At 32.7% G+C, this 72,089-nt stretch overlaps 4 protein-coding genes and 1 long non-coding RNA gene across 6 annotated transcripts in view; 2 read left to right on the top strand and 3 right to left on the bottom strand.

The window, feature by feature from the left end:
- The window catches only part of LOC140180787 (uncharacterized), a 2,817-nt gene extending 1,050 nt beyond the window's left edge, over positions 1-1,767 (top strand). Inside the window, exons 2-4 of the mRNA XM_072222083.1 lie at positions 26-794; positions 903-975; positions 1,255-1,767. Coding sequence (XP_072078184.1) covers positions 26-794; positions 903-975; positions 1,255-1,767 — 1,355 coding nt within the window. The remainder of the gene's footprint in view (positions 1-25; positions 795-902; positions 976-1,254) is intronic.
- A 7,733-nt stretch (positions 1,768-9,500) lies between these two features.
- On the bottom strand, positions 9,501-13,856 carry LOC112764504 (protein EARLY FLOWERING 3). The gene is made up of 4 exons (XM_025810148.3): positions 12,843-13,856; positions 11,549-12,405; positions 10,933-10,984; positions 9,501-10,818 (listed from the first exon to the last, which is right to left on the bottom strand). The coding sequence occupies exons 1-4, from the start codon at positions 13,062-13,064 to the stop codon at positions 9,802-9,804; spliced, it is 2,148 nt and encodes a 715-aa protein (XP_025665933.1). The 5' UTR covers positions 13,065-13,856; the 3' UTR covers positions 9,501-9,801.
- A 22,183-nt stretch (positions 13,857-36,039) lies between these two features.
- Positions 36,040-37,564, bottom strand: LOC112764920 (zinc finger CCCH domain-containing protein 20). The gene has a single exon (XM_025810750.3). The coding sequence runs from the start codon at positions 37,256-37,258 to the stop codon at positions 36,401-36,403; it is 858 nt and encodes a 285-aa protein (XP_025666535.1). The 5' UTR covers positions 37,259-37,564; the 3' UTR covers positions 36,040-36,400.
- A 10,710-nt stretch (positions 37,565-48,274) lies between these two features.
- On the bottom strand, positions 48,275-49,904 carry LOC112766843 (uncharacterized). Its single transcript, XR_003184581.3, has 2 exons — positions 49,458-49,904; positions 48,275-48,705 (listed from the first exon to the last, which is right to left on the bottom strand). It is a non-coding gene; the product is annotated as an uncharacterized lncRNA (long non-coding RNA).
- Positions 49,905-59,508: 9,604 nt separating this feature from the next.
- On the top strand, positions 59,509-69,865 carry LOC112764621 (endo-1,4-beta-xylanase 1). 2 transcript variants are annotated; one of them, XM_072223752.1, is made up of 8 exons: positions 59,560-59,906; positions 64,577-66,002; positions 66,408-66,775; positions 66,874-67,039; positions 67,251-67,603; positions 67,713-67,890; positions 67,991-68,530; positions 68,677-69,865. In XM_072223752.1, the coding sequence occupies exons 3-8, from the start codon at positions 66,411-66,413 to the stop codon at positions 69,793-69,795; spliced, it is 2,721 nt and encodes a 906-aa protein (XP_072079853.1). In that variant the 5' UTR covers positions 59,560-59,906; positions 64,577-66,002; positions 66,408-66,410; the 3' UTR covers positions 69,796-69,865. The 2 variants fall into 2 exon arrangements, with proteins under 2 accessions (XP_025666093.1, XP_072079853.1); XM_025810308.3 differs by lacking the exon at positions 64,577-66,002 and having other exon boundaries at positions 59,509-59,906.
- Positions 69,866-72,089: the final 2,224 nt, after the last annotated feature.

Consider the following 72,089-nt stretch of genomic DNA (forward strand, 5'->3'; position numbering starts at 1 on the left):
GCCTTGAAAGCATAGATCCTCGCAGACTTCATCTCAGAATTGACCCCGGATGAGCTCAATAAACATTGGGAACTACATGTTCATGGGGCGTCCAGCCGAGGAGGAAGCGGAGCAGGGATAATCCTGAAAGAAGGAGACAAAGTGGTAGCCGAGCAATCCCTCCAGTTCCACTTTTCGGCAAGCAACAATCAGGCCGAATATGAGGCCCTCATAGTGGGACTCAAGCTAGCCCTAAATCTCCAAGCAAAAATCCTGACAGCACACTGTGATTCCCTTTTAGTGGTACAACAAATTCGAGGAGAATTTCAGGTAAAAGATCCCTTGCTAGAACGGTACTGGCTCCTAGCAAAGGATCTCATTTCAAAATTTGGCTCATTTATTATTCTGCATGTACATAGAGAAAAGAACGTTAGAGCAGGCATATTATCCAAATTTTCCGCCACTAGGGCGGATACACAAACATCGGCATTATCACAAGTAACACTTAAAAAACCAAGCATTGAACTATTATCTATAACAAGCATTAACCACCTCCGAGACTGGAGAACACCTTTCCTTGAATACATCAATGTAGGTATCATTCCCAGAGACGAGCTCAACCCACAGCACTTCAGACGAAAAGCGAGCCTCTACACAAATATAGCTGGAGAGCTATACAAGCGCGGTTTCTCACAACCATTGCTAAAATGCCTAAACAAAGACGAGGCACAAGAAGTGATGGACGAAGTCCATGAGGGAGTTTGTGGGAACCACATCGGAGGTCGGGTCCTCGCCGCAAAGATCGCCCGAACAGGGTATTATTGGCCGACCATGAAAAGGGATTGCATAACAAAAGTCAAGACATGTGACAAATATTAAAAACATGCAGCCATCTCTACAAAACCGGCTGAAGCATTACACAGCATGGAGGTAAGCTGGCCCTTCCACAGATGGGGGCTCGACATTCTCGGGCCATTCCCAATAGCTCTGGGACAGGTAAAATTTCTTTTAGTATCAATAGACTATTTCTCAAAATGGATAGAAGCACAACCACTAGCAAAAATAACTGCCGAAAAGGTACGATCTTTCATATGGAAAAATATCATATGTCGATTTGGAATACCAAAAGAGATAATATCGGACAATGGTAGACAATTTACCGATAATAAGCTCGGCTCATTTCTAAAAAATTTTAATATACAGCACCATTTTAGCTCGGTCGAACACCCACAAACCAATGGGCAGGCCGAAACTGCTAACTGAGTTATATTGCAGGCAATAAAGAAAAAGCTCGATAATACAAAAGGGGAATGGGCGGAACTAATACCAGAAGTATTATGGAGTTACAACACCACAATACAAACAACAACGGGTGAAACACCCTTCAAGCTGGTCTATGGGTCAGAAGCTTTAATCCCGGTGGAGGTCGGAATCCCCACGCTAAGAGCTGACCTATATGACGAACAATACAATATAGATTTAAGAAATGCCGAGCTTGATCTCGCAGAAGAGGACCGAGAAATCACCGTCATTAAACAAAGAGCCCAGAAACAGCTGGTAGAAAGAAGGCACAATAAAAAAGTGGTGCCAAGGACATTCGAGGAGGGCGACTTAGTCCTCAGACGAACAGAAGAAGCCAGACGACCTCCTTCACATGGAAACTCGCCGCAAATTGGGAAGGACCATTCCGAGTATCCAGAGTACTCGGAATGGGGCCTACCAGCTACAAACATTACAAGGAAATCCAATTTCAGGAAACTGGAATATTTCTTCCCTAAAGTTGTATAGATCATGAATTTTACATTTCGCAAATGAAGGTACTCTTTTTACCCCTTAGAGGTTTTTTCCCAAAAAGAAGGATTTTACCTAAGGAGGGTTTTAACGAGGCCGGACGCCCAAATCAAACAAGATCGTTTGCTCTTGTACCTATTTCATCAAAATCAACTATACATTTACCTATCTCATTTCAACAAGTCAATTATTCACTTATCCAGCTCATCCTACTCAAAAACAAAAATTTTTAACTATACACAAGTCCAACGCAAAAGCAATACTATCGATTTGACCCCGGTCAGACATAAACAAGTTACGAGTTCAAAACACAAAACATCCAACATTACAATAAAGCTGACCACAACCCGGCCATCAGAAAATAAAAGAAGTCTGTATCATAACAAAAATAAACATGTCCGAAACAAAGATAGCAACATCAAGACGGAGGCGCATTCTCACCATGCTCCTCCACAGTTCCATCCACCACCAACTTACCACAAATCACAACCTTAGTGACATCAAGTTGATCACAATCGAAACCAGGAGCTAACAATGCAATCTGACTAACAGCACGATCAAAACCCGAAGAGAATATCTCCATTCCCTCTTCTTCCAACTCATGAACTCGCGAAGTCAGTTTCCCTTTAGCAATATCACTCTCCTTAATCTCAGACTGAAGTAACCGAACCTGATCCCTTAAACGGACTACCTCTTCCTCAGATTCCTTCATCTTAGCTGTGGCAGTAGCAAGAGCATCATCCTTTACTTTGGACGAGCTCTCCAGTTCAGCAACCCTAGCTTTGTACGACTTCTCTAAGTCAGCAACCTTATCCATAGCCACTTGCTACTCAGCACCAATGAGCTCGGCTGTACGACCAGCACACATCAAACGGGCTGCGAAAATCTACAACATGAACAGCAAAATAAGAAACGATATACCAAAAACAACAAAAGAGGAAAAAGTAGAAACGAGAGGTAACCTGAACAAACTTCCCAAGTCCCTCCATGCCAACCCGACGTGTCATAAGCATGTCGCCTGGATACTGGGACACCTTATCAGACAACTCAGCAAAAGGAAACTGGTCGCTCCATAATGAATGGGAGCTAGTCCCCGGAATGAAACCGTGAAGTTTTCGCTGACGATCAAAAACAGGTTTAACGCCACCCACAACCTCCTGATCAGCCTCAGAGATGACCTCCAGCGAATTGTCAGTCTCGCCCCTTTTCCTCTTATATGATAACTCTGGCTGAGCAATAAACTGAGCAGCCTGCCCCACATCCTCCTTCGAAACCCTAGAACGTCCAACGTTCTTCTCCTTTTTCTTTTTCAAAAACGACTGGAACCGATTAGGATCAAGATGAGGAACCCGTCCACCTGCCAACACACCAAGCATATTAGGAAACCCAACAATATGAAGTATAGTCAATAAAAGACAGAACTTTACCTATATAAGCTTTTAAGCCATCACTATCACCAGAATCATACAAATGCAAAAGCTCAAGGATAGACAAACACACCCCGTCAGCAAAACACTCAACCAAATAATCTAAAAGATAATCTTCTTCCTCACTCCGCTCAGTAGCATCAAGAATTTGAGTCGGTTCAGAACACTAATAAAGGGGGAACCTTTCAATAAGTTCATCGTCCAGGTAAAAAGGATACTCAGTTTCCACGGAACGAACCTTAACAAAAAGGGATTTGAAATTCTTAAAAGAAGACTTGTAAAGTAGGAAAAGAGAACGACCAGGAAAACTGCTAAGACAAACCCACAAGCCCTTACGAACCCCTTTCGACTGAAACAAAGAGAAAAATAAAGTTAAAGAACACGGGAAGGATAGGAACCCCATCAGACACTGAAAGGCACGAAGAAATGCCCAGGAGTTTGGATGTAACTGAGAAGGCGCACAGTTAAGCTGGGTCAACACGTCACACTCAAAGGTAGAAAAAGGAAAGCGAACGCGCAACTCGGTTAGACACGGCGTTTACATATAAAAGTACTACCAGTCACCTCTCCTCTCACAGACCCTATCTTCACCAGAACAAGGAAGGAGATTAATCGACAAACCAGAGCCACTCCTCACAAAGTTTAACCCATCTAAATCCCGCAATGAGTCAACACTAGTGTAGGATGAAGAACGGGTCCTGACATCGTCATGCACCCAATGATATGAATCATCCTCCCTAACCTCGATGACTTTCAACTTCTCTTTCTCTTTTTCCCTTGCCATTATAGAAAGAAGAAAAAGAAGGCGATAAACTAGAAAAGAGAACTAACCTTTGGAAGTCGTGGTAAGTCAAACAGGAAGAAAGAATTTCGAAGAAAGTAGAATGTCGAAAAATACAGCAGAAATTATGACAACCCACTAACTTAGTGAGCAAACAAAGAAACACAACCGCTCCAAATCTTGAAAACCCAAACGCCAAAAAAGGGGTAATTAATGAAAGCACGATTCACCACACTTTCTTGAAAACAAAAACTTCCCACCAATACTGTCACGCTTCTATTTTCTGGCTCAAGGAAAAGCCCAAAATATAAAATACCCAGGCCGAGAACAACCAAACAAAAATAACATTGCCCGTCAACCAACGTATACGGACAAGCTTGGGGGCTATGACGTGTACCCCTCAAATATCGGCGATCACCTTCTCGCCTAACCGACCAAATATCTTGGCCCTGAGAGCAGACCCCAAGCATAACTTGGTCAAAGTCACATGCAAGTCAGACCTTATCTTCGGCCCGTTACTAACAAACGGATCCCACCAAGAATATCAGAACAAATCTAAGAGCGTAGACCCTCCACTCATCTATAAAATGGAACCAAGCAAACTCACAAAGGCTCAGGTCACAATACACTCTCACTTTTACTTGTTCATCTCAATTCGAATACTTTTCTAACTTGAGCGTCGGAGTGCTTTTTGCAGGTGCTCCCGCCGCCGTATTTCATAAGAGCCGAGGTTAACTCCGAGCACACCCTTGAGGCGACTTATAGCTCTCCCCCAAAGCAGATAGCCTCACTGGAAGATACATACCTCGGCCAAAGCTGAACGGAACAATTCCAATACTTAAATTAACAAGAATTTTAGATATTTTTTAATAGATTCGAATTCGAAGAATACCTGTGGATGTCAGGTATTTATAAGTGTAGAGGTTGAGTCAATAACTACCTTTTAAGTAACTAACTTTTAAGTAGTTCCACCTCTAATGGTGGATTAATTACTCCCTTTTGTTAGGAGGTTGTTAAGATCTCCTTTCTACATTAATAAGAGATATTATAGGAGTTAATTACTTATTTAGATAAGTAGGGTTAGACCCATGTCATCGTATCCGACCTTTATGAGGTTGGGTGGTAATGTAGATCTGGGCATTATCTGTAGAGTGCCGATTGAGATTTATTCATTTTGGGTCTGACTAAATTTTCTGTTCATCTTTAATATTGGTTTTTCTTTCTTTTTTATTCATTATTGCTGGATGATATTTTTTGATGAGTGAAATTTTTTTGTTTTCGATAGACGCTTTAGTTTAACAAAAATGGTCTAACCATGGTTTTTGGTAATTGCCTTTTCTTGATTTGCTTCCGTATATAACTTCTGCTTACTCTTTGTAGTGGTAGATTTTTTTGTTTATTATTTCTATAGATTATCCATTTGTCGTGATTTGTGTTGAATTATGGGATTTTACTTTGTCCTCAAATGGAGCCATTTTCTTTTTAAGTGATGGCTTCATTTCGTATTCTGATGGAGTGAATTGAATTTTTTATTGTTGATGATGGTCCAACTCCTTTTGATGTACCCGACTTTTGTAGTGACATTGTAACTCCCTAATACTTTCAAACTGAGTTAAACTTTATTTGGATTATATTTAGTAGCTGATATTCAAAATCTTGTGAAATTTTTCTTTTAAAACAAATATGAAATATTTATATAAAATAGTTTATAGATAAAAATATTGAATAAGTTTTTATTAGAATAGTTACTAGTTGAAAAATATAAGTGGATTTGAAAATACTAACATGAAAAAAATCGGTGTGCTAAACTATGAAGGCACAACAATGACAAGTTTTACTCATATCAAATAAAAAAGGAATATAATAGTTACAATTGCAATCAGTCAATAAGGATAAAATAAGACACATAAAAAATCTTAATTCTCTTAATTTGTTTAACTATGGCTAAAACAATCGCATATTCTTCCTTCTTAAGGTAAACGTTTAATGTTTTATATCTACGTCCTCGATAGCTTGCTCCCACTAGTGCACCTGTCTTTTCACCTCAATTATATTGCTTCGTACTGCATCGTTCCTGAAGATGGTACGGAGAGAGGGGTGAGAAACAAAAGTTTCTCAGTAGTTTATCTATATGGTGTCATCGTATCCATCCCCAGCCACTCCGAGTTTTAAAATAAAAACAGTGATGATGCAATATTGTTCAATTATTATTTTCAAAAGTCTTGATTAGTCGGAGTGGTGTGACTTTTAGATGCTTCTCATTTACTTATGTTATGACATGTGTAATGCATATAAAATGCCTATAGCGTTAAAACATATAAAGGTAACTCATACACCTTGGTATGATGTTCTCATAGGCCATAAAATAAGACGAAATAAATAATAAATAAGAGAAGAATAGTAGCATTGTCATAGATAAGTCAAATAGAATAGATCTGAATAAAATAAAGATCTTAAACAATATCATACATCATACAAAAAGAAATTTTGGAAAAAAGAAAGATCTTTGAATGCAATAATAAACATAATCATAAATAAAAAAATAAAAGAAGAACAATCATGATCACACTTTTCATTGCACTTTTCATTACTTTTTTTCGTAGCTTTTATGGAAGGTATTGAGCTCAAACCGGTATAAAAAGTGGGAGTCCCCTTCCCTTACCGAAGGTTCTTATCCCAAACGTTTTGGTGATCACCTTTCCTTACCGAAGAATCATCTCGATCGATCACATTCCCTTACCGAAGGATCATATCGATATCTTATCTTTGGGGGTCACCTTCCCTTACCGAAAGATCATTCCCTCAGTTCAATTTACAATCAAGGTTATTTAGACATACACAAGAAAAGAATTATATCAACAAAGATATCTTATTATATAAAATTGATGGGAGTCTCCTTCCCTTACCGAAGGTTCCCAAAAGTTTGCCGGTCACCTTCCCTTACCGAAGGATCATCTCAATTATCTTGTCTTTGGGGGTCACCTTCCCTTATCGAAGGATCATTCTCTCAGTTCTTTAATGCATAATGTGTATGAGAAACATTATATCATGACATGCAATGCTAACATTCATATTCAAAATTATTTAAGATATGACATATAAAAATTAGCATAAAATCCCCTACCTCGAGTGAAGTTTCGCTAGGTATTCCGATGCAAATAGATGCGATTTGTTGGTGAAGAGAGACTTGTTTCATGGCTAAACTTTGTGTATACTAGAATGTTTTGTATAAAAAAAGGGAATAGAATGAGAAAGGGAGCATCAAATAGCTGTCAGGTATGTGCAGATTATGTTAGGAGGCATTTAGGTGGAATCTTCAATCTGGATCGTCACTTTGTGAGCCCTATAACTTTTTCTACATTTGGAATTTGGAATTAGCTATTAGAGACAAATTTATAGAGAATTGAATTATCTTTAAAACGAATCTTAAATTAAGTCAATCGGATAATTACAGCTTGAGATATTTCCAAAATACTGTTAATAAGAGCGCGATTTTCTACTCTGAACTTGTAACCGATTTATCTACCTAATTTAATTTGAATTTGATTTTATACTGAATTTAAGGAATAGAGCTAGTATTCTTATCTTTTCATATAACAAAATATCATTCAAATCTAATAAATGTAGAATTAGTTATGACTATGTTTTAAAAGATTATTTACTGTCGGTTAGAGATTTACTACCACTAGTGCTTTCATATAATTTAAATTTTAAATTCAAATCTTAAATCATTACCATTTTAATTAATTAATTAGTTATTAAATAATGATTTGATTCAAAAAGTTGGGATGTTACAGACATAGCTTTATTTTGTTTTTTGGTAGGTGTTTCGAGGGTTACCTGAAATGGTGATTTGGGTCTGAACGTGAGATCCAGACTCGTTTTGAGGCGGCGTCCAACTTCTACAAGTGCCGAAATGCCGCCGTCTGAGTTCCTCGTGAGGAGGTGGGGGATGGTACCTGTAAGAGACTCTGATGCTTAAGTTAGCAAGGGTTTTAGATAGATTTTTAGTAGATTGAGACGTGAATATACCTAAGAGATGTCAGTGTATTTATAGTAGAATAGATAACCACCTTTTGGAGTAGTTCCACCTTTATTGGTGGATAACCGTTCCCTTTATCTTGGGAGTTATTGAGATCATCCTTCTAAATAAATAGGAGATATCTTAGGAGTCAGTTACATATTTGGATAAGTGGGACCGAACTCATGTCGCTGTGTCTGACCTCTATGAGGTCGGGTAGGGGTAGATCGGAACGATGTTTGTAGGTTGGACTTTATTCATTTTAGGCCTGACTAAATTGTGGGTCAGTGCATGAACAGTAGGTATAACTCTTTATATCTCGTTCGATAGTTCTCAACAATTTTCGTTAATGATTGATGATGTAAAATGTAGCATACATGACATCTAACAAGTCTAATTAGACGCTAACCAAATATGTTTTGAAAATCTATCAATTTAGTTGCTAGATATATTAGGCATAGAGTCTATGTAATTGAGAAAAAAAAAACAAAATTAATAAATTTTTATAAACGTATATTAGTTTTTAATTAGACATGTTGGATATTATGTATATTGTCAATTGACGTTTCACAACATTAATTGTTGACAGAAATTGTTAATGGAGTGACTAAAGGACAAATATGATTAATTTTTTATTTCTAGTGGGCTAGTTTAATTGAAAAAATTTTTTAGGAATAAACTTAAAAAATACATTATTTTTCAAGAATTAATTTGACTATTAATCCAAATAATAAATGGTGTGATTATGAATTTTTTTAACTCTTAATATAATTGGTCATAATTTTATTTATCGGACCAATATATAAACTAATAAATTTTACAAAATTTTTACGATTTTATAATTTAAATCTTGTTATAATTTTATTTTTATGTATTTAATTTATTTTTTAATTTTATGTAAAATTTCGAATTTTTCTAGTGGGAAATCACTATAATCCTATGGTACTCGGTTTTATTCCTAAAATAAAAAATTAAAAGAAAAAAAAAATCTCATATAGATGAGTATCAAAATTACTTTACCATGTCTATCAAGCCTTTGTTATAGAGCATCCTTCACTTATTTTATTGGAAAATAATAGTTTACTATATATTTTCTATTCAACTTACACACAATATTCTATTTCTTTCCTTTATTTAGGAAATAGATCATCTCCAGTTTTTTCAACACTTTGAGGAAAAGCAATGTGATCTCTCAAAGTGAGACCAAAATTAAATATAAGAGAGAGAGTAATAAAGAGTGAAAGATCACAATTAATACCATCTAGTTTTTTTTTTTCAGAAGATCATAAAATTGTTGGCGTCAAACAACTTTTTGGAGCACCGGAAAGCATATTTCAAAGTCTTGTATTTCTAAAGTACCCTCCGTATATCCAACAGCTGCAGAACCTTATTGTTACAACACTGTCCACTACATACAAGCCTATTGTCTCTGAATTTCCATTACAATAGCTAATGTTTTTGAGGAAATGCGATTATTGAAACATGAAATGATAAAACTATATGGGTCAAAATGTACCTCCCTAGGTCCTTCCCATCATAATGGGAGAAAGAGAACCTAATCAGTTTTTACTATGGCATGACCAAGAAGTTCTTATAGAAATAGCTTACAGTAGTATATTACATTTTGACTAGTTATAATATGCTACATACATCTACATACATACATACATACCAGTGTATAGTTTCTTTTAAGGGAAAAAAAAAATACAATAGCTTGTTACATGATGCCAAGGCCCCCCCAAAATATTACTGCAGTATATACTTTTTAAGTTTTACCTACTCAAATGCTCAATAAACAGCACTCACATTGATTCATACTGTTTTCTTTCTTCTTGAATCGACCGGAAAATTCTAGCTGCTGATTCAGTTGCTGTTCTTCTATTGTGAGGTACAACTTTGATCACTCTTGTTTGCTGCCCGGTTTCAAGAGACTGAGGGGCACCCTCTGGTGTTACTGGACCCATTGGGAAAAGAGGAAGCACATCTCTTCCTGCATCGGTTCGCCCTTGCGCCGTTTCACTAGGACTAGTTGCAGAACTCCCTTGCAATTCAACCTCCCTAGAGCATACCTGGTATCTCATCACATTTGATATTGTTCCATTTCTCGGATCTGGCAGATTATTTGAGTTTTGATTATTTGTGCTTGGATTGGCGTCCCCACCCTGTGAATGGTCATTTTGCCCTTGAGAGCCTCGAGCAGAGAACTGGTTCGCCTGTTCAACAGCTGACTCCGACATGGCTTTAGTCATAACTGGCAAGCCGTATGGAGGGAAGAAAGCATGACTGCCTGGGGGTGTCTCTGGTGGAACCCCAGGTACTTGATTAGAAGTTGGTACTCCATATGCAGGATTCATGAAGGTACCACCCATAGGAGCAGGCGCAAACGGCCCACATCCTCCGCACATAGTTCCGGTAAATCCAGGCCCGGGATAAGGCTTATAGACCAGCCCTTCAGACGGAGACATAACTGGAATTAACCACTGGTGCCCGGGAGACTGATGGAAACCCCACGGACCCATTCCGCTATCAGCAGCCGAATTTGTCTGGTATGGGTTCCCAGCAAAAGGGGTGTAATTTGAAGGGTGACTACCATTTTTCACAGATGAAAGAGATGTTTTCCCAACCGCATTCTCAGCTGAACATTCCATTTTATGATGTAGCTTCTCAGATTCATCCTTGCGCTTAAGATTCGGTTGCCTAGGTTTTACAACATATTCGATCGCCAGTTTTTTAGGCGTAGAGCCCTTTGGGGGAGACTTTCCAAGAAAAGCAGCATCTTCAATCAAAATATCTGGTGATCCTGCAATCAACTTTTGGACCTGTTTAAACAAAAAAGATTTAAGCTGCAATTCTGTATGAATGGACTCCAGCAGGTGTGAGATAAGATAACAAGCTTCCCATTTTGATCTAGAATGAACTATGCGGGAGAGTACCTTTATCAATCTGTGCAACTCAAAAACTTGGACTGCAAACACCCTTTGTTGGCTGTAGAGAACAACAGGAGTTGAATCAACAAAATAGCATATACTTATCCAGTGAAGATTTGAGATACATACAAATCAAAATATAATGGACAATAAGCTTTTGGAACTAGGCATGATCATGTTGGAACTTGGAAGTACACATGAGGATACATAGACCACTTACTACCGGTAAGCAGAATAGCTTCCAGTCTATAACTCAATACATATGATATCTCCACAGAAATCTTAAACTTGACATCTTTCAGAAGGTTGGGATGTATTGATATAAATCTGATAACAATTGCTCTCAAAGATTACATACCTAGTCATTTGTCATAAAAAAAAAGTTTTCTCACTCAATTTGAAATAATAAAAAGTTAAAAACACACATGGAAGACTAATTTTATTAAAATCAAAACGATGACCCTTTTTTCTTCTGTTTCACATCAAAAATACAGTATTCCGAAGAATGAACAATTAAGAAGTTTCCAACACAAAGAATGTAAAAAGTTACACATGATAAATCTTTCACATTTTGGACCACAAAAGAAGGCTATCGTACTTGCAAGCAACAAAAAATACTTACTTGGCAATTGCTCTTCTAGCTTTCCAGAAATGTTTCTGACCTATAATCCCAACAACATCATCAGGAGATAAATCTGAAGTTGACAAATTCTCTACCACAGAAATCTTGGAAATATTGTCACTTTTGTTTAAGTTTCTCTTCTGTGTCGCACCACCAGTCCTGGTATCACGACATTCAGTGTCATTGATAGCCTCTGCTGGACTGGTTTGGTTTGTTGTAGGGACATTTCCTTTGTCTGTCTCCCTCGTAGACTCAGCAACGCCATCAACGTGTCCAATGCCATTGGATTGTGACCCAGCTCTGCCTTCGCGCTGTGTGCAAGCACCATCCTGTCGTAATCTGCTATGTTTTGACAGAGGACTATCTTGAAACTCTTGACTTGGATTCACCTTGGATTGCCTGGCCAAAATGTCAATATTCTCTCCTGTCAATGATATCTTTCTGACAAATACTACCGATTGCTCCTTATTCGTGCTCACTTGTGGAAGACCTTCGGTCTCACTTCTCCGATCTTTTCTCGTATTGACGAGTGAGGAGCCAAGTTGTTTTGGATTCCTTACACAATCATTTTGCCCTGCTACTGAGGAACCAAAATACCTAGAGCTCGATGGAACGAGCTTTTCCCCATCCAAGCTTTCACGCCTTTTATTGTTAGATAGACCAATTCTTGAATGAACATATACAGGAACTCTAAAGTCATCTTCATCCACCTTCTTTCTCTGTTCGAGTTGTAGCAATGAACCATTCCCATTTGCCACCTCAGATTGGCGAGAAACACTATATTTTTCAGCTCGGCGAGTAGGAGTTTGTGGGGGGAATTGATAAGGGAACGCATAGTTTCTCTCAGGACCAGTCCCCTGCAAAAAATGTTCATCCAATAATTAAACAAATGAATCAAGAGGAATGCTAGGGGGCCAGCAATTTTGTGATTTGTAGTCATCAAATAGCCATCAATGATAGTTTTAATGGTGTGAGATGGGTGTGAGATTTCATCCAATGGCTCACTTTTCTTTGCTGGTTACATGCTGGCCAGAAATTTAACAAAGTTGCTGGCCCATAAACTTTTCCACGAATCAATTCTTAATTTACACATGCAAAGCACCCAAAAACTAGAACAATCCAAACAACTAGTTAGTTGATAAAAACTCAACAGCCACTAAGTGCCAACTAAAGTAACAAGGCATAAATAGTCTTATGTTCCCTCACATGATCATCAACTTACAGATAAATAAAGTAACAAATAAGGCAAATAGGACTATGAGTAAAGCCATAGTGAGAGAATCAAAACAATTACCTGGGTTGAGGATGCTGGAGGTGGAGGTGTGTTAGTAGTAGAAGTATTTGGATTGAGTGGAAGAACACCAGAGTTGAACCTTTGAGAGGGAATACTGAATTGTTCATAAAGAGCCATCTTATTCCTTGGTGGTGCTTTTGGCCCTCCCTTCTCTGTATCATTCACATGCAATCTCGGGAACATTGGCCCCATAACCTTCTCATCATCCTTCCCTCTCTTCATCCTTTACCTTACTCTTCCCAATTCAAGTATTCAATCAAAGGATTTTACTTTCTATATCTCTATGTTAAATTGCAAACATGCACCAAATGCATCATGATGATGATGATGATGCTTCAATCCCAAATAAAAAAAAAAACAGAAAAAAGAAACCCAATCAAACTGTTAATCCTGAAGCTCCAAGCTAGGAATTATTGAACTGCACAAAGGAATGGATCCAACCCAGTTTCAACTAGGATCCAAAATCTCAACTTTGACCAACTGGGTACTAGTCTGACCTATGAAGACACAGTCGATCTTGTTTGTGACTTAAATTGAACAATTCCAAAGGCCAACAGACGGAAAGACTCTCCTTTGAATTTTTTCTAATGGAAGAAGAAGAAGAAGAGTTAGCTGAACAATCGTTGACAGCAGGTAAGAAAGCGAAGAAAGAGAGTGGAATAGTGGGATTGAGAGAGCGAGAAGAGGAGAAGAACGAGTCAGAGGAGAAGGGTGAGGGAAAAACCAATGGCGGAAATTAAGAGAAAGAGACGAGAAATTCGCAGGAAAAAGGGGTGATGCCGGGTGGGGGGGACAGACACACAGGAGTGGGAACAAATTCCATCAGAAAAAAAAAACCATAAAAAAAAGAGAAATAGATAGAGATATCGAAGATATGATATTATGAGATTAGAAATTGTGTTCGTGTTAGGGATTCCTCAGAGAGAGAGAGAATAGGATCATCATACAAAAGGGAAAGAGAAAAAGTGCTACTTTGTGGGCCCCACTTTGGATAAAACTGGCTAGAGCAGAACTAGAACTACTTCTTTCTTTGCAACTTTTTTCATTCTTTTTTTTTTTTACTAAACATAAAAAGACCGAATCTAAACTACTTTGAAGTGTGTATGAAAAAATTATATTATTTGAACTATAATTTATTTATTATATATAGACAATTATATAAAGAGAATATTTGTGAAGTTCGGTATATAATTCTTTTTAAATGTGTGTTATTATATATCATTCATAATAAATATTTATCTTATTCTAAAATTTAAGTTCAATTTTTTTATTAAAATCTTAACTAATTTTATATTTATTATTATTGTACATATTTTATTTATAAAAAACTAATAAACACATTAATACTTATTAATATACTAGTTATGGATAATAATTATGTTTAGTTATATAAATAGTAGTGATACTTAACTTTATATTTATATCACAAAAAATTAATGGATAATGTTAAGGAGACAAAAAATACAGCTAAAATTTGTGTTATTTAACATTCATTAATTGTCGTAATTATTAATAAATATTAAATAAGACAAATTATGATTATTTTTGACTAATTTTCTTTGATTACCAAATATTTTTAAAAATTAATTAACTTTATCAATATAATACTGATACCTTTTAAACCTTTTTTCGGTTGATTGTTTTGAAGGCATTGACTAACGTCATTCTTATGGAAAATTTTGAAGTTCTTTTATTTAATATAATTACAATTGAAATGTCCATTTTTGTGAATTTTTTTTAATATTGCATTTTTAGGGTGAAATCCTTTAAGATAAACCAAACTGTATGTTAAACATTACTATGATCATGTACAAAATGTCAATGATATTTTGTGTTTTTCATTAAAATAATATTTTTTTAAAAAAAACGTTAATGACGTTTTGTGTTTTAATAATTAAAATAATATTTTTTATTACAAAACGTCAGTGACGTTTTGTTCTTTTATGATTAAAAAAAATTATTGTAAAATATCAGTAACGTTTTATGCTACTACCACAACCGTATAGAACACTAAAATAATCAAATATTATTATATTTCACACTAAAATTATTCATATATAAAAATTTTAGCCCATTTTTGTTTAGTATATTTTTATATATTTCTTATATTAATAACTTTAGCAATTACTTCTAAAACATTTACTAGTAAATTTTTTAGTTTTCATAAACAAGGGTTCAAGGTACAATATTGATTTATAAAAATATTTATTAATACCAAGAATGTTTAGTTACCAATAATTATTTATTATAATTATTAGATATTAATAATAATAAAAAATTATTTTTACATTCTTTTGAGATACAACCGAATTTTTTGCCACTCATCCAACAACTTCGTACACATCAGGAAGCATCAAGCTTTTTCAGAGCCCAACAACATTGGAGAAAATTGCCTAAATCTAGAGTAGTATCTACGACCTGGACAATGCTTTTTGTGTATCATGTATCAAAATATTGATTATTAATATTTGGTAACTAATTTTCTTAGTCAATATCGATTAATTTTTAATAATTATTTTAAATTTTAAATTATAAATTTAAATATTAAAATTAATTAATGTTAATTAAAAACTAATTAACTAAACATTTGATGTACTCTTAAAATGTTGTAAAGTTCATTAAAGTAACGTTTAGTAGAGAGATAGAGATAGAAAGACTGAGATTGATAATTGAAATAAATCTTAGTATTATGTTTGGTGCAAAGTGAAAGAAATAAATTGAAATAAGAATGAAACTCTAATTTAATTTGTAAAAAGAGTAAAATTGGAATTAATTAATTGAAATGAAGGTATTTTAGGTATAAAATTTGATTAAAGTTTCCGTCTCCATCATTAAAAATTTTAGTCCCATGTATCCCCATTTTTTGAAAGTACTAAAATACTGAAATTTTGGGGATAGAAACAAAAATTTTAATACCAATATTAAAACTAACAAATATGAATTTTACGGTCTTCCTATTTTTGTCTCAATATTTCAAAACAAATGCTACCTAAATATTTTTAGTAGTAAAATTTTAAAAAATGATCCATTTTGGTATTTGTGACATTAGATGAAAGAGTAAAATTGGTTATTTTGAACAAAATAAACATTCCCTCGTGCATCTTTGCCTGCAAATTCTTAGTTAGTGGGATGAAAACTAAAACCAAATAGAAATAGAAATAGGAGGTGGAATGAGAGTGCACAAAGCCGGGTCACGGTAATTAGATTCAAAATATTATAACGATGACAATAGAATAATGGTCGAGTGTAAAATTGATTGGATTGAGTTAATATAATTACGTTAATGCTAACATATTTTAACATAGAATTTGGATCGAAGCATTTTGTAAAACTGACGTGTTATGCAGTGATTGTTGGGTGTCATTATCAGAGGTTCCTTTTAAAAGGAATCCGTACGAAGCACGAAATAAAGCAGATTTGATGAAATCTAAATCCGCACTTGTTCACAAAAAAGATGACTGCGTGGGCTATTAGTGGTTTAATGTTTGATTAATGTGCCACAACACACGCATGTGGACCTTCATAAATCATATAATGGCTAACGTATCTGTGAAAAAACAAATGTAATATTATAAGATTGAAATACCAATAGAATCGCGTTTATGCGATATGCAGCTATATTGAGCGTATTTAATTTGAGCTCAACTTTGCGGTAATACCAAATTACCAATGCATATATAAAACAATTTTTTTTGGGTACAGAAAAAGAAAACGCCATCACCATTGAAGTCTTATATATGTGTGTTTGGATTCACATTGGGCAAAAATTAGAGTTTGAATAGAAGTAATTTTGTAGAATTAATTTTGGTTAAAAGTGAATTTGTGTCAACATGAGGTATGTTTGGCAATTTTTACTAAAATTAATTTTGATAAAATAAATATTATTTAGATAATATTAATTAAAATTATTTCTAGATAAATAATTAATTAATTACTAAAAAATATAATATTAAATTATAATATTATTTTTTTAAATATATTTAATTTTTTATATAATATTTTTTATAGTACTCTCTTTTAGTATATTATAATTTTTTATTATTATAATAAAATTAATATTTATTTATAAAATTAAAAATAATATATAAAAATTGACAATTTTTTAAGTATTTTTTATAGTAAAATTAATATTTATTTATTAAATTAAAAATAATATATAAAATAACATATTTTAGTATTCTTTTTAAGTCCTCTTAATAATCTTATTTTTATTATTATTTTAGGTTTTAATTTTTTACAAGTTATATTTTTATTATTATTTATAATTAATTTTTTATTTAATTTATCATTTTTAATAGGAACAATAATATATATTATAAAAAATTAAAATAGTAAACAGTGCACAAAAATTAGAATAATTGTTTTAATATTCTCAGTATTTATTTAGAAAAAATTATGGAAAAACCAATAATAACTAGAAACAACCTAAACGTGCGTTGAGTAAACGCAGAAGTTATAATTTCTTGCTTTTAGTGAATGAGTTTTTAGAATGTATAATCACGTTAGCGTTCAGAGAAAAAAAGTTGTCAAATATCAAAGAACAACGTTTAAAACACTGAAATACACTTTTATCTTCTAGTTGAGTACTACAGTATATTTCGAATTTTAAATACTGATTTATTATTTCATTTAATTTGAGGAATGATATATTAATATGATGAAGTTGTTTTAAAACGAGAAAACCGATAAAGTAAGAAAAGAGTTAATATTTAAATTAATTTCTAAAATTATATTCATATTTTAATTTAATGTTAAAATTTTAATTTACTCATTTTAATTTTTTAACTTACGTTCATAATTTAAATTAATTTTTTATTTTATTTTTATCACAAAATTATTAATAATATATTAAAATAGATTGATAGTTATCACATTAGATTTTTTAATGGCTATTTGAGGTTTATAATTCAAAATTTTCTTTTCTTTTTTTTTTTATTTTTTCAGTAGCCAACAGTTCTGTGGGGGCAAAAATTATTATGGTCATATGCACAAGAAGTTTTCAATAGCAAAGGAATGAGGCTGACGTATTAGTTAATAATAAATATCAAATGAATCTGAAAACAACCATGTATACATTTTCATATGATATTTGGTAATTGATATATACTATTAACTTTTCACATTATGTACATTTTGTTTTCGGTATTATTAATAAAACAGATTTGGTCTTGGCCCAATACAGAACATTTTATTAACTCATTTCGGATACTGATTTAATTGGTAAGAATAGGTCTTCTCCTAAACTGAAGTGATGAATATGTCACGTACACAAAAGCCGTTTCATTACCCAACTGCCCCAACTTTCTCTACTCACTAGGGAAAAAAAGAAAACATTCCTCCGCTCAATTTATCCTCATAAAAAGCACTAGTTTAAAGAATTTAAGTTTGATGTATGGTATAAAGAATTTAAGTTATAAAGAATTTAAGTTTGATGTATGGTATAAAGAATTTAGGTTATAAATGTATGGTATAAAATAGTTTTCACGTATATTTAATTATATAATATTATATTAGTAAAAATAATTATTTTTTATATTGACAGCATAAATAATTATTAAAAGATTAAATATAATTATACAATTATATAAAATATATTTTATACAGTAATATATCAAAAATAAACTTAATTATAAAATATATTGTTAAGAATAAACTTAATTATAAAATATATTGTTAGATAGCATTTGAAAAAGAGATTGAGACAGAAATTAAATTAAATATTTGTATTATATTTGATATAAAATATACAAGAATGAATTATGTATCAATATCTTATTTAGTTTAAGATAAATATAAAAATAAAATTGTCTAAATATCTTTATTAATTAAATACTAGACAATGACGATGACGATGAGTGAGGGTGTATTAAGAGAAGGGAGAGGGAGCGAGAGAATAAGAAAGTGTGGGAGGTGGGATAAGGGTATTTCAGAAACAAAATGTTGTTAAAATTTTATTCTTCTTCTTAAAAAAATTCAACTTCTTCTATCTTTATTTTTTAGAAGTAATAAAATAACTGAAATTTATGGCATAAAACTGAAATTTTAGTTCTAATCTCTAACCAATAAATACAATGCTGAGTTTCAATCCCAATACCCTGCATCAAACACAGTCTTCATAACACAAAAAAAAAAAAAAGTATAATTCGAATTTACAACTGTACTTACATTCTTACAACAAAAGCTATGTTATTGGAAGGTGCTCTTGAAGTGCATTAACTTGTTAATTATTTGGCAGACTTGGTCATTTTGAAGAGTAAGGGCCGTTATATATACAAACCCTGTTTATTTATCCCTTAAGATGTCTCGTTATTATGTTTCGGCTCTTAAACTGGTGCTATAGTTTTTTTGTGTTTGAGCTGAAGTTCCTACTATATGGAGGGATACGAATAAAAAGAGTTGAGTTTAATATTGTAATTTGAACTCAACCCTCTTAAGTTTTCTCTTTAAACATCTGAAATGAAGAGCAATTTATTATTGTCTAGAATGTAGGGTTTCCATATGATCAGAATCAGATTAAAATTAAATACCAGCAGAATTCTCAAATCTTGGGATGTGGTTCCATCGACGAGGTATAACAGCAATGCCCCTCTTATGCTAGAAAATCTGTATAGACATTGCCTTAACTAGTGTAATGATAAGAAAAATATGAACCTCCGAATCTTTTTTATGTTTAGGATAATGACTTTGATGAACAGATGGGGTTTACATTTATAAATAATCATATATACATCTTTAGAGTGACAATAATATTTTTGCGCAGGTTTATGGTAACGCATATTAAGTAAAGATTACAATGGCACATCTTTTATTTTCTCCTTTGGATGTGAAATTGCATCACCATATATTTAGAAAATGGACGATGATGACAATTGAAAATTTACTTAATATATTACGTCTAGATAATAATTCTTCTTCTTCTTGCCAACATTTGATTAACATTATAAATACTAAATACTAAATTCTAAATGCTAACTTCTAAACATCAATTTTAATAATATAAAAATAAAATATTAATTAAAAATATTAATAAATATTAATAAAAAATTATTGGCTTCTTAATGTTTCTTTTAAGGTTAAGTACCTTTTTGTCTCTAAGGTCGGAGGTCAAAATTAAAATCGTCTCAGACTTTTTTTTTTTATTAAAATCATCCACAACGTTACAAAACGTTATAAAATCGTCATTTTCTACTTCAATTTTAATTTTTTTTGACCAAATCACCCTTAACAATTAATAAAAATAATATTAAAAAACAAAAACACACCCACACCCCCGATATCTCTTCCCTCCCCATCCCCTTCCTCCTACTCTCTTCGAACTCCCCCCTCCCCCCGAAAACCTCAATCCTTCTTCTCTCGTTAAATAAAAAACCCTCCTTATCCTCACCACAAACTTCTGCATCATCATCATCATCGCTACACATCTCTCTCCCTTTCCCTTTCCTCATCGCCATCACCACAGCCACCCTAACCATCACCACTGCCACCATAGCCATCACACTTTTTTTCTCCTTATTACCTATTCATCATCCTAAATCACTATCACCCACCCAAAAACTAAATTCAGCAAAAGCAACAACCAAATTCAGCAACAGCAAATTCAGTAGTAATAACAACCACAAAATAAATCAATAGAAACATTCACAAAATAAATCAACAGAAATTTTAGATTTAACAACAATTCAACAATCATCAACTGCAACTTTAAATTCAAAATCAGCAACAACAGAAATTAAAAAAATTAAAAAGAAAGAAATGATGTGTATGTTCTTCAAATTAAAAAAAGGAAGAACGAAAAGAGGAGGAAAAAGTGACGGTGCGGAAACCTACTACTGCTAGCGCTGTCGCAGCTGTGGATGATGGAGCTTGACGCCGACAGAGCAGCTCCCACCTAAATCACGACAAGGCGGCGGCTGCACTAGAATAGAAAACCCAAATTGGCAGCCTGAGCTGAGCGATGTCGTTGAGGGCTAAGGAGGGGCTGGGATCGCCGAAAGAGTGGTCGTACTAGGAAATGAGGAAGGCGAGGCCAACACCAATGGAGGAAGGGTTGAGATTGGTGATGATAGAAAGGGAGAAAAAGGTGGACAAGAAGGCGGGACGAAGATGATAGGGTGGCAGAAAGAGAGAGAAGAAGAATTGAATTTTTTGGGGGGGAGGGGGGAGGGGGAGGGGGTTCGAAGAGAGTAGGAAGAAGGGGATGAGGAGGGAAGAGATATCGGGGGTGAGGATGGGGTGGGGTGTTTTTGTTTTTTTAATATTATTTTTATTAATTTTTTAAAGATAATTTGGTCAAAAAATTAAAATTGAGGTAGAAAATGATGATTTTATAACATTTTATAACGTTGATGATAATTTTAATAAAAAAAAGGTCGGAGATAATTTTAGTTTTGACATAAGATTTTAGGAACAAAAAAAATATTTAACCATTTTTTTTATTATTATATATTATTCAAAATCGACTAACTGTTGCTTTTGACCAATCTCTCCATCCTCTTAACTTTCAGAGAGATTTATGGACTTTAAGTTCAAAAGATAAAAGTGGTTTAAATATTGAGGAATATTAAAAAGTTTTTAAAATATTATTTTTGTTATTAATTAGTTATTAATATTTAAAAATATGAAATAAAATATATTATTGAATTATTAGATTAAGAGAACTAGACTAAAAAAATTGAGTTGATGGTTAAGTAATGATAAAAAACAATAAATTTTGATAGCTTCTTAGTATTTTTCTATTGAAAGAATCTATTGTATCTCTAGAGAATAATAATGTGATGGAAACTAATCCTTAAAAACTTGTTGGAACATTATTCCAACTCTTATTATTACATAGACTTGATTTGGTAAAATTTTTTGAAAAGATACTTGTACTATTTAAAAATACAAACATTTTATTTTGTGTTTTATAAATTAAAAAAAATCATGTGTTTGTATTTGTAGTTTTTAAAGGTTATGGGTGTTTTTGAAAGTATTTTAAAAAGATCTTTTCAAAGTTGATTTGTACTTATCAAAATTAAAAAGTTTAATATAATCTCATACATTAATTAATATCTAAATTTAATTCTTATAGTAATATTTATTATAATATTTTTAAATTTTAAAAATTATTTTATCAAATACAATTATTGTTCGTGTTTATTAAAGTTATTTTTAATTTAATTTAATAAATATAAATACTATAACTTTTATAAAACTAATTTTTAAAAATTAATTTTTATAAATTATTTTTAAAAAATAAAAATTTTACCAAAAAGTCACAAGACTGAGAAAGTACTAATAGAGTAAAAATTGAGCGAGTGTTTTTTTACTAGAATTGGAATGTACATTGATATTGCTGAACTAGAAAAAATATATTACAACCATCTTAAAAGATTAATCTTGTACATACATGTAGCTAATTCAATATAAAGGTTTTGGTTATTGGTAAGGGATAATTAATATAAGGGATTTTTTAAATAAATTAAATAAATATATTATTTATGAAAATAAATAATTTGTAGCGTTTTTACGAAATTGCATTCTATTACTTATTTCATTTACGGTGTAAATGAAATAATTTTGAATATATTTTATTTACATTGAAAATGAAATAAGGTTAAAAATGTGGTGGTCGTATGACATTTGCACACGTGTTGTGTAATGATCTTATTTCGTTTATAGTGTAAATAAAATACGTTTAAAATTATTTTATTCACGCTGTAAACGAAATAAGAGCAGGAACGCCTATATATATGAGTTTCGTTCACAGTGCCACCAAAAACCAAAAACCTTTCATTTCTTTTACTTTTCTCCCACTTTACCCTTCTCTGATCAAATTTACGAGTGATTTAAAGATTATGGAGTACGTCGATCAGCCTGATGTAGACATTAATAGGCTGAACGCCACGTGGCATGTTGCTGAGGTAGAGGACTTTGAGGTTAGTCTTGTTCTTCGTTTAGTGTTTATGTTAAACATGAAATAGGTTGCCATAGTGTACGTGGGTACCTTAATAAAAGTAGTGTGCAGTAGATATTAGGTCTAGCAATGTATTGTTCTAAGTGGTTTGAATGACCTGGTAGGACATTAGGAGAACTTTTACATGGATTTGGTAGGTAAAAATTTATTTGAGTTTGTTTTTAACGACCTTAGTTATAAAAAAAGAGTAACTAAGATATACTGGTAAACTTAATTACATATGAATATGTAAGAGGTTTGTATTTATTTAGAACAAAAATTCCTGAATTTTTATACTAAGTTGAATGTTGTAGTCATTCTTTGTTATTTTAGTAAATAATTTTACGTAATGTACCTTATAAATAAGATAGAAAATAGATGTTATTATTTGTTTAAGTGATTATGTTTATTTACTTTAAATTACATAGATGTTTGTCAATTTAATTACAAAATTTTTATTTAGATATTTTATATTAAATTTAATTATATAGAAATTTGAATTTTTTATTTTGATATTTTTATTTAAATTTAATTATATACACGTTTATTCATTTAGTTACGCATTCAATAAATAACCGGTTTTATTTAAATGATTTGAAAGTATAAATTACATGTATGTTTAGTTATTTGTTAACTTAATTTTATAAATTAGTTTAAGTTGTTATGTAAACGTCTGTTGGTTGGACGAAATTTTTTAAGATTAGATTAAAATAATAATTAAATTAATTTATTTAAAAAAAATAAATTATTAAAATTATGTAATTTGAGGTTTTTATACCTTTATAGGTTGACAAACTCCTGATATTGGTTTTTTATTGTTTACTTTCTGGGTCGTCTACTTCTACCCAAGAGAGTTAGCCACAGACTCCCACCACCAGACACCATTTTTTCCTACCTGAGGGAGACTGAATTTGACGATGCAGTGCCACTGAGAGACTTTGTGTTCGATAACTCGATGATCACAACGTTTGTCGAACGCTAGCGTCCAGGGACTCACAACTTTCACATGTCTTGGGATGAGTGCACGATCACGCTCCAAGAGGTCGCCTACCATCTCGGGTTGCACGCTATCGGTGAGTCCGTTGGTGGTTGTTTTTGTGACTTCCAGACTTGGTACCACACCGGAGCTTGGGAGTTGGTTGAGCATTTACTTGGTGCCAGGCCTCCTGCAGTAGTGCACCAGGGAGCACAGAGGAGAGAGGCTTTCTCACTGAACCTTACATGGCTTCGGGAGCGGCCCGATAGGTGCCACTGGATACTACCGATCTGGACACCTTGCGATAGTATGCGAGGTGCTATATCATGTTGATGATCGGGGCCTATCTACTGACTGATAAGTTCAACAACATGGTCCATCTCTAGTGGCTCTCCCTGCTAGATGATTTTGAGAGGTGTCGTTCCTTGTCCATGGGTTTCACGGTACTGGCATGGACGTACCATTTCCTATGTAGTGCATCCTACCGCCACACCACAGACATTGCGGGGCGCACTCCTATGTTGGTGTCTTGGTTCAACCAGACATTCCCTAAATTCCCTAAATGGTGTCCACTTGATCCGTAAGAATCGTGTTTAATTAACTGATTAATTAAATAATTGAATTTGCCCAAAATAGGTTTCAAAAATTTAGAATATTAATTAGGGAATTTAAATATGATTTTTGGATTCAGTAGATTTTTCTGAGTTAAAAAATGTAATTTTCTACGAAAAATCGCATAAAAATGCGAACTGATAAATTAACCGGCGGTACCGGCTTAAGTCTGTCCGGTACTGTGCGAGAATAATAAAAACAGTAGAAAACCTTAGGAAAATATTTAGAATTAAAAATCGGGCATTAATTTTAAAGGTTTGGCCCGAAATTGGGTCAAACGGGTCAAGAACACTAACGGATTGGACCGGACCCAAGTTGGGCCTAAGCCCAACACATTTAACACTCCAAACTTGACCCATTTAGCACACAACATTCACAAACACAATAAACACATGCAGCTGAGTTGGGAAGGAGAGAAACCTCCATTGTCACTATTCACATACAACTTCCCAAGCTCATAACTTGAGTTACGGAGCTCCGATCACCGTACCGTTTGCGGCCACACGATCACCACAAAGAGCTCTACAAAACTCATCTAAGAAATTGGTAAGAAAATTTCGATTTTTCTCTCAGCCTTTCCTTCCAAAAATTCGAAAATTTAGGCTTTGATTTTGAGTAGATTTTGTGTTTTTAATTGATTAGATGGTGTTTAAGGTTGGGTTATTGGTGATTTGTACTCCAAACACCATCAAAAAAGGTAAACTTGCTCTTATCCCTTGTGAAATTGTGTATCTAGAAATCCTAGGTATTGATTATATGAATTAATTGTGTATAGCTTGATAATTGTGATATTGGGAGCATTTGGAGCTGAATTGGTGACTTGGTTTGAGCTTGGCGTGATCAATTAGTGATTTTGTACATATTGGAATCGTCCAAGGTATGGTTTCGATTTTCTCTATGTAATATATAATATTTCTGGATACTTAGGCTAGTGACCCATAGGATAGGTTTGGATTGAATTGGTTGTTGAATTTATTGAATGATGATGTAAGATGATTTGATGATTTTGGTTATTTAATGAATTATAGTATTGATGTTGATAAATGATGTTGAAGATTGAAATTAAGGTTGAATGAGGTTGATTATTACGATTGGTAGTGATAGAATGATGATTGATGAGTTTGCTAGTTGAGAAATGGTTTTAGGGTGATAAAAAAAAATGATATTTGGGATTGAGGATTATGTAAAATAAGTGGTGAATTGTGACACAAATGGTAAGATCTGATGTGAATTGGAGTTGGTGTGGTTTTTTATTTGGTTTTAGTTGTGAATTTTGGAAAATTGAGAACCTTATTGTTTTTGGTAAAAACCAATTTTTGGTAAACTTTGACAGAGCATAACTCGAGTCTCAAAATTTAAAATTGAATGAACTTTATTTTAAATTAAAGGTTACTTTGATGGATTTAAATTGATATAAAGTTTGAAGAAAATGAATTTTTATAGAGAAAGTTATGACTGTTTAAAGTTTGGTGTCAAAAACTAAATTCTGCAACATTTGAAATTTTTCTAAGTCTGGTGTGGGTTGCGTACGCGACAGGAGGCACGCGACGCGACCAACCTATTCGGGTTTAGTAACTCGCGTACGCGAACACTGCATGCGTACGCGAGCCAGCAGACTTTCAACCCTTACGTACGCGACACAGTGTACGCGATGCGACCAAACTATTCGAGTATTATATTATTATTCACAACGAGTATTATTATTATTATTATTGTGAATGATATTTATATTATTATTTTATTATGGCATTATCACCACTAATAACTTTTTGTTTGATATAGGTATTGAATACGAGATGATGAAGACATACGTTTAAAAAGGTTGACATAATCGATTTTTAAATATTCATCTATTGGAAGTATTTATATTTTTGATTGACCTGTGCAGGGGGACTTCTTTAGAAGTCAGTGATGAAAACCTCTCAGGTGGGGCAACTAGAAAAAATATCAAAAATTTGATAGTTGATCTGAACATGCCACCTAAGGGGAGTCAAGTGGGGTCAAATCTTAAGGATTATAATGAGGGGATGTTGGAAGTGAATTTTAAAAGCCATGATGGTTCTGCGATCAGAGATCCCAATGATGGATCCTTATCAAGCTATCTTTGTGTCCGATGGTTGAAAAAGAGAGGCTGAACTCATGGATATACCTGAGAAGGACAATGAAGAGATAAATGGTGCGGAATTAAAATACCACAACTGAACCGGCAAGTGCACCGGGTCGTACCAAGTAATACCTCAGGTGAGTGAAGGTCGATCCCACGAGGATTAATAGATCAAGCAACAATAGTCAATTGATTATTCTAGTCAGACAATCAAAATTTAGGGTTTCAATAGCAAATAACATAAAAACAGAAAATTAAATAAGAGCAAACTAAAATTGGTTAAGAAAATAATATGATAAAAATAGTTAAGGTGTGAGAGATATTTAAATTTTTGGATTAATATTCAATGTTAACTACCTTGATCATGTAAATATTATGTTCATGGCAAACCTTAAGTGATTAAACCCTAATTCCTTAGTAATTTAATCTCATCTAACTCAATCAACCGTCATTTCCTTGGTCGCTTGATTGAATTAGAAGATTAAGTTCAATTCTAGTTTATGAGTCACACAAACTCTAGATACCCAAAAATAAGACGATTATATGTCACGTATCTCGTTAAATCCAGATAAATAGATAGTTGTGAGGAATTGATTTCAAGATATAATTCTAATGATATAACTTTTCCAATATTCAAATAGAATTCAAGTTGAATTAGAGTTATTTCTCAATAATCACTAATTCTTAGGATGAAGAACGAAACCAATTCTTAAACAATAATCAAAACATTAATCAAGAGTAGAAGAACAAATAATTATTAATCCATCAAAGTAAATAGAGCTCCTAACCTTAACAATGGAGGCTTAGTTCCTCATGGAGAAAATAAACTCTAGTAGAGAAAAGTATGAAAGTGTGGAATGAAAATTCGGAGAGGAGCCTAGGTCAAGATCTCTTCTCCTTTTATATCTAATCCTAATTAATGTAAAATATATTTTTAAAATTAAATAATATATTTTCCTATTTGTAAATAAAATAAAATTTTTAATCAAAATAAAACCAAATCTTCGAATTCATCATTATCAGCGTGGGGACCATTGCATTCTTCAAGGTTGGCGCCTAACTTGGAAAATTCCAAGTTAGGTTCCACTAAGGCAGCATGGTTTAGAGCTTTTCTATGATCTTGGCGCCTAACTTAGAAAATCCCAAGTTTTTTCCAAGTTAGGCGCCACCAAGGCAGCACGTATGGGAGCGTTTTTTCTTCATCTGGCGCCTAACTTTGAAAATTCCAAGTTTGGCGCCACTAAGGCTGTGAGTCCAGAAGGAAAGTGTAGACTATTATATATCATTGGAAAGCTATGAAAGTTGGCTTTCTAATGCCATTAGAACCAAATTAATTGGACCTCTCTAACTCAAGTTATGCTCGTTAGAGTGTGAAGAGGTCAGAATTGACAACATCTATGAATTCTCTTTGCACTTGTCTTCAATTCTTGATTCCTCCTTGTGTTGTTGCTTCTCTTTTCCCAAATTTCCCTGCAAGAATTGTGAAATAAAAAGGATGAAAGTAATATCTAATTTAAACACCAAAACTCTCCATAATTAAGCATTATGTGTTTATTTTGTATATGAAAAAGTATAGAAAAGCATAACATGATGCGCACGCATCAATAAACCACTTTACAATGTCACAAGTTGCGCTAATACAGCCTGCTATTTTCATACCGTATAATCATCTCGCTCACTATTCCACATTGAACTTGGACGCAATGAATCGAGATTGGTCTTTTGGTCAGGGAGGCCCCGAGGATGATCCAACGAATGAGTTTGAGATTGGATAATAATTTGAAAGAACAGAAGAAGTCATTATAGCAGTTAAGATGTATAGCATCGGGAGGGATGCGGAGTATAAGGTATTAGAGAGTGACCAGTTGAAGTATGTTGTACAATGCACTCATTTTGGATCGTGTTGTCAATGGAGCATACGCATTTCTTGTTGCTAAAAGCAGAAAAATGGGAGGTGATAAGATACAACGGTCATCATTCTTGCATGCAAATATCATTAAGTCAGAACCATGGCAGGTTGGACTCAAAGGTGGTAGCTCAACACATATTCACTATGGTCAAAGCAAACCCAACAATTAGTATAAGAGTTCTTCAAGGATTTGTTGAGAATCACTTTGGTTATCAAGCATCTTATAGAAAAATTTGACTTGCAAAGTAGAAAGTCATTTGCAAAGATATATAGAGATTGGGAGGAATCATACAATGAGCTTCTTTGGTGGTTATTCGCAATGCAAATGTACTTACCCGGTGAGATTCATTACATTGCTTTTAGTTACATATGGTTCTTTGTATTTTACTATGGTGATTTAGGTACTTCGGTGTAACTTGTAACATAGCCTTAGCATAGTGATAATAACAGTGCTATATTTCATTGGGTGTTTTGAACGTTCCTTCTATGTGTAGAGACTTTCAAGCATTGCAAACTACTTATCTCTATTGATGGCACCTACTTGTATGGTAAATATAGAGGTACTCTACTTATGGCTATCGCCCAAGATGACAATTCAAACATATTGCCTATAGCATTTGCTGTGGTCGAGGTAGAGACGAAGAAGGCACGGTTATTTATTCTGTCTCATCTCAGGCAGCAAGTCATGCCTCAGCCAAGCCTGTTGATGATTTCTAACAGGCATAAGTCCATTGATGCTGCGCTGAATGCCGATGATAGTGATTGGAAACCTCTGCATGCCTTTTCACGCTTTTTGTACAAGACATATTGTAGCCAACTTCATGATGCACTATAAGAATAAGGACTTGAAGAAAGTTCTCATGAACACAGCATATTTGAAGTCACACAGAGAGTTCGTTCACTACTTTGGCAGATTGAGGGTAGAGAATGTGGCAATCACAAACTGGCTAGAAAAAATGTCACATGAATTGACACAGCATGCTGATGAAGGTCGTAGACTTGGCCACATGACAACAAATATATCCAAGGGTATCAATGTTGCGATGAAGGCTACTCGTAATTTGCCAATAATCGTCATCATACTTCTGAATGGGTGAGCTTTTCGCAAGGAAGGGCATAAAGCTCAAGCACAGCTTCAAGTAGGTGCTGAATTCTCAAAGACACGTATGAAGGCTATTGAGTTAAACTCAAAGCATGTGAACACCATGAATGTTTACTAGTTTGATCATTCGATACCAACATTCAATGTTGAGGAGTTAGCAGCAGTGCCAAGATATTGGTAGCAAAATTGTTTAGTATTGCTTGATAAAGATAAATGCAATTACGGATTCTTTCTGACCTTTCACCTTCCTTGTCATCATGTTCTAGCAGCATGCTCACATGCAACTATGCAAGACTTGACTAGAAGGCTTATGTGCATCTCGTGTATCGCATGAAAACCGTATTCAAGGTTTACAGAATGGAGTTTGGGACGATTGGACATGAGGATGATTGGCCAGCATATGACGGTCTCCGTATTCGACCCAATCCTCGACTGATGAGAGTCAAGAAAGGTCATCTCGTTTCCACTAGGATTTGTAACAACATGGATAACATGAAAAAGATTCCTGAAAAGAAGTGTGAATTGTGTCGTTATGTAGGCCATACGCAGAGGACATGCACCACATTAGATGGGGGAGCCTCCATCGGGTGGACGTTAGATATAAATTTTTCTTATGGTTGTGTTATTTTGTTAGTATTTTATTTTTGTAATTGTCAAACATGAATGAATTCTTCGAGTTATTTGAATTAAAAGTGTTTCATTATAATGACAGCAATGTTATTATATTGAATTCTATCTAAAGGGCAATATATATAAAATAACAAAAGATAGTTGCATGCTCCACTATCAATGACTTAACAGTTGCATGCTCCTCTACTCTTTACGGGCTAACTGGATCTCTGGCCTATGAGCTGCACCGACCCCGCGCCTAGGAAGCGCTCTGTCTCGTCTCCCTCCTCGTGGTCACACTTCAGGGAGTTCGCCATCCTCCGGCTGATGCAATTGTAGAGCATGTGGGTGGTTAACTGGTAGATCATTAGGAATGTGTCCAACTATGACATTTAGTTGGTCACTCAATCCAATACTTAACACTAATTTTTAATTAATAAATACTTAACTCTAATATTTAACATTAATTTTTACAAAATATCTACTCTAAACTTAAAAAGATATTAAACAAATTACATAATAAGAAAATAACTTGAAAACAAAAAATAGTTTAAAAAACTTACTTAAAAGTTGATGTAAGATGAGAAAGAGAAAAAAATAGAGTAAAATTTTAGTGACAATGAGGAGAGAAGAGAATTTTTTACTCGAGTAAGAAATGAGAGAGGGGAACGGACAAACTTGCTAAAGTTCGTCGAATCAGTGGACAAACTTGCTATTTTCATAAAATTTACTGCTCAACTGGACAAGTTTCCTCCTTGATTTACAAGTTTGACTATATATTAGACGAACTTGTTACCAGGATTTTTTATTTTAATAAATAAAATAAATGTAACAATTACCGAAATAAATAATTTAAAAAATATTTACCGATTTAAATTTTTCAATCATATTTCGTTTATAGTGTAAACGATATGACATTTCACGTATCTCGTTTACACTGTAAACGAGATAGCAGAAGACAAATTTTCAACTGCTATAAAAGGATGTGTACCCCTTGGTATTCTCCACACACATTTTGTATCCTTTCTTTGTCTTGTTTTTCTGACAACAACAAGGAATCAATGGGCAGTAACCTTCCTTACATAGTTGTGCTTATTTATCCCAATTGTCGTATGAGAAATGGCGACAACGGGGTGACATTTGAGTGTGAGGATCCGATATTGTTTCGCACTCAGCGTGTGAATACGTTATCGGAATTGAAGAGTTTGATATTGAGCAAGCTCGATGGTACAGAAGTGAGGGAGATCGGAAGAGTGGGGTATAGGTTGCTGGCACCCATGGACAACAGAGTCTTCTGATTTTGACTATTCCGAATTCAAGAGGACGAGCATGTGCGACTGATGTTCGACATCTATGGGAGGATCATGGTGGAGCAGGTAATGGAGCTTTCCGCCGAGGTGGGACATAGTGGTCGTGGTGGTTCCGTACACTTGACCTATGTACAGGACGACCGACCACTCGCACCACCGCTCATTCATATCGCCATTCCAGTGGATGAGGCAGAGGAGGGCGAGGAGGAGTCAGACGATGATTATGTGGTCGATAGTGTGGACAGTGATTCGTCTGATGGTGATGATGAGGATGGGTTTTTTCCGGAGACACCTGGCCAGACTGTGCCGCACCATGTCCTGCCTCCACCTCACCCAATTCCAGCGCTATCGGCAGTGCCAGGTCACTATTACAGTTTGGATCTGGACGCCATGCATGAGAGGACTCTGTTTCCTGACACGGGTGAAGAGGAATACAACCTAGATGGCGGGGTAGAGTTTCGAGTCGGCCACAGGTTCAAAAGCCGAGAGGCAGTGCTTCAGGGTATGAAGAACTACAGTATTCGCAGGAGTGCTGAGTACCGGGTGATTGAATCGGACCGGTTAAAGTACCATGTGCAGTGCCGTCAAGCTAACAATGGGTGTTAATAGAGCCTTTGTGTGGCCCTTCGACAGAACCTTGGATACTGACAAGTTCAACTTTAATTGTGCTTTTGAGTACTTTTATATGATATATTAAGTATGTTTGAGATATGCCTGTAGCAATACTGTTTTGTTGTGTTTAGGGAGGTTCGAAGGGTTGGTGGAGCGCACAGTTGTCTAGCACCCATCATGAGGCAAGACCGTCGTCAGTTAGATAGCAGTCTCATCTACAGGGTCATATTGCCTTTGATACAGTTCAACCCCTCTATCAGTATTCCGGTTTTGCAAGGTGTGGTCCATGCAAGCTATCACTTCAAACTCTCCTACAGAAACGTGTGGATAGCAAAACAGAAGGTAATTGCACAGATCTACGGGAATTGGGAAGAGTCGTACAACAAGACAGATACACAACACATTAGAGGTTACGCAAATATTTTTGAAGATTAAAAAAAATTCATGCTTAAAAAAAATTCAACCAGATACTGGTTTCTTTGGTTTAGTAATTAGATCAACTTAAGATGATACACAACACATTAGAGATTACGCAAATATTTCTTTCTAACTTACAGCTACTCTACTTAAGCACATACTTCGATGTTTCTAGCCTACACATGTCTCTAGATTACATATTCCATACTAAGCAAACCCTAACTAGAACGTTATAAATTCTAACAACCTAGCACAAGTAAAACATAGTTCCAAACTAATACTTATGTCATAACAACCTTGCACAAGTAAATAGAGTTCTAAATTCCTCCTAGAGACCTATCACTAAACCATTTAACTACGTTATGCCTCTTCAGGACTACCCTAACAATGGCCACATACTTAGATTAAACAAACAGAACACAACTAACCTCAAAATCGGCCGCCCCGACATAATGCGACGTCTCGTTAATCCTGTTGATGTCTTCGTCGTTCTCCGTCTGGCGCGCCTTTACCATATTAGTCTAAAATAGAGTAAGAAAGGGTTAAAAGAGGGGAGAAAAAAGTCGACAAAGTCAAATGGGACCCAGAATGAAGCTGTAAACGATTTCTACTTATAGACGCAGATAGATCTTATCTCGTTTACAGATAAGCATGTGCGTATCTCATTTGCAGTGTAAACGAGATAACTACATGTCATGCTGATATGTCTTATCTCGTTTACACTGTAAACGAAATAAGACTAAAAAATTTAAATTGATAATTATTTTTAAAATTATTTATTTCGATAATTATTATATTAATTTTATTTATTAAAATAAAAAATCTCTTGTTACCACCTCAAAAAAAATTCAAAATATAAAATTAGAATCGCTTGTTATGAGAAATAATATTTGTTTTTATTTTATTTTAGGGAAAAAAAAAAGCCGTTTGGATTGTGATGGTGATGGATATATATTCCGCGCAGCACGACACTAAACGGATTCTCCTAGTCAGAGTAACTTTTCCTAAAATTCTAGTAATTAAAAAATAGATCATGACGGAATTCTAGTAGAAAAAAATTTGAATGGAGTTCAATATTTAATTTAATTTTTTATTATTTTTTTATTTATTTATTTTTAATCTTATTTATAAAATTAAAAATTTTATAAAAAAATAAAGAGGATCCATCTCTCCGATTTGTCGCCTACTTAGCCTCTGTTTTTCAAAACCCCTTGTCTCCTTTGATCAGCTATATTTTATTATTATTTTTACTTTTGTTTGAAGTATTGAACTTAAAGGGTCTCTCACCCCCACAAAAGAAATAGATATTTGGGCATCCTTGACCACATTCCCGGATATTAACGATATCATTTAATTTTTTATTATATTCATTCACTTAACATATTAAAGAAGCAGTCAATTAAGAAATACAAGTGGCACCAAGTGGATAAATTGTAAGATTCATCCACTGCATAGAGGATAAGACCTGCCTTGTCAGCTTCACCATCCACGTTTCCTTCTGATTTGATTTCGGATAAACACTAATACTTTCTTAATGAAAAATAATAAAAAACTACCAAAATTTATTATATTTAATTATTAATCTATTTTCTTAATTTAATAATAATTTAATAATATACTTTTTGTTTACATTAATAATTAATTACTGATTAAAAATAATAAATTTTATTATTCTTCAAACCTTTTTTTTCTCTTTTCTTAATAAACATGCAGTTAGTGATAAAATTTCCTTGTTATTATATCATCACTGATTCATTGTTCATAATCACTAACATAATTATTCGTTTGCCAATAGAAAAGGTCATAAGGTTCTCTCAAAGGAAACCCACAAAACATATGTTTGAGAAAATAAAAATAAAATAATATTAAAAATCAATTTTTTAAGATTAATAACAAATAACTTTTTATTTTAAACTTTAAATTATAAATTATTAATTTTAAAGTTTAAATAATAAATAAATTTAAATTTTAAATTGGCTATTGTTTTTAAAATAAAAAAAATTGTATATAATTTGATATAATAGTTAGTTGATATATTTTGTTTTAATATGATTTTTTTAATTTAATTAATAAATCGGATTCTCATATTTAAAGAGTAATAAAATTTGTAAAAAAATTTAACACTACACAAATTAAAAGATCCAATTAGCACATATAAAAAAAATTAAATACATCTAAAGGAAAATTTGTATATTTAAAAAGATTAAATTTAAAATAAATAAATCTAAAATTAAATTTGTATGTTTAAAAAAATTTAAAATCAAAAGTAACAATTCTAAAGGTTAAATTTGTGAAAATTCTGTCATAATAAAAAACACCAAATTTTAATAATGCTGGAAAACATAAAAAGCCAATATGAAAATTAAAGTGTTTTAAATTCTCTAAAAATAAAAATTTTTAAAATTAATTCTTTATACTTTTCGTTAAAATACATATTTGCTATTTAAATTATCTATTTCCTATCAAAATTGTGATGCACATAAAATTCATTAGGGGTATTCATGGGTCGGATAAAATCAGATTTGATGTGACTCAAATTCGATCCGAAATATATACCGGGTTTATTTGTTAGACCCGAATCTGGTTCTAAATCTGATGAAACCTATACACTTTCGGACCACAATTATACCGAGTAAAAATCGGGTGAAAATCAGGTCTTTAACATTACTTTCTTGTAAGTTAACATGTGAAAATATCCAAATTTTCAAGGTTCTAACCATTATTTGACATGGTAAAATTCATTTAGAAAAATATAACTAAGAACCAACCATTCCCTAAAATTAAAGCATAACCACAATCAATACTAATATTGTTTAATAACACCAAATATTTAAATCAATACAAATAATACAATATTATGCATTAGTCTAAAGTCTTATGCATTTTAAATATAAAACATTAACTTATAGTTTTATAATAACTAATAACACAAAATATTAAGATTTACAATACTTAAATTCCACGTAAGAATAGCCATCATCCATCATTAATAACACAAAATATTAATTGTGTATGATTACTGGGCTACCGGATCGAGTTCGGGAGACCCGAACTATGGCCCAGACCCGAACTAGCCCGAACCCAACCCAAAATAACAACTGGGTCTATTTTTGAGACCCTTACCGGGTCATAGACCCGATAAAATCACGTCAAATTAGCCCCTGAAAAGTTCGAAACGAAACCGGACCGGGTCTTCGGCCGGGACATGAATACCCCTCAAATTCATAATGAATGTCAAGTCTGTCCACTCTAGATGTCAAAAATAAATTCTTATCCACTTCATAAATCAAGGTTGAGGCCAGAAACTTTGACAGATGCATGCATTCAGCATAACACAAACATTGCAACCGCCGAATGTGTAAAGGACTGTATATAAATGAGTGATGGACCACCAAAACATCCAAAATCAAATGAAGAATCAAGAATGGATATAAAAGTACAAATAAGAGGGTCCGGATGAAGCTAGAGAAGGAAGGAGTGTATATGAAGGATCAGAGCATGAGGACAAGCACCCATATTTTTTCAACCAAACACATAATAACGATTTATCACACAGTACTACTTGATACATAAATAAAGAAAGTAGGCAGCTAGTTAAGTTAAGGAACAACATTTTGAGTAGAAACAAATTTTGCTTACAAGCAATTCCAATTTTAACTCCAAAGTTACAATGTAGAAATATTCAAAAGCTACACATTCATCGGCAGCCACAAATACTTTTTAACTTGAACAAAAAAACAATGCCCCTAAGAAGAGTTACATAAACAAAAGAAAGAGACAACAAGAAGAATGACGTCTCATGGATCTCAACTATGTACAGAGAGAATCTTATTCTGTTTCAAATAAATCGCATTAGGAAGGTACAACTTAGCTACACACAGTCAAATGCAGTCAATGGCCACCGATCCAATTCTTCAAGCCACAAAAGAATCAAATCAACACAGCACAACACTTTGACTTTGACTTTTGACTTTCATTTTAGGAGTTCAGAGACCCATCCAATATCAGGGAAAGGACCCTCGCTTCTCCCAATCGAAGAGTTCTCCCGACTCAGCTTCGCGTACATTCTCGCCCTAATGTCTCTCCCAGATTCCACTCTCTCCATTGCAGGCTCTTCCTCACACCCGCTTATTGGGCCCAGGCCCAATTGCGGAGACCCATACACACAGCCCATTTCCTCAAGCTGCATGTTCCGCATTGAGCTCACCAACTCCCGCACCGTACTAAACGGAACGACGCCGTGTCGAGGATCCCCAGGCGAAGATGGCGGCGACTCCGGGAAATAGCAAGAGTAATTAAGAACTGAAGTAGGCGAAGAAACGTTGTTGTTTTTATTGCGACGAAGACTCCGCGAGTCGCTGAGTTGCGACTCGGCCGAGTTGGGAGCCAGCACGCGCAGCTGATCCGGCGCGTGTGCAAAGAAGCAGACGCGGCGGCGGCAGGCCGCGCCGTCCTTGCAGAGCTGTGTCCTGTATCTTTGAGGGTGGAGCCAGCACTCGAACACGCCGTGAGCGAACTCGCACGAGTCACCTTTTCGGCAATGCCCCTTTCTAAACTCCGGGCACGCAGTGCCGGAGTAATGGTACTTTCGAGGGTCTCTCCGGCGAGCCTTCTCGGCGGGGTGAGCGTAGGGGCACTCCGTCCAGTCGTGCGACCTGCCACGTGGACAGTTCAGAACCTTGAAGTCGAACATTCGGAAATGATCGGTGGAGAACACGTGGAGGTGGTGTTGACTGTCAGGATCTTCGGCATCGATAGAGAATGGAGAGAGTGGTACTCCTCCTCCTCCTCCTTCTCCATCGGAGTGAGGGATTCGAAGGTTTTGGAGCATAGCTTTCTTTCTGTCTAGTGTGTGTTTTCTTCTGTTGGGAGTGTTAAAACTGTGAATGTCTGAATACTGAATATAAAGTGGTGAAGAGGGAGGGGTTTCATTTAACTAAGGTTGAGTCAGATTGTGAGTTTGTATTTCTGCTTTATAAATTATAAAGCAACCTAATAAATATCTACGGTATGATGTATCCACATGGCTTGAGCTTATGTGAGGTGTTTATTCTTGGTTATGTTTTAGCCACGTGGTAGGCGATGAAATTTTAACAAGATCAGTTTGGATTTTATTTCCATAATAATATTTTAATTTATTTTTACTTAATGGATAATGTTTGGTAGTTGGTACCCATAGAAACTATTTTTTGCGGTTTTAAATTTTTAACAATAATTTTAACAATAATTTTAGACAACGTGATTAAATCCAACTAAGTTATGACACATACATATTTTTTCGTTTTTGTTTTTTTTTTTTTTCCTTATTCTCATTCTTTTTTCTTCATTTGATTTTTTGTGTTTCTTTCTTTTTCTCCTCCTTAGCGTCATTTTTGTTTTCTTTTTATACATTTTTTATTTTTATTTATTTATTTGTTTGTGTATTTTTAAAAATTAAAAAAAATGTTGATAATAAAAAAAAATGATATCAATTTTTTTTAAAACATTTAAATGAACTATAAATGATACTAAAATTTGTTTTATATATATACATATAATATCATAAATTTTATCACAATAAATTCAGAATTTGAATTAATATTCACGTGACATTACAAGACAGATTACTGTTTAAAACTTCAGAGTATATAACTTAAGGGACCTTATAGTGTACAGATGTGGGTGTACAGATTTTTGTCTTTTTGTGGCTGAAAAGCGTGTCACTAAAAGTGTTACTTAAAGAGAAAGTGTTACCCTTAATCGTTAACTTGGCTCTGATACCAATTTTAACATTCGACTTTTCTTTCTTTTTCGAAATTAATTTCTCAAATAAAATTATAATTTGTATAGATTCAATTGGTGGTGCAAAATTATAATTTAAAGTATTTACCATTATCTTTCTTGTGTGATTATTTATTATTAGTCCTTGATTTATAACTCTGATTTATAGTTTTTTAATCTTGTTTTAGTTTATAATATTCTTTTTTGCATGGATTATTGTATATAAAATCTTTTATCTGTTTGTCTTTTTCTTTAATATAATTTTTCAAATCCTCAAGAACTTCTTTTATTTCTACATTTTCTGTTGTTTCTAAATATCTTTTTAATTTTTCAACTTCATACTCCATTTTTTCTTTCAATAGTTTTAATTCTTTTAAGTCATAATATGGTTTTCCAGGCATTTATAAATTTTTTAAGTTTAATTCCAACTTGTTTATGTTTATTCTTATTTCTATCCTTTTTATTATAAGGTCATTAATTTCGATCTGAATATTATTTAATTCTCTTTTATGTTCCTTTATTTTACTTTTTAATTTTTCCGCCCTTTTTCTTTTTATTTTATTTTCTGATTTTTCAATCTTTTTATACTTCATTATTTATTTTAGAATTTCTGCAAACTCTATCATCGATTCGTCACTTTTTTCCAGAGATTCTATTAATTTCTCTAGTTCTTCAACTTCTCTTTTTAACTTGTCATAAATTATTTTTAGAGCTTCGAATGCTCTTTGATTTATTTCAGAAAACTGTAAATAATTCAAACGATTTTCTTTTTCAAAGAGCTCTTGTTTCTTGTCTTGATAAGTTACATATATTTCTTCTCTATTTATTGTCATAATTTAGTGTTTAGAGTTTCATTTAATTTTTCGACCTTTTTTGTTAATTCTTTTATTTCAGAATTTTCTTCCTTAATTTTTAACTTAGATAGACTTAAAGGGCTATTAATTTTAGATTCTCTTATTTGAAAATTCGATGAAAATAATTTTCCTGATGGTTCTTTTAATAATAGAACTGGGTTTTCAATAGCTTTATATTTTGGTATTTCTGTTTTTACAATTTTCTGAAATAATTCATCGACATAAATTCTTTCTCTGTTTTTAAATATTATACTATGATGGCTATTTGTTAAAGCATAATTTATTGCATATGTAATTGAAAATGGTTCATCATCTTGTTCCATTAGATTTTTTCTGTGAAATTTATAAGCCAAACTTATAGATCTTCCAAGATTTTCAGTTGATAAAGGTATAGCATATCCAAGATGGGCGTTGAATTTAACATTTACATTTGCCAAGTTTCCATGAACAATTCCAATTATTTGGTCTATTGGGTCATCAGTAATTCTTTTGTCACAGATTGCTAGGCTTATTGGTGAATTAATTCCTTTCATATATGTAGATTTGATTAAGACTTGTATAGTACTAATATGAATCCATCCAATTTTAGATCTTTTTTGTTGATCCTTAATTTTCTCGATCTGTTTACTTATTTCTCCATCATTTATCAAAGCTATTTCAAGTTCTCCATTGGCGGATTTTATCTTTATAGGGGCTTCAAGTTGAATTTTTCCATAGTATATTATATTTTTCCTATTAAAAACTTCTTTTAAAAGGTTCTGTTTATTAAAATTTTCATTTGATTTGAGATTTAATTCTGTTTTTAGAACAGCCTGTTTTTCATTATCTAATAAAGCAGTTAATCTATAATAATCTGATTCTTCTGTTAATTCTAAACTTTCTAAATAATTCATAATTGAAAGACTAGGATGAAGATGTACCTTTCTGGAGAAAAACTTCCTTTATTTAGTATATTTTACATGAGGTGTTCTTATCTCCAGAGGGGAGATTGTAAATACTAACTCCAGAGGGGAGTTTAGAACTATTTTTTCCTAAGGGAATTCTTCCTCAGACCATAGAATCGCCTTGGCAACTTCCTCCTTGCTCTCCTAGCATGTGAGTACTCTTTGCCTCCTGCTTTCTATTTTCTGATGCTTTCTATAATTGCCTAAGCAACCTATTTATAATGGTTGGGTCTGATGAACAATTCCCATCCTTACCCTTCTTATGACGTCATTGCTTACGTCATTGTTTATTATCTTGCACCAGCTACATTGTTGGTGCTCTATGACCTAAGCGCTTACGTCACTATGCAATGATGTTGAGAGATGCTTCAGATGTGCTGTCTTCCTCTTTCATTATGTGACCTTCAGATGCGTTGTCTTCTTCCTTTATCATGTGGGTTGATTCCGTTTTATTATTGCTTTCTTCAGATAGCTCTGAGACGCATAGCTGGCACTTGTGGTCTTCTCTGTCTTTTATCAAATAGCAGAGATTCCTCTTTATCCCTTCAGGGAGCTTTTCTAAGAGTCCAGATAAGTTGTAGAATGCTGATTCAAATTCTACTAAGAGTCTCATCTCTCTTTCTTCAATTTCATTCCTTTTACTAGACACAAGCAAAGTATTTCTGCTTTTATAATTAATTCTTGTGTGAGATTCCCTTGTTATCTTTTGAGTTCTTTCGAAGACCCTTGCTAGTGTGCTGGCTAGCCTTCCTTCATGACTGTAGATTGTTAAATCTTGAACTTGATCAATTGGTTGAAAATTTCCTGGGAAGACGGACATGAATATTACTTGGTGTGCTGGAACCAAGCATTCTTCTTCTTCATTAAAAATAGGTTGACTGTTCGTAAATTTTAGGGATATATCCCTTGGATTTACGTTGTCAATCATATTTTTAAATCTCTTCACTGCATCAACGAATCCTGCAGGAAACTCACTAATAATTTTTAGATCATTAAAAATTAAAATTGTATCAATTAATCCATACTGGAAAAACTGATAGGTGTCCGATGGGGATGCATCTGGAAATATAACCAGCTTTGTTAGCTGTTCTTTGGCAATAGGATAATATCCCAAAATTGCTCTTCTTTCTTCAGTCCAGTTTAGGACTATATTAAGGGTTTCTCTGAGATTTGATCTACAGACCCTTTTCTTTTCTTTGATTTCAGCCCTTGTAGGAATGTTTCTTATTATCCCTGTTCTCGGGGTTTGAATTGGAGCTTTATCTGCTCTTTTTAGGGTTTGCTCTGGATGAAGAGCTTCATATTCCCTGAAAGATTCCTTTGCTTCTTCCAGTGTTAAAAACCCTCCTTTATGAATTATCCTTGATTGATGTGTAAATGGTGCTGCTTTTTCCCAGGCATCATATACTCCTTTCATGGGGCCATTATAAATTACATAATATTTTTTATCTTGGGTGGATTTTTTGATAATTTCAGCAATTGTTTTATTTTCTGGAATTTTTTCTTCACCTGATTTGTCCACCACGCTTAGCTGGCTGAGCTCTGATGATTTTGGTTGTTGTGTTGATTTCATTGCTTCGATGGCCTTCTTGAGGGATTGGATCTGTGTCCTTATTTGCTGACAATGCTTGCATTTTTCGAGTTCTTGTTCGTATTTCTGAATTTCTTGATCTAATGCGTTGTAGACGAACTCCATTCTCTTGTTAATGTATCTGCAATAACATTTTTGTCACCCTTAATATATTCAATTTTTATTGGATATTGTAACAAAAATAATTGCCATCTTACCAATCGTCCATGATTATAATCAACTTTTAAATTATATCGTATGAAACCTGTTAGGTAGCTTGAATCTGTCCTTAATGTAAATTCTCTGGGTAGTAAATCAATTTTCCATTTCTTAAGAGATTTAATTGCTGCTAGAGTTTCCTTTTCATGAGTGGTATATCTCTGTTCTGTTGGAGTAAAAGTCCCTGAAATATACCTGCAAAGTAGTTCCTTTGGAGAATTTTTAGAATCTAGTGATTCTTTTCCTTGCTCCAAACTTTTTATAGCTTTCTTAGCTTTTAGACATCCTGACCAGGTTATGTCTGAAGCATCTGTTTCTACTATTAAGTAGTCATTTTCTTCTGGAATATAAAGTTCTGGAAGTTTTTCACATAATTCTTTAATCTTTTGAATTTGCATACTATCTTTTTCATCCCATTTCCATTCTTTTTTAGTACTTATTTTTGGAAATAAGCTTTTAGTGTATTCTGTTATATTCTTTAAGAATCCTTGATCAGAAATATAATTTATACACCCTAAAAATCTTTGTAATTGTTTTCTATCTTCTATTTTATTAGGAAATAAATTTACCTTTTCTAGGACATTTGGCTGAAGTTTTAGCTTTCCTTGAGTGGATAGAATTAATCCAAGAAATTCTATTTCTTGTTTTGCTATTCTTGCTTTCTTTTTGCTAAGAACTAATCCTTTTTCTTTACATCTTTCTAAAACTATTAATAATTTTTGAAGATGATCTTCTCTATCCTGTTTTGTAAAAATTAGTATATCATCAATGTACACTAAAACAAATTCATTTAACTCTTTTAGATTTTCTTCCATAAATCTTTGATAAATACCTGGAGCTTGTTTTAATCCGAATGGCAATACATTCCATTCATATAGCAATACACTTGTTGATTCTTTTGTTGGACAAGTAAAAGCAGTTAGTTTCTTTGTTTCTTCGTCTAAACGAAGTTGCCAATATCCTGATTTTGCATCAAGAGAGGAAAACCAAGTTGCTCCTTTGATTTTTTCTAAAATAGAATCTTTTCTTGGAAGTTTATGAGCATCACCAATAGTTGCTTCATTCATCTTCTTATAGTTAATAACCATTCTTCGTTTTCCCCTTTTAATTTCATTATTGTTTTCGACATAAAAGGCTGGAGCCGCATGAGGACTTTTACTTAATCTTATAATTCCTTTTTCCAAAAGATCTCTACATTCTAATGAAAACTCTTCTCTATCTCTTGCGGAATAAGGGATTTTATTTGGAACATTTATCTCTTTTGTTGGATCTTTTAATTTAATGCTTACTAATTCGTTATTTGTATTTTTAATATCTAAAGGATTTTCAGCACAAATTTCATCCAAAAGTTCTTCTATCTTTATTTCAAGATTATTTTTTGGGATATTTATTTGAAAGTATAAATTTAAATAACATGTCTCTAATATAGAAAATATTTTAAATTTTAAGATCTTATCTATAGTAGTAGTTGGTATTTTTATACGTTTTGATTTTTGATTTATTGAAGAATCGTATGGAGCTTTTAAAACTATATATGTTAGTTCTTGAATGAATGGATGATATAGCTTTAAAAAGTTATTTCCTATGATAAAATCCATTCCAGAATCTAACATGTATATAGATGGAACAATGAACCTATAATTTTGAATAAAAATTTCAACCATCTCTGCCTTTTGGTCAATTTTATGTATTGATTTGTCAGCTATTCTAACTCTTAATGGTTTCTTTAATTTTTTCCAATCAAGTTTTATATTTGAACTAGCAAAGCATTGTGTTGCTCCAGAATCTATGAAAGCATTTATAAATTTTTCTGTTATTTTTATAGTAATAAATGTAGCATTATTACTCAGTCTCTGAGTCTGTTTCCGAGACATATTCAAAAATATAGTCTAAGTTATCATCAGATTCTTCTAAAGGTTCCATGAAACAAGACTTAGCAATTTCTATTTGTTTAGTAAGATCCTTTTTATCTTTCTTTTTCGGACATTCATTTGCATAGTGTCCTTCTTCTTGGCAATACCAACACTTACAATTTTCTTTTTTATTTGGGCAATAATCACTTTTTTGTCTCTTATTTTTATTGTTATTTCTAAAATACCTCTTTTTTCTCCAGTTTGGATAGTATTTTCTTTTTCTAAATTGATATTTTCTTTTTCTTTGAAAATTTTTATTAAGACCATATTTTTGAGGTATCTCTTCATTATCCTGACAGCAAATTCTAATTATATTTGCAAATCTTTTTTGAGTTGCTTCTTGCATACAACGTTCTTTTATTTCCTCTCTTATTGCAGAGGTTGCCCCACCAAAATTATTTTCAATTGTTCCTCTATTTATTTCTCTTATAAATCTTCCCATTATAAACTCATTAGCAGGATATGGAAGTTTTGTTATATACATACTAAGATAATGATTTTTATCTTCTTCTTTTAATTTGTAATAATGTATTCTATATTCACATATATAAGACTCCACATTACATAAATCATATATCTGAATATTAGCTAAATGGTTTTTTGCTTCTTGATATTCTTTATTATAGACTTCTTGTTTATGATCTATAATATTTTTTCCAAAAAATTCTTTATATAGAATCATCATTATATATAATATCTTATCATAAGCTGTTGTTTTTGTTGCTAATTCTTCTATTATTTGGTTTTCTATTGATGTCATATAATCTCTTATAGTTCCTTTAGTATGAAACCCTATGTAATTCCAAATGTCTCTTCCAGACAATTCACTAAGTTTTGGGTTGGTAAAGGCTTCTAATAAAAAGGAATTTAACCAGTTTTCGAAAATTTCTTTTTCATTCTTTTTACAGTCTAAATCGAGCATTCTATCTCCTTCCATTTCCTGGATTTTAGGAACATATTTTGATGGTATTTTTGTATATTTTGAATCTTTATTTATAAATCCTTTTTTAAAAGCATAATTATCAAAACCTGTTTCCCATTTAAATTGAGATTGATTATCCTTAGATGTTCCAGCTTCATTTTTTACTTGTATTGGATTTGCTGGTTCTTCGTCACTTGAATAATCTAGGATATGTTCTTCATTTTCTATATTTTCAGGATTTAATTCCTCTTCTATTTGAAATCCCTGTTCCATAATATTATTTTCTTGAGCCATTTTTAATTGTTTAAAAAGCATTGTAACTTCTTCTAATTTACTTTTTTCCATTAGGTGACGCTTTTCTTTGTGAAGAGTTACGGTTTTAGGTGAAAAGTGTAGCTTTAGAATGTGTGGTTAAGATTTTGCCACATAGACAAATCTTTAAAATTGCATCTGTACCTTAAAAATGTCCATAACTTAAATTTAAAACAAATTTGTTTGGACAAAATTTTTTATTTTTGAAGTAAAATATAAAAAGATATAAAAAATTCTTTTATCAATAATAAAACATGAAAAAAAAAGAATAAGAACATTTTGAAAAAAAAAATGAAAAAAAGAAGTAGAAGAAAAAAATATTGTAGAAAAATTTTCGATATCACGGGTGAAAAATTTTGGTGCTATTTTTGTGTTTGATAACTTCTAATTAATTAAGAAATTTTTGTATTACCGTTAAAAAATTTTAACGTTAAAATTTAGAAATTTTTTGTGTCATACTTAAAAAATTTAGGTGCTATTTTTTTGATATATTTTACACAATTTAAAATTTTCTATTTTTTCTTTTTCAATATTATCATCTTCTGGTTTTCTTTTTCTTCTTCATTTTTTTTTTGTTTCATTTTTTTATAATTTTTTTATTTTCATATTCTTAAAAAGAATAAAAATAAAAAAATTAAATAAAAAAAATAAAATATTATATAATATATAACACGAAAAGATAGGAGAAAGAGAAAAAAAATAAAAAATATAACAATAATAGTAACCATTAAAAAATACAAAAAAATGAGAAAAAAAATACAAAAAAAAAAAAACAAGTACTTGGTTTATGCATATCGTACGAGTAGTTTTTGTTGGCAACGATATTTATTACCAAAATTTTTGGATCAAAATATTTAAATTGTTAAATTACACAGTTGGTCCCTACACTTTTAGTAAAATTGCAAATTAGTCCCTACATTTTAAAAGTTTATAATTGAGTCCCGAGAGAGAATTAAAATTTGCAATTTAGTCCCCGCTGTTCAAAAAGTGTTTGATTTACAGAATATTCTTAAAATATTCTGTATTATGAACATGTGAGCTGCACATGTTTGCAATAGGGACTAATTTGCAATTTTAGTCAAAGTATGTGAACCAACCGTGTAATTTAACCATTTAAAAATGACAAAAAATTTCCTAGACTATCTGAATCCACCCTACGCCTCCCCAGCTCTCTCACTCTCACTTTCTCACTTTTCAAAATGGCACCCCAACCCCAACGCTCTCTGTCTCTCATGCAAGATTTAATTCATGGCAAACTATATGTGACTAAACCCTAATTCCTTAGACCTTTTTAGTCTCCTCCAAAATTCATTAACCGTCAATTCCTTGGTCACTTAATTCCAATTAGAGGGCAAAGTTCAATTCTAGTTATATGCCACAAAAACCCTAATTATCCAAATATAAGAGGATTATATATCACGTAAAATATATATTTTCTAAAACTAAATAATATATTTTTCTATTTTAAAATAAAATAAAATTTAAATCAGAATTAATAGGAGATTGCGTGCTTGCTTCTTGGAGAGTTGGGGACCACTTGATTCCTTAATAGTCCACGCCTAACTTGAGAAATCTCAAGTTAGGCGCAGCCTTGACAGAATTGATAGAGAAGAAGTATGGACTATTATACATCGTTGGAAAGCTCAGGAAGTTAGCTTTTCAACGCCACTAGAATCACGTCAATTGGACCTCTGTAACTCGAGTTATTCAGGTTTGAGTGCAGAGAGGTCAGGGTTGACACCATCATTCGCCTTCTTCTCTTTTTCTGTGGAAACTCCATCAAATCCATCCGAATACTACCTAAAATAAACATAATTGCACACGACTTAAAGAAGCATCCATAGTGGCTAAAAGATAATTAATTCTTGATTAAACTCTACAAATTAAATGCGAATTCACTAGGAAAAGGTAGGAAAGATGCTCACGCATCATTCGCCTCCGTCATCGCGCCGAATTCACTAATAAATTGAGTTGCTATTTTTGTGTTGATTTGTTACTATTTTTTCTTAGACATTAAATTGTTCGCTTTGAGCATGCTTGGGATTGGAATTGTTCTCTTTCATTTATCGTTGGTGTTCAGTATTGGGATTGGAAGAGAAGAAAAAGTTGTCGGATGAAAGAGGCGAGATGGAGGAAGGAGGCGAGACCCGACTCGTGAGCACAAATGTGGTGGATCCGGCGTAGTGACGGTGAACCAAGGTGAGAGATAGAGAGCGGTGGGGTTCGGTGTCGTTTTAGAAAGTGAGAAAGTGAGAAAGTGAGAGTGAGAGAGTTGGGGAGGGACGGGTAGGTTCAGATAGTCTAGGGAGTTTTTGGTCACTTCAAATGATTAAATTATACAGTTGATCCCCATACTTTCACTAAAATTGTAAATTGGTCCCTGTTGTCAAACATGTGCAGCTCACATGTTCAAAATATAGAATATTCTGAGAATATTCTGTTAAATCAAACACTTTTTGAACGGCAGGGACTAAATTGCAAATTTTAATTCTCTCCAATTATAAACTTTTAAAGTGTAAGGATTAATTTGCAATTTCACTGAAAGTATAGGGACCAACTGTGTAATTTAACATATTTAAATTAATCAAAATACAATTTAAATTTTTAAAAATGCAACTTGTATTTCGCAAGTGTATAAATATTATAAAAAATCTTGTAAATCATAGTCTGTGTTTTGCAGGCAAGGAAAACAATATATATATATATATATATATATATATATTATAAAAAGTAAATCATAACCTGTGTCATGTAGGTAACAAAAATTAACAAATGATATTATACACAAATTTTAATCTATATTTTGTTCTAATACTGTATCAATATAATTACTATGTGAAAATCTATTTTAAAGTATTTTACCAAAAAAATTTTACATTAAAAAAAAATCAGCCTTTTAAATGTTCTTTATTCGGGTAATTTTTTTTTCTCTCTCCATTCTTTTTTTTTTCTCCAATTTTTTTCCTGGTTAGTGTACGACTTTGTCTTACGCTGTATAAGATTGCTGTCTAGTCTTGTTTTAAAGAAAAATGATAAGGAAATTCATATGATAATGATTACAAATTTGCTAATTTAGTAATCTAAAAAGAGGGTCAAAACTTTCGGTGCAATATGTCAATATTTCGTTTTACTATCGACCAAGGTTTTGAAAACCGGACCGGTCATTGAACCGCTCTAATCACTGGATTACTGGTTTATTGGTTTAACCGGTCTAACTGTGGTTCAACCGGAAAAACCGTTCCTTAATAAAATAATAAATAAATTATAAATAAACATCATAAAGTATCTTTCAAATTTAAAACCCTATATAAAATATCACCAACTAAATGTAATTAATCATCAAAATACTCAAATTTACAGCAAATATGTTGACATTTAACATAATTATACTTTCTTTAAAAATAGTTGGATTGAATTGCAGTGCACAAGTTAAAAATAGAGAATATAGCCTTAATGTAGCTAAGTCAAAAAGTAAAACAAAACAGGATTCTTACGCTTGTAGGCTTCAATATAATCATTACCATACAGAAGAACTTTCTTCAAGGGATTTATGGCAACCAAAATTGTACAAGATATGATTAACAAGGTTAAATTTAAAGAACACTTTCCAGTTGTCTCACTGAGTCCAGCTAGATGAAACAAACATCACTGTGTACTATGGTAATTCTAGATCAAATCTTACTTTTCCATCAGGCAGTAAAACAACAGACTCAGTTCCAGAAGATGTTATTATCTTCACCAGCTCCCAATTCCCATTTGAAAGTTGAAGCCAACACTAAACCTTCTGAAACAATGAACTTCAGAAGTAAGGGAAAGAAATAGAAAATTCTAAACTATCCATGTCTTACTAATAATGAGAACAGAAAAACTCAATCTCTTGAACTCAATAATTACATCAGTTATTCAACTAAATAATTGCATCAGTTATCATAAACTGATTTCAAAGCCTAGAAGTAGAGTGAAATTAAAAACATGAGGCATATAATCAATCAAAAGATCAATTGCAAATTTTTAACAAGAACAGCGGTTAAGAACAATGAAATTAATAAATCATTCACGAAATTAAAAACAGCAGCAGCATTCAGCAACAAACATTTAGCATTCAGCACAAACAGCATTCAGCAACAAGACCATATCTGAACTCAACAATCAGCATTCAGCAACAAACATTACAAAACATTAACCAATAATCACACTAAACCTCCAACCAGCAATGACAAAATAGCAACAAACATTAGTACATAAACACTCCAAAATAGTGATGACACTAAACCTGCATCCAGCAACCAGCAATTACAAAACAGCAACATTATCAAACATTACAAAACATTACATACAAATTTGAACAAAAATTCCAGAAATTAAAAAGAACAAGAAGAACAAAGCATTCAAAAATTAAACAGAGCCATCACTTATCAGTAAATAGAGCAAATTAAAAGGAAGAAGCGAATGCGAAGCAAAATTAAACAAACCCATCAGTAACCAGAAACAACATTAAACAGAGCCATCACTCATCACTCATCAGTAACCACTAACCATGGCAAAATTAAAAGGAAGGAGCGGATGCGAAGCAAAATTAAACAAACAGAGCCAGGGATGGGGGCAAGGAGAAGGAGAGAAGGGGGCAAGGGGCTCTCAGCGCTACCGAAGCTTTGTTTCTTTTTTCTGGGTTGTAAACGAAACGGCGACGAGACGACGGCGAGCTGCTCCAAGGCTTGAACAAAGAGGCCAGGGATGGGGATGACGTGCCGCGCTAGAATAGAGGTCCTGGGTTTTGGCTCGGGAAAGGGGGAAGGAGGAAACCACGGAGGCGCCGACAACCACGCACGGCGGTAGTAGAATCATTGAGGAGGAGGCTAGGGTTTTGGTTTGTCAGTATTGTGAACTTTGCTTTAGAAGGGGATGAGATGAGTGTGGCATTCACGAATGAGAGAGGGGTGTTGGGGGAAGGAGGTGACCGGGTGAGAGTGACGCGTTGCTTTTCCTTTTTTTCTTTTTTCCAAAAAACTCCAAACCGCGTCGTTTTTAAGGAACCAGTCGGTTTCCGGTTCGGTCCAACCGGCCGATTTTTGATCGGTTCAACGGTTTTTAAACGGTTCTTGACAGAGCGGTTATAGATAACGGACCGGATCATTTTTGTTGCCGGTTCCCGGTTGAACCGGTTCGACCGGCTGGTCCGGTCCGGTTTTCAGAACATTGCTATCGACTAAATGACTAACTTTCGGTGAATTTTTCCATAATAGGGCACTATTTGTTTTTATTTTATATTTTTTGTGATTGAAAAATAATAACAGAATTAAAAAAACAAAAAATAAAAAACTACTTAAAAAATAAGACAGTCTCGTTGAATATTATTTTTAAATTTTTTTTAAGATAACAGAAGATCTACTTAATGAATATGAATTTTTATCGTCGTCTTTGTCATGATGTTTGCTACTTTGTCTATATCTCTTAAAATTAACTGGAAGTCAACACACCATTTTTAAGATATGATGTCTCAAATTTTTAGCACCAAAAGATTAATAAAATTAGAGTCATCTTGAAAATTATTGACAAGAGTAAAGGCATCAACACAATTTGTTTTATAAGTAACATTTTTTTGTCCTAAATCTCAGGTTAAAAAGTATTCTCTCCAAATAACAAACAACTCTCCTTACAGAATATTACGACTCTCAATCGTTCTTAAATAGCCTCATTGTAAACTTTCAATCCAAACTCTGCTAATACAAGCAAAACCAATATCAGGATAACTTGCTTTTATTTTATATTTGTCTATGTCAATTTTTTTAAGATAAAAATTGATAATTAAATTTTTTAAAATTTTAATTTTAGACTAATTAATTTAAAAAAAATAGTAATGAAGTCTTTTAAAATAGTAAACAGTGAATATATTATATTTTTTGTGAATTTATTATGTAAAACTTAACGAGATGTCTATGTGTAGCATTAATTACAAAATGACGTGTTTATTTATAGAAAATAGTTATAAAGATAATAATTTTGGCGCAAAATTTCACCTATTTCATTAAGGTTCGTTGTAAACAGAGAGTAGTTGATAATTGTTATATGAAAACTCAGAAGATAACAATGTTTCATTATCCTAAACAACATCATCTTCATGTTTATGTAACAGCAATAGAATATGTGTAGATAATAAAATACAGACAATTTCGTATCATTACACACTATTAATTGATAAAAAGACGTAACGTGTCTACTATTTATCATTGTAGTGAATCTAATTTATACTTTATTTTTTTGAAGATTAATTAGTTCGAGATTAAAATTGAACTTAATAGTCACTTTACTTTTTTTTTAAGACCCAGGAAAGCAATTTTAAAAGGAAATTTTTGAGAAAAAACAGTGACTTTTTCTATTTTAACGAGTAAATTGTTTTTTTTTTCATCTTCATTTGTTTCTGGAAACCAATAAGTAATACTGGAGTTAGGGGTGTATATGAGTCGGGTGAAGCAGAATTCGTCTTGACCCGGATCCGACCTTAAATAATGATCGGATCTATTTTTGAGGCTCTTACTCGACCTTAGACTTAGTGAAATCACATTACTTTCGGGTCACACTAAAATCAGATATAGACTGATGAAGTTCGGGTCATGATAAATTTTATGTCAAAATATTATGATACACTTATTTATAAAGAAAAAAAAATCATACTTGTTACCGAGAAGTTGATATCCATATTTGAATTTGAATTTATTCATAAATTCTAATTTCATACTTTTTTAATCTATTTTCTAATTCAACAAGTATGATTAAAAGCAAAACAATAAGCTTATAATTAATATAACATAATATTGAAATTAATTTAAAACATATATACTTTTTTTAGTACCCTTAGCATATACATGGGGTCGGGTAAACCCGAGCTCTCCTTGACCCGGACCTGATCCTAAATAATGACCGAGTCTATTTTTTAGACCTTTACCCATTTCTAAATCTAGTGAAATCACACCAAATTAGCTCTCAAAATATTCGAATCCAAGTCGAATCTTCATATCAAGTCGGAAAATGTACACCCCTAACTGGAGTAGTACAAAATTATTCACATAGACTCCGTTTGTTTGCGATCTTAACCCGCCATAGACAGAGACACAAATACAGAACAATACAAAGATATGAAGATACATAAAATTTTTATTTTGTTTGACAATACCATACACTACAGTACACAGAATTCACATTTATATCAAAATGAGAAATTTATCTTTATCAATAACACCACTATATCCACTGCCACCATCATCCACAACCACCACCACCATCTATTACCATCATCACTATCACTATCAGATTTATCATCACCATCATCATCTATAATTATAAAAAAATTTATTGTTGGTAAATTTTTTAATAATCACTATTTATCTAAAAAATGACAAAGAAGGCAGAGACAATAATCACATTAACCATAATCATAATTAAAAAAATTACAGAAAAATGATAGAGACAAGGGAGACGGTGAGAGTGACGAAGGAAGGTGCTACGATTTGCTGGGTCAAGAACGATAGACTGCAACGACACTATAGGACTTGCTGTATAGGAAGGGCTGGACGGTGCTAAACTTGCTGTGTCGCAAGGCTGGATGGTAACGGCGAAAAATTTGGAAGAGTGGCGACAGCGATGTGGAAGCGACGCAGATATGAGAAATACAAGGGAGGAAGAGTGCATAGAGAGAGAGAGAGAGAAAAAGAGGATTTTCGCAAGAGAAAGACATGGGGACGACTATATCAATGGTGGATAGAGAAAATCTAAGAAGAGGAGAAAGAATAGAGGATCATTAGAAAGGAAGAGTAGAAAGAAGAATTGAGTGAGATAAATTAACGTAGGAATAAGGTTAGAATTTTTAAAATTAATTAAAAATAAAAATAAAAAAAGTATCTTAATTTAAAAAACACACTAAAAATATATATTTTGTGAATATCTATATACTACCATATTTATTATAAATTTATGTTTCAATAAATAAATAATAAATATGTACCAACATATTTATGTATTAGCGTATGTGTCTAAACAAACAGACAGAGTCTTATTGTTTAACTAACCGGCCTGATCTTGAGTGCTGGCTGCAAAGTTCAAATCCAAATTTCAAACTAACCGATAAAGTTTAACTACTTTCTGAATTCTATATAGATTTTTCCTTTTTGTTAAAAAAAGAGAAAGCTGAGGGCCCCTTGTCTCCGAAATGTGGCACCACTAATTACACTTGCAGAGATTCACGTGGTATGGTATCCCAACTCGGCAACTCCCTCCATAAACATGAGTATAATAAAATAAAAATAATAATAGGATTATTTATGGTTATGTTTGGTTTAAGAATTAAATACAGGTTGGTTTAATTTATACGTGGCCTCCACCTGGTTCTTATCTACCTTCGAACGGAAAGTTCGCTTCGGCTTTGAGTTCGAGAACGACATCTTTCCGATGCTACATTTACTTGCCTCAACTCAATTGAAGACAGGATAACCGATAACGGATATCATATTTCACCACTATAGTCCAAAGCGTAGTAATTCTAATTCAAACCCACTCTCATTATGTATGTACAGAGAACAACTTGAAAATATAGTATTTTACTAGACATTGGGAATCCTAAGATATTTTATGAGGGAAAATGTTGAGATAATACTCAATTTGGTCTCTGAATTTGTATGCAAATCTCAATTTAGTTCCTAAAATTTTAATTGCCTTTATTTAGTCTCCAAACTTTGTGAACATAACTCATATTAGTTTTTAAAATAATTTTCAACGTATAAATGTTAACGGAACACTGTCGTAAACAGTCAGATGCCACACTAAATTTTGTAAAATGATGACGTTTTAGTTTTGACACTCAAATAACCCAAAACAACATTGTAAATGGTATTTATTAAAATTTTACCTAACAAAATAAGTGATATGATACCGTTTTTAAACTATTTAAATGACAAAACTAAGACTGCATCATTTTACAAGTTTTAACGTGACATCTAATAGTTAATAACAGCGCTCCATTAACGTTTTTATACTAAAAATTGTCTCAGGAACTAATATGAGACACGTTTATAAACTTTGGGGACTAAAAAGAGGCAATTGAAATCTCAAAGACTAAATTGAGACTCGCGTATAAATTCAGAGACCAAATTAAGTATTATCTCAAAAATGTTTGAAAACAAAAATATTTTAATTTCATTTATATCACTTTCATATACTATATTTCTTATACCTCACGCACTAATCACAATTTGAATTGTTACCAATTGAATAATTTTTTTATACGGTCATTGTAATAAAGACTAAAAAAATAATATCTTTAATTAGTATTAATATTAATTTTTTTAAAAGTCATCAGTGATATAAATCACTGTATAGCTTTAAAATTTCATTTCATGTGTTCATAGTGAAAGAATATTATTCTGATTTTTTAATCACACATTAATAATAAATCAGTTATGCATTTAATATTATTTTTAGAAAATAGTTTGGTTGTTTTAATGAGAGATTTAAATAATAATAATAATCTATATACATTGAGTGTTCCATTAAAAAAATGAATCTAATGGCATCTTTTTATATGACGTTTTTTGACGGAGAGAATTACTCATTTGGCTAATTTTTTTAGACATAAAAAAGATTGTATGTAATTTATTGCAATAATTAATTGGTATATTTTTTTATATAAATTTTAATATTTTTTAATTTTAAATAATAAAACGGATCTTTAAATTTGTAGAATAATAAAATTTAGGGTAATGTATTAAATTAGTTCTCTACATTTTGACCTAATTCTATTTTAGTTTTTAAAGTTTAAAGTGTTCTATTTAAATTTAAAAATATTTCATTTAATTTCAATGTAATTCTACCGTGAGTTCAAGATTAAATAATTAACGAAATGTCTTACGTGGCAGTAGTGCAAAAACAATGTCGATAATTTGAAGAAGATATACAAGTTCGAGAAGTACAAAATTAACAGCAGATGCATCTTCGATCCGCGAGCCGCTACCCTTGGTTTAAGCACATAGAGAATAAGATCATCGTCACCTCCACCGCGGGAACTCCCCTCGGCAACCGAAGAGGTTGTTTATGAGTTTTCCAAATTTGAAAATTGAGTTTCATTAATTATTTAATTTTGACTTCATGATAGGACTATATTAAGGCTAAATATTTTTTTTTTGGATTTAAATAGGACATTTTAAGTTTTAGGGACCAAAACAAGACTAGGTCCAAATGTAACGGACCAATTTAGTGTTTTATCCTAAAATTTGTAGAGAAATGAGAATTAGATTTCATAGTGCACAAATCGAATTTGTGTTGAAATAATTCTTTTCTACCATAAAACAAATTAGACAATTCAATTTGCACATTCAAAAAAATTTTAATATTAAAATACAAATTTGATTTATATGTTTAAAAAATTTAAAATAAAAAAAATCTAATTCTCAAATATATTTAAAAAAATTTTAAAATTACATATCTGACTTTTAGATTTATAATTTTCACATAAAAAAAAACCAAGTGTCAACATTGTTAAAAAATACTACTAAAAGTACAATACCAAAATTAAAAAGCGTACTCATTCACCTCTTCAATTATATAAGTGTCAAATGATAATTTTGTTGTGATAATTTTTTATAAAGTGAAAGATTTTAACAATTCTTGAACTCATGTAATGAAAAGATTTTTATTATCCGATTTCAAAGAGTATAAAAATTCTCACAAGCGTTAATAAAGATATGGTTTTAAATTATTTTGATATTTTTTATTGATATTTATATTTATGTATTTTAATTAATTCTAATATGATCAATTAAAAATCTTATTTAAAATTTATTTAATATTTTTTTATATTTTATTTTTATTTTTTATTTTTATCAATCAGTATGTAAAAATTATGAGTTACATAATAAAATTTAAAAAAAATATATTTTTAACATAATATCTATAATTTTACATTTATAACATCTATAATTTTATATTCATATTATCCATAATTTTATACATATAATTTCATAACATCCATAAATTCTTACATATAACATTCATAATTATTAAAAAGAATATCAAATACTTAAATTAACATCCATAAATTCATACACATAACATCTCTAAATTCATACACATAAAAAACATATCAAATACTTAAAATTAATTTATTCAATTTACAATTTTACTCATAACATCCATAAATTTATATACATAACATCGATAATTAGGTACACATAACATTCATAATTTCGTATTCATAATATCCATAATTTCATAAATCTAATGTTCATAATTAATAAATTTTTACAATTAATATTTCAAATTTTAAACTATACATTTTATTGTATATTTTAAATTATTTCACATGTGCTCTAATGAACCATAATTTTAATTATTTTAATATTTTTATTTAATATTCATATATATGCTTATTTATTTATTTTAATATGATAAGTTAATAATTACTTTTAAAAATTTATTTGTTTTTTAATTTTGTTTATATTTTATATTTTATTTTATATTTTATAATAGTCTATATGTAAAAATATGAGTTGTATAATAAAAATTGTTAAAATTCTCTCTACATATAAAATCTATAACTTTAAACACAATATTCATAATCAACAAATTGATATTGATTTATTATTATTTATTTATTATTTTATTTTGTAGATCCCAAACCAATAATTTTATATGTTTGATTTTCAATAAATAGAGACCGATTAAATTTAAAATGTTTTATTTTTTATAAAATATGTTGATATGGTTTGAGTTTTTTTTTAAAGATGAATGATATAAAAAATTAGAATTTTTATTTAAAAGAAAAATTATAAAATTGTTAATGTAATAATAAAGGAGAGTTTTTTGAAATTTGATTTATATTAAATTTAAACTGACCTTTAGTATAATTAAATAAAAAAATATAATTATAAAATATTAATTGTGTCAATTAAATTAAAAGTGTGATTCTCTTGTAAATAAAAGTATTATTAATTATATTTTTATTTATTATATTTTGGCTAATTAGTGTATTATTTGTCAATGAATTATAGTTTAAGTAGTATATTTTTCTATATTCACCTATAGATCGCAAGTTCGAGACTCTCCATTTTTGATAAAAAAAAAATAGTAGCGTTAATAAACAAAATAAAATGTTCAGGATTTAGATTAAAAGGTGTAGGCCCCACTCAATTTTCATAAATTTCCATGTAGCGTATAGAAAAAAAATTTTATTTGCCCCTATTGAAATAACAAATTTGACCCCACTTAAAATTTTTTTTCCTTAGTCTACACTCCACAACCATATAAAAATAAAAGAAAAGATAGACTCTATTATGGCAGCATGCACCATGTTATAAAAATATTATATTAATTATTTAATAAAAAACAACTAAACATATAATAATAAAAAATAAAAAAACAAAATTAGTAATCTAAATTTAAATCTAAAAGGTCTTTTTTTTGTCTGGTCTCTAATATTATTTTTTATTATTATTTTTTTTTTTGAAGTTAGATGGAGTTTTATTTGTTCCATCTATATCAATTGGCAAAATTTTTTTGTTATAAATTTTATAAAGAGTTGACTTTCCTAATCGTATGAAAAATAAACTTTTAAATGATTATTTAGTGTTATATATAAAAAAATATTTGATTGTATTGATAATAAAAATATTATTCAATTTTTTAAAATATTAAATTTAAAGAATGAAATTTTAAGTTATGTTATTATTTTAAATTATTATTTTAGTATTTTAATTTATTTGTTAGATAATTCAAAGACTAATAATATTTTATAAAATTATAGTACAATTACAAAATTATTATCATGTTATGTATATTTTGCCCCCACTATTAAAATTTTTTAGATTCATCACTGGCCCAAATTCATAACTCTCTGCTATTGATTTCTGTTTAAATATGTTAGTGGAGCACGAAATTTGTTTGGATTAGGAATATGAAGCAGCTTGATTGCTGGAACAACTAGTTTACTGATAGAAAATCTTTGAAGTTTTTTCTCTATACACTTATCCTTTGAAGTTTTCGTTGGCGTCATTTAGCCAGCCAAGCTTGGCTACTATGAGAGGTGGCTTTGTGAGGGGGGAGCAGCTCGACCCTATGAACCTAGGAAAGAAAGAAAAATGGAGGGAAACTGCTACACCCAAATAGCAAAAAAGTAAGAAAGTCCTCTAGAGAGCAAGAGTTCATAGGGGAGGAAGCTTTAGCCCCAAGGATGGAAGAATGGATGGAAGGTGAAACTGTACAAGAAAATGCAATAGAAATTGTTATAGAAGAGGCTAACAAAAGTGACAAAGAAGATGATATAGGATGGACCTCCAAGAACTAGTCATTTGTCCAAGTGGTAAAGACAGAAAAGTCAAAGGAGAATGAGAGCCAACATGCAGAGGCCACTACATTTAAGGAAAAGAATAGCGAGGATGATCAGGAAGAGGAAGCGCATGAAGTCTTCGTAGAAAAAACTGTCGAAGGGTTTTTCAATTTGGTCATCAGAGATGGTGTCAAAGCTGAGCTAAAAAAAGATTGGTGGGACTCTTTGATAGTTAAGCCGCTGGACAGAAAGATCTGTCTGCTTGCTTTAAAAAGAAGATTGGAGGTAAATATCTCGATTTCACACTTATAGAAGGCCCTTAGAAGATTTTGGATCATTACCTAGCCATTCAGCTATAAAAACCTGATTTCAATTCTTACAACACTCAGACAGAAACCATTGCAGCTTAGATCAGACTACCAGGCCTTGCAATTGAATAATACAATCGTATGATACTGGAAAAATTGGTAACATTGTTAGGAAAATCCTGAAGGTTGACATAAATACATTTCAAATCTCCAGAGGTAAATTCGTAAGGATTTGCATTGAAGTGGACTTGTAGAAACCACTTGTATCTAAATGCCTCATTAATGGGGTACTTCATACAGTAAAATTTGAAGGGATACACCAAGTATACTTTGCTTGTGGTAGAGTTGGGCATGAGAAGAATGATTGTCCAAAATTGAAGAAAGTTGTAATGAACCAAGGAAGTATGGTGGAAAATGAGAGAACGGAAGAGCCATCAAGGGAGGAAAATGCTGCTAATGATGGAAAGAACATGCCAGAAAAGAAAAAGGGTAAATGAGTAATTGTGGAAACACAGAAAAACTATGTCCCTTGGATACTTATACAACGTACAACACGTGGCAAAAAGAATAATAAAGCTAGCGAAGGTACAAGTAGTGGGGCGTCCGAAAAAGGGAAAGAGCAGAGGATCGTGGAGACAACAACATTTCTAACTAGGTTTGCTGTGCTATAAAATGATGAGGTTAATGAAGGTTCCATTCAAATTATTGAAAAAGGATAAAGGTGATGAAAGGCAAGTAATAAAAGCTAGGGCACAAAGGGATAAATTTGAAACCCAAAAAGGAAAAAAGACAAATGACACAAAAGGTAAATAAACACAGAGCCTTTCCTACAGAACCCAAAGCCAAAACCAGCCCACTAATTAAAAAAATGTGCCAAACAAACCTAGCCCTAACCCATCTAGGTCTGTCACCACTAAAGTCCAAGAAGGAACAAAACTTTGACAAGCAACCAGCAACAATAGCTTGACCCAAGCTTGATCCACAATAGCAATAGAAGTAACAAATAATATCACCCTTCCATAACCATCGCACACCCAAACCCTTCCAATATCGATAACACCTTGAACCAAAACATGAAAATTTACCCCCAACCTCATCATTTCAAAGAGAATTAGACTACAATGAAAAGTGATACCCCTTCACAGATGTTACAAGTGGTAGAATCAACCCTGGACAGAAAGAATTTGGACAAATCGCCTGATTTAGCCCCCCCAGGTTTTGAATCCTTAGAATCGAAGGTTCTAATAGAGCTTATGGACAAATTTGAGAAGGAAAATAGAAGCAATGAAGCTATGATTCTGGAAAACCGCAACGAGATAAGGGATGAGATGCAGTGGCAGTGATGGGACTTGCCCCTCCCTTGGTCAGGTACTCTGATGAGCTTTGAATGTATTGTATTCTGTTATATTTTATTTTGTTTTAATCTCCTATCTCTATGAAGATTCTTTCCTAGAATATCAGAAGGTGTGCGAATGAGTCTACGATTCACACACCCAAAGAGATTGTTAGCCAGTATAGTCCCGACATTACTGTGTTAATTGAAACCAAATGTAGTGAAGATACTGCCAATAGAGTTATCAAAGAAATGGGGTTCATGCATAACATTCTGGAAAAGGCGATTGGTTTCATGGGTGGAATATGGGTATTATGGAATAGTGATGGCCTGATATTGAGGGTTGATATTTCTCACCAACAGTTTATTCACCTAGAGGTCAAAGACTTGAAGAAAAGAGTGTGGTACTTGATAGCAATATATGTCAATCCTCATCCCCAATAGAGGCACATCTTATGGGAAGCTTTGAAAGATATAGCTAGAGATGTGAGGAAGGAATGGATGTTGATTGGTGACTTCAATGATATCATAGGAGAGATAAAAAAAAAAAGGAGGAGCGCCTATTGATAGCACAACTTGTAACCGGTTTTGAGGATGGATTGAGGAGTGTTGTTTAATTGATCTGGGATTTATAGGCTCCAAGTTTACCTGGATTGATGGTATTAGAGAAGGCAGAGAAAAGACCTTTAAGAGACTAGACCGTGCCTTAGCAAATTCATCATGGAGAATGAATTTCCCAAATGTGATTATGAATGTTCTCCCAAGAGTGAATTCTGACCACCACCCCCTTTTAGTAGATCTTGAACCAAGGAGATTTGATAGGGATGAAAATCCATTTTGTTTTGAAGTGATGTGGCTAACTCACTAAGATTTTACAGATTTCATATAACACTCTTGGAGAAATGACTATCAATTACGAGAGCACTAGAATCACTTAAAGGCAACCTTAAAACTTGAAATATTGAGGTGTTTGGGCATGTAATGAAGAAGGAAATAAGAATCCTCAACCGTCTTTAAGAAATTCAAAATGCGGCATCCTATAGCAGTAACCTGTTTCTCCAAGATTTGGATAAAGAGTTGAAACATGAATTGGAGACTATCCTGAACCGTGAAAAAAAATTTTGGTTACAAAAATTTTGACAACAGTGGATTGTAAAGGGAAATAGAAATATGAGGTACTATCATACAAAAACCCTTATTAGAAGAAGGAGAAATAGAATTATCAAGTTGAGAAGGCAAGATGGCAGCTGGTGTGAGAACAGTAAAGAGTTGATAGAATTTACCTCGAACTTCTACAAGGACCTGTATAAAGAAAATGATGTGAATAGGATGCCCCTAAACACAAATTGTAAATTTCTCATAATAAAAGAACATGTTAACACTGGTATATTAAGTTCTCCTGGCTTTGATGTCATTAAAACTTTTCCTTTCAACATAGGCTCTATGAAAGCTCTAGGTAAAGACGACTTTTTAGCCCTGTTTTTTTAAGAAAAATTGGTAGACTTTGGGGCACTTCTTTGCACACTTTATCATTTTCCTATGGAATAACCCAAGTGAAATTACAAGTGTAAATTAGACTCTCTTGGCACTGATACCTAAGAATAATCAACCAGAATTTATAAATCAATTTCGGCAAATATCTTTGTGCAATGTAGTATATAAAATCCTTACAAAGATTCTGGTGAAAAAGCTAAAATCCCTTCTGAATGATAAAATTTCTCCTTGTTAGTCAAGCTTTGTTCTTGGTTGTATTATACAATCATCGCAAAGGAAATGATACATGATATGGGGAAGATGAAAGGAAAAAAGAAATTTACGGCCATCAAAATTGATTTCAAAAAAGCATATGATAGATTAAGTTGGATTTTTATTAAGATGGCTTTTAGAAAAAATGGGTGTAAGTAAAAAGATCGTGGAGATTATAATGAACTGTGTCACATCTGTCTCTTACAAGGTCCTTTAGAACGGGTGTAAAACATATGCATTTACCCCTACCTGCGGCATTAGACAAGGCGACCCTTTGTCTCCGTATCTTTTTGTTATTGCTATGGAAAAACTATCTCACATGATTGAAGATAAAATTATCAAAGGGGGCTGGAAACCAATGCGAGCTAGAAGAGATGGACCTTTGATCTTGCATTTTTTCTTTACTGATGACTTATTACTTTTTGCCGAAGCTTCATGGGAGCAAATGGAAATGCTTTTAAGCACTCTCAGAGTGTTTGGTAAAGCATCGGAATTACAGATAAATGTGGCTAAAACATCTATGCTCTACTCTGAAACTGTTACAACAGAGAGAAGTGCAATAAATAGTGTGTGCACTTCAAGGAAGTCCCTTGTTTAGGATGCTATTTGGGGGCTATGATCTTGAACTCGAAAAAAAAGACAGTTTCAAGATGACTGTAAAGAGATTCAAAGAGAAGCTTAAGGGATGGAAAGCAAGATGCTTGTCTATAGTAGAGAGAATCACTTTAGTCTAATTAGTCATCAATCCTTGCCTTAGTTTTGATATGGCTCACACCAAGATTCCAATTAGGATTTGTAATGAAATAGAGAAACTCCAACGAAATTTTATGTGAAAAAAGAAGAATAACAACAGAAAATTACACGCTGTTAGCTGGAAGAGCATGTGTAAACCAAAAGTTCAGGGGAGCTTAGGGATTCGTAAGCTCAATCTTATTAATAAAGCTTTCCTTATGAAAACTTTGTGGAGAACTTTGACAGAGTCAAATTCTTTATGGGTCAATATGGTATACGCTAAGTATGGCAGGGGGACAGACTTAATGTCTAATATTATCTCTCACCCATCGAATTATCCCTTCTAGAAACAACTAGTTAAAGTATGGAAAAGTATAAAATAACATATTGGCTATGATATTGGTGATGGTTGTAAAACAAATTTTTGGAGTGATTGGTGGGTCAAGAGTGAAGACAAGCTTATTTTAAAGATTACAATTGAACTCGGAGAAGATATGATGGATGCTAAAGTTCGTGACTTTGTCCTTCAAAATGGTGAGTGGAATATAAATCTTTTGAGGCAATTTCTCCCTAATGACTCTATAAATAAAATAAGAGCCTTGTTGCCACCCAATGATAAAATGGGCAAAGACAAACCCTTTTGGAAAGGAACAAGTAATGCTAACTTTATTGTGGCCAGTGCTTACTATATGATTACAAAGGAGGAAGGATAGTAATATATGACATGGAAGATTATTTGGCAATGGAAAGGTCCACAGTGCATAAAATGCTTTATGTGAATGGTCTTTCACAAGAGACTAGTGAATGCAAGTTGGAGAGCAAAGCTGTTTGGAAGCTGTCCGAACTGCCACCTCTATGACAGACGGCAAGAAACGCTCCTCCACGTGTTAAGATATTGCACATCGGCGACTAAAATCTGGGTACGTATGGTGCATCCCCAAAACTTATATCTTTTTCTTAGAGCTTCCTTTGATATATGGATTAGATGGAACCCGACATCGAAAATTGATACCTCAAAAGAGGGAACATAGTTATCGTATTTCATAGTAACTTGCTTGAAAATATGGAACTGGAGAAAAAGAAAATTTTCTTTTCTCCATATAAAAGACCAATCTATGCTATGGACTCCGATTCATAATTCCTTTTGTCCAAAGCATCTATGAGGCCTTTAAAAAGCATACCTTGCTATAGAATCTTAGAAGAAGAGTTGAATGCCACATAAAATAGAGACTTCTTCTTCTAGGGTGGATAAAAACCAATTCAAATAGAACTTCTGTGAGAAAGCCTGGCAGAGCAGGGTGTAGTGAATTAATAAGATATGACCAGAGGCACTGGATAGCGGGATATATATTTAACATTGGGACTGTACAATATTTAAAGCAGAGCTGTGGGAGGTGGTTAAGTGTTTGGAGATTGCATAGGACTTGTGACTTAAAAGAATTGAGCTTGAAGTATACTCTAAAATTATCTATACTCTCCGAAATAAACAGAATATCTCAATACATCCAAATACTTTAGTAAGAAGAATCAGTCAACTTAAGCAGCGAAATTGGAGGCTATCTTTTGTGCATAATTACAAAGAAAAAAAATCGTGCAGCAGATTTTCTTGCTAGAAGGAGTCTTAGCTTAATTGAAGATTTTCATTTTGTTGATAACACTGTTCAGAAATTTTGTGAAAATCATTGATGATGATGCTAAAGGGATCTTATTACCCTATGTAATTTCGATCTTGTAATCTCTGGACTTTGCCCCATCTGTTAACCAGAAAAAAAAAATTTACTGACAGAAAAGATACTTGCATGAGTCTTTATGCTCAAGTCAAAAGAATTTTTGAGATAAGAAATAAGAGTATTAAGGACTTATTTGGGTAAGCTTAAAAAAAAAAAAGATGTTTTCAAGTTATCTTTTTTTAAAAGATCTTTTAGAAAAATAAAAATAATTTTATATTTAGATATCTCATATAAAAAGATATTTTTATCTATTAATTATGTTTAAGAACAACAATACAAAAGTACTTTTTTTATTATTTATTATGTTAAAAATATTTTAAAAAAAAAGATGTAAATTATATTTTGTCAAATTTTTTTATTTTTCTAGTATTTTTATTGTTACTATTAGAAATTTTATTTTTCTAACTAATATTTATATTTTTTATTTTGTTTTCTCGGCTCATGATCTTATGCGAATGTGAAATAATGTTTTTTTTAAACAAAAAACCTACATACAGGCCCAAGTAATATTAACAGACAATAGTGAAGGCCCAATGAGTTGCGACTCCACGGAAGAAGATTAGGCTTAATTCGGCCCAGTCCATCCATTTAAAGCTGAAAGTCAACGGACAGAAATAAAGGTAAAACTAAAAAGTCAAGAAGTGGAAAGAGAGAACGAAATCCAAGTGAGGGTAGGAGTTGAGTTGAGGTTCAGTTTTGACTTTTGAGTGTCGGCAACGGAAAGAATCAACAGAATTTGTGTGGATCTCTCCCTAATAATAATCAAACCATGGAGTCTCGTATTTTTCATTCTCCTTACGTTCATGTCTTTAACTGCACTCCATTAATAATACCCACCGGAGCTTTTGTTTTAGATCAGAGACAGACAAGTATTATGGAATATATATGTGGTAACATTAATTGACACCCACTTCTATTTTCTGCACTGACTCCCTCATATCCTTTTATTTTTCTATTTAATTAATTATTATTTTATTATGTTCCTTAACTAGCAACATCATTAGTTGTTGTTGTCCTCCTCTCCTTAATCATGCCACCCTTGAATGTAGTTTCAGCTAAGTTGATCCAATTAGTCATCATTACCCATAATTATAGTTGATAACCTCAAGTTTCAGGATCAAACATATTTGGTTTATCTGACTCGCAAGTAAATACTTTAGAAACTATATATGATATTGTGGACATTCATAAAAAGATTCTCAACTTGTTCAATGTCATAATAAATATACGATATTTATGGATCAAAAAGCAATATCCACCTAACTATGAAAAACCTTGTAATCCAAGTCTCATACACATACATGGAATTTGTTAATGTTGCAAGTGTGAAGAGTGTTGAAGTTAGTCCCACATCAAAGAAAGCAAGGAAGAGTGAGTAGTTTATTATTATAAAATTAAGGAACAAAACTATTATATTCTTCCTCAACTCTACGAACCTTAGGCTTCCAGTCCAATTCAAGCATAGATAATCTGCAAGACAAAGCAAATGGGAACTAAAAGCAAAACAAAATTCACAAAGATATCAATTCCTACTCCACCTTTTTTCCATTGTTGGTATTATTATTTGAAAGGGTCTTGATAATAATAATAGTAATAATAATAATAATAATATTCAGTTGTGAAATTCAGATGATCATGTGGTTTAGATAATAAACAAAGCACAACTGGGAAGAAGACGCTAACAGCTTTCACACATTTTTAGACTAGTTTGGAATTGGATTCCCCATGTTTTTGAACTTTCATTTTTTCTATTAGTTTGGTTTGTTGGCCCCACAATTTTCCGTAGCTTTCACACTCAAATTTGGTGAGCCAATTAGTACATACATATATTGAGAGACTGTAGGCCTACTGCTTCACAAGAACAGCACAGCCTCAAATTGTTCTGAAAGATTTGCTGATTATAATTGTTGAATTGGTTTACAGGTATGGAGACTTTAAAGAAGATTTTTGCTTGTTCTGTTGAATTTCTCTTTTCTTATTACTTAATTGCTAGCACATAAGTTGTAATAACTGCGGTAGATGCTTGCAAGTTAATAGGGACCATTGCAGCAATTAAGAATTTAAGATGGTAGTATATGGTAGATGACATATTTTATTATAGTATAAGTAGCATATGGTACATGAGACATTATTTTAATGCTGGTGATGTTTTACTCATCTAAAGAACAAAACATTCAAGTGTTTTGTATTAATTTTCTTTAGATGATCATGGAAATAGTTGGTGTAGAGATTGAGATTCTAAACATAAGATATGATTATTGTTTCACATAAAACCTCTGAAAAGTATGCATGTTCCTAACTATTTTCTGATATTGTTTTCTTTGGCAGATCATGGAGGGAAAACACTCTGTTCCAAGTATGACCAAGCCTACTAATATCATACAAAATCATGACTTCTCTGAAGGGCTAAGCTTTTGGCATCCGAATGGCTGCGACGGCTATGTTGCTTCAACTGAACCAGGTCCTCAAGGAGGAGTGACAATGACATTAGGTGCTAAATATGCTGTTATCACAAACAGAAAGGAATGGTGGCAAGGTCTTGAGCAAGATATCACCGGAAAAGTCTCTGTCGCTTCCACTTATGCTGTTTCGGCCAATGTTGGAGTAGCTGCACTTTCTGAGGGATCTGCTGATGTTCTAGCTACCCTGAAACTAGAGTATCATGGTTCTGATGCAAGCTACCTGTTCCTTGGGAGGTACATAATAATTTTTATAATCTCATTGTATTCTCTTCCTTGTTCTATAAGATACATTTACCAAAATGATTACAAAATTGACCATTATTTTCCTACAGAACTTCTTGTACAAAGGGTAGCTGGGAAAATCTGAAAGGGACATTTTCATTGTCAACTATGCCTGATCGAGTTACATTTTATTTGGAAGGACCTGCTCCTGGAGTTGACCTTCTTATACAATCAGTAGAGATTACCTGCTCTAGTTCAAGTGATATTGAGGATCATGTAATTTTCCATTTCTGAATGCTGTTACATCTTTGCAAAATTATAAATCTTGGTGAAAAGTCTAATATATTTAACAAACTTGAAGCACATACATACCTGAAATGAAATAGTTACCACATCTTCCATTGCAATAAACATAATCATTGCACATGTAATCTCTTTTAAACTCACTAACTTGTGATGAATTGTCCTCCTTTGTTTTATAATAAAGGCAAAAACAACAGGAACTTTGTCAACTGAAGATGATAACATCATAATAAACCCACAATTTGATGATGGCCAGAATAACTGGTCTGGAAGAGGCTGCAAGATCGCAATACATGACTCACTGGGAAATGGAAAAGTCCTTCCCAAGGTTGGAAAATTCTTTGCAGCTGCAACAGAACGCACCCAAAGCTGGAATGGAATTCAGCAGGACATTACCGGACGGGTGCAGCGTAAGCTCGCCTATGAACTCTCTGCTTTGGTTCGGATATTTGGAGGCAATGTCACTTCTTCTGATGTCCGCGCAACTTTATGGGTTCAGAATCCGGATTCTCGAGAGCAGTATATAGGAATTGCCAAGTTAGTAGCTTTTGATGATTGTGTACTTTCAGAAAACAAGATTACTTGATCTTAAAACTACCTCAAAATTTATTTTAATTGCTGAACAAAGATCATGTTTTACCAAAAGTGTGCAGGCAACAAATCAAGATTGGGTTCAATTGCAGGGAAAGTTCCTTATAAATAATTCCCCATCAAAAGTGGTTGTTTATTTAGAAGGTCCCCCAGCAGGCATTGACATTCTTGTCAATACTATTGTTATAAAACATGCTCCCAAGACAGCTCCATCAACGCCACCAGATTTTGAGGTTCATAATATTTCCAGTCAAACACATTAATTTATATTAGCATTATGGACGATTGTGTATATATGTTTCAAGAACTTAAAGAGTGGCCTTGTGTTTGCAGGATGCTCCTTTTGGGATTAATATAATTGAGAATAGTAATCTGGCTAATGGCACCAATGGATGGTTTCCCCTTGGTAATTGTACTCTGAGTGTTGGAACCGGTTCGCCACGTGTGCTTCCACCAATGGCAAGAGACTCTCTTGGACCTCACGAGTCGTTGAGTGGCCGCTATGTCCTTGTAACGAACCGCACCCAAACATGGATGGGGCCTGCTCAGATGATCACTGAGAAATTGAAGCTGTTCTTAACATACCAAGTGTCTGCTTGGGTGAGGATTGGTTCAACAGGATCAGTTGGTCCTCAGAATGTGAATGTTGCCCTTAGTGTTGACGATCAGTGGGTGAATGGAGGACAAGTTGAGGTTGCTGATGACAGATGGCATGAAATTGGTGGATCATTTAGAATTGAGAAGCAACCATCAAAGGTTATGGTTTATATTCAAGGTCCTGCTTCTGGTGTTGATTTGATGATTTCTGGACTTCAAATCTTCCCTGTTGATAGACAAGCAAGGTTTAGATATTTAAGGAGGCAGACAGACAAGGTAACATTCCAGATTCCATGCTTATTCTGTATTATTCTAACATATCAATCTTCATTAGAATTGATTTGGAAAGTTCTAAATATCTCTTATCTCTTGCACTTGAATTCAAGAATCCTTTTTTCTGTTTCTCATTTCTTGCTCTCCAGGTTCGAAAGCGCGATGTAATCTTGAAATTCTCTGGGCTGGAGGACATAAGTGGTCTAGGAACTTTGGTTAAAGTGAGGCAAATACAGAACGATTTTCCAATTGGAACATGCATCAACAGAACAAACATTGACAATGAAGACTTTGTTGACTTCTTTGTGAAGCATTTTAACTGGGCTGTGTTTGGGAATGAGTTGAAGTGGTATTGGACAGAACCACAACAGGGGAATATCAACTACAAAGATGCTGATGAAATGTTAGACTTATGCCTCAAGAACAAGATAGAAACCCGCGGCCACTGCATCTTCTGGGAAGTAGAAGGCACAGTTCAGCAGTGGATCAAATCACTGAACAAAGACGATTTGATGAAAGCAGTCCAAAATCGGTTAAGCAGCCTCTTGAATCGGTACAAGGGCAAGTTCAGGCACTATGATGTTAACAATGAAATGCTGCATGGTTCATTTTATCAAGACAGGCTTGGTAGAGACATAAGAGCAAACATGTTCAAGGCAGCACACCAATTAGACCCATCTGCTACTCTCTTTGTGAATGATTATCACATTGAAGATGGAAACGACACAAGATCAACACCAGAGAAATACATTCAACAGATTCTTGATTTGCAACATCAAGGTGCACCAGTTGGTGGAATTGGAATTCAAGGACACATAGATAGTCCTGTGGGGCCTATTGTTTGTTCTGCACTTGATAAATTAGGGACTCTTGGTTTACCAATATGGTTCACTGAGCTTGATGTTTCTTCAAGAAATGAGTATGTTAGAGCTGATGATTTGGAAGTTATGATGAGGGAAGCCATGGCACACCCTTCAGTAGATGGCATAATGCTGTGGGGATTCTGGGAATTGTTTATGAGCAGAGAGAATTCACACTTGGTGAATGCAGAAGGTGATGTTAATGAAGCTGGAAAAAGGTTACTTTGTCTTAAACAAGAGTGGTTGTCTCATAGCCATGGCTGTATTGATGATCAAGGGATATTCAGCTTCAGAGGCTTCAGTGGAACATACAATGTTGAAGTTGTAACATTATCTAAGATTGTTTCAAAGACATTTGTTGTTGATAAAGGTGACTCTCCTTTGGAGGTAGAGGTATCCTTTAACTAGTATTGTGCTGCTTTTATTTGCGAATTCCATTCATTTCTTTTAAATAAAATATAATTTTATTACCAAATAATTTACTACTCTGAATGGTAATATATATATATACAAATTTTGTGATCATCCTGTGCAATACACAGGATACATCCTAGTTATATTAAATTAGTATTTTGATAAATATTAATTTGTGTATTAATTTATTATATATGATAGATAAGACAAAAAAAAAAAAAGAAATCATATATATCTATTATAAATAACAGAGAAAGAGAGTTTTTAAATGAGAAGATTAGCAAAAAAAAATATTGGTTTAATTTTTATTGATTTTGTCATTTTTATCAAGGGTAAAATCTAATACCTTGGATTTAATTTTTAATATACAAGAGTACATAGGAATAAGTAGTATTTTATTTTTAGAAAATAATTATTTTTTTAATTTATAATTAAAAAAATCCTTATTAAATATGGCTTATTCCGGTGTACCCGTGTATTTTTGGAGACGATAATAATGGTTATCATTGTTAAATATGGCTTGTTTTCTTAATTTATCATTAAAAAAAAATCCTTGTCGATGTATTTTTGTGTATTTTTATATACTGTTTGTAAATCTATATACTCTTTTGGAGACGATGACATGGATTAAAAACGTGTATTTTAAAAATTTTAAAAGGGAGTTCAGGGGAGGGTACGGCTGTAATTTTTATAGAGTTCACCAATGGATACGACGAACTTGCTAGTTTTTATAGGGTTCGCCGTGGGTGCGGCGAACTTGCCCAAATACAAAAAAAAAACAATTTTCTTTTTTTAGGATTTTTTTAGTAAACTATCATTTCTACGCATAAAAGATGGACTTTTGCTAACAAAACTATTCGGATCCTAAAAAATTATTCGAAATTTTCAAAATGGTGGATACTACAATGAATATTTTATAATTGTTTTCATGTGAATATATTTCTTTTTGACCCTTGGATGATGGATTGTATGGTTAGATTTTGATATTTATAAAAGTGTTGTTTTTGTTTAAAGTGTGGCTAAATAAATAAACCACACTTTTAACCAAAGTATCTTTATGAGAAGATATTTTTGCCATCTTCATTGTAGTATCCACCTTTCAAAATACCCTCTAATAAAATCTAACTCTAACTTCATTTTTTTACTCCACACTACCACTCTCCCAATCCCAAACTCCACCACCACCACTCTCTTCAAGAGCTTCAACAAAGGTGGAATCCCATCTTTTTCAATAATGATCTTCTTGTTCCTATCGTTATCATTCACAAGCGAAACAAGTTCATTAACAGCTTCTACCCTATCGTTCAATTAACCCATTTGAACACTGGCAATGAAAGACCATACAACCTGCAACAGCGGTGGAACCATTGGCGTTAAAGATGGAGAGGAACCAGCACATGTCACCGATGGAGGCTTTGTGGTAGGAGAGGACCTTGCAGAAGTCTCCAACAGAGATGGTGGTGATGACGGGGCAGAGGATGGAGCGGCTCTTACACTTGCAGACAAGGGAGAAAACGCGGTTGAGGTTCTTGGAGGCTTCGGCGACGACACGACAGACAAGGCGCTCGTAGAAAAGGGGCTGCTAGGAGAGGAGGTGGCGAAGCAGACAATAGATGGTGTGGAATAAAAATTTAAAAGATTTGGGTGGTGTTAAGAAATGATTTAAGTGGTGGTTAGATTTGGGATTGGAAGAATAGTGGTGTGGAGTAAAAAAAAGTTATATTAAAATATATTTTAAAATTTTTAAATATTTTTTTAAATTTGGATAATTTTATTAATAAAAGTTCATCTTTCATAAATCAAAATGATAATTTTATTTTTTTGTAGATAAATTTATTAGCATCTTAAATTTTTACGGATAAAAATGATAATTTACTTTGGAGTGGTTTTCGTGAGTGGATGGGTTGGTAGTGCATTAATTTCTAGTACGGGGGCACCATTTCGTGGGTCAGCAATTCTGGAAGAAGTTATGGGTATGGTCACTACGTAGGTAGACTGAATTGGGCTAACAAGATCTTGGAAAGCCCGTGAAGGAGAGAGGAATTTCTAGCACCAAACAATATAAAAAAGCGATGCAAACTAGAAGTAGAATATGCACTGCAAGGCCTGTACCAATGACATACATATATGCCTTGCTAGAAGATTGAAGATGCATTCGGGTTCAAATCCTAATCATGACTAGAAAGTTGTTATATGAAACCAGTAAGAGGAAGAGGTGTGTTTGTGTTAGGATCTTAACAAAAATAAAAAGAAAATAAAAACTAAAATATGAAATCTGGAAAACCATA

This window comes from Arachis hypogaea, chromosome 17, assembly GCF_003086295.3.
Source record: "Arachis hypogaea cultivar Tifrunner chromosome 17, arahy.Tifrunner.gnm2.J5K5, whole genome shotgun sequence".
Lineage (NCBI taxonomy): Eukaryota > Viridiplantae > Streptophyta > Magnoliopsida > Fabales > Fabaceae > Arachis > Arachis hypogaea.

Bases quoted from the DNA above. Each gene is read 5' to 3' on its own strand.
- LOC112764504 (XM_025810148.3), bottom strand. From the start codon at position 13,064: ATGAAGAGAGGGAAGGATGATGAGAAGGTTATGGGGCCAATGTTCCCG. The intron at 12,406-12,842 runs GTAATTGTTTTG...CATTTTTTGCAG, and splicing joins CTCCAGCATCCTCAACCCAG to GGGACTGGTCCTGAGAGAAA. The intron at 10,985-11,548 runs GTAAGTATTTTT...TGTTCTCTACAG, and splicing joins GCTAGAAGAGCAATTGCCAA to CCAACAAAGGGTGTTTGCAG.
- LOC112764920 (XM_025810750.3), bottom strand. From the start codon at position 37,258: ATGCTCCAAAACCTTCGAATCCCTCACTCCGATGGAGAAGGAGGAGGA.
- LOC112764621 (XM_025810308.3), top strand. From the start codon at position 59,862: ATGAGATGCAGTGGCAGTGATGGGACTTGCCCCTCCCTTGGTCAG. The intron at 67,040-67,250 runs GTAATTTTCCAT...TTTATAATAAAG, and splicing joins CAAGTGATATTGAGGATCAT to GCAAAAACAACAGGAACTTT. The intron at 68,531-68,676 runs GTAACATTCCAG...CTTGCTCTCCAG, and splicing joins TAAGGAGGCAGACAGACAAG to GTTCGAAAGCGCGATGTAAT.